The sequence below is a fragment of the Falco biarmicus genome, chromosome 3, assembly GCF_023638135.1.
Source record: "Falco biarmicus isolate bFalBia1 chromosome 3, bFalBia1.pri, whole genome shotgun sequence".
NCBI classification, from domain to species: Eukaryota; Metazoa; Chordata; class Aves; order Falconiformes; family Falconidae; genus Falco; species Falco biarmicus.
In genome coordinates, this window is record NC_079290.1 from 119227403 (window position 1) to 119296733 (window position 69331).

General features: G+C 51.5%; 3 protein-coding genes across 6 annotated transcripts; 1 reads left to right on the top strand and 2 right to left on the bottom strand.

Annotated features, from left to right (window-relative positions):
• Positions 1–4420: 4420 nt before the first annotated feature.
• On the bottom strand, positions 4421–12829 carry SF3A3 (splicing factor 3a subunit 3). The gene is made up of 17 exons (XM_056331976.1): positions 12671–12829; positions 12444–12491; positions 12273–12325; positions 11701–11806; positions 11168–11240; positions 10672–10763; positions 10150–10232; positions 9629–9767; positions 9214–9282; positions 8789–8856; positions 8327–8434; positions 7956–8025; positions 7064–7228; positions 6839–6949; positions 6298–6388; positions 5329–5384; positions 4421–4714 (listed from the first exon to the last, which is right to left on the bottom strand). Exons 1-17 carry the CDS (start codon positions 12764–12766, stop codon positions 4637–4639), a joined length of 1506 nt encoding a protein of 501 aa, XP_056187951.1. The 5' UTR covers positions 12767–12829; the 3' UTR covers positions 4421–4636.
• Positions 12830–19449: 6620 nt separating this feature from the next.
• Positions 19450–50418, bottom strand: FHL3 (four and a half LIM domains 3). 4 transcript variants are annotated; one of them, XM_056331981.1, is made up of 6 exons: positions 50262–50418; positions 24035–24216; positions 23780–23954; positions 22972–23141; positions 22618–22804; positions 19450–21368 (listed from the first exon to the last, which is right to left on the bottom strand). In XM_056331981.1, exons 2-6 carry the CDS (start codon positions 24188–24190, stop codon positions 21217–21219), a joined length of 840 nt encoding a protein of 279 aa, XP_056187956.1. In that variant the 5' UTR covers positions 24191–24216; positions 50262–50418; the 3' UTR covers positions 19450–21216. The 4 variants fall into 4 exon arrangements, with proteins under 4 accessions (XP_056187956.1, XP_056187954.1, XP_056187953.1 ...); XM_056331979.1 differs by lacking the exon at positions 50262–50418 and adding an exon at positions 49876–50210; XM_056331978.1 differs by lacking the exon at positions 50262–50418 and adding an exon at positions 49876–50208 and having other exon boundaries at positions 24035–24219.
• A 578-nt stretch (positions 50419–50996) lies between these two features.
• Positions 50997–56340, top strand: UTP11 (UTP11 small subunit processome component). The gene is made up of 8 exons (XM_056331983.1): positions 50997–51207; positions 51320–51381; positions 52038–52140; positions 52397–52510; positions 53236–53329; positions 53636–53766; positions 55322–55432; positions 56050–56340. Exons 1-8 carry the CDS (start codon positions 51145–51147, stop codon positions 56131–56133), a joined length of 762 nt encoding a protein of 253 aa, XP_056187958.1. The 5' UTR covers positions 50997–51144; the 3' UTR covers positions 56134–56340.
• The last annotated feature ends 12991 nt before the right edge of the window (positions 56341–69331 follow it).

Here is a 69331-nt window from a genome sequence, read left to right on the forward strand (position 1 = left end):
ATGCCCTCTTGGTGAAGGAAACCACCACCTTGCGCTCAGCGAGCCCTCCATCCCTTCCTGAGCCATGGCATGGTCCAAGGGATCTGTGGGAAGCATCAGTCACATTGCAGCTGGGATGTGGATGGCAGTCAGTGACAGGATACCTCAAACAAGGTCCATTTGCAGCCAGCAGCCCGACAGCCCAACAAGCAGGTGGATACAACAGGCCACTGCAACAGCACTACGGACAGATGCTACAACAGCTTCCCCCTCTCCCTTCCAGCCACGCCGCCTGTGAAGAACAGGCTTTTCTGGGGTCAAAACCTTGAGAAAAGGTTCCTCAGTACAGCTCCATCCTACAGAACACATCCTGGAGGGCACAGGGGCAAAGTTCTTGTTGCACCACATTGCCTTTGCCCTGTTCCCCACAGGACCGCCAGGTTTACCTTGGGGTGCAGAGCTCACCTGCTGTGGCAAAAGGGTCCTGGGCGCAGAGGCGCAGAGCCAAGATGCAGAGCAGTAGGCCTGGAACGGAGTGGGGATGATTGAGACCACCATATCTGCCACCTGCTTTACCCACAGCTCAAGGAGCCTCCCCAGCAGCACAGGCAGCTCCCCCTCGAAACACCAATTCCAGCCCCCTCCGGCTCCCCTCGGGCAGGTGGTGGGGAGCCCCACAGACACACCTGAGGCCAGGCACCCCCCCACGCTGGCCCCAGGGAGCCAGCCCTGCTGCAGAAATACCCCCACCACCCCCCAGAGCCCCAGGCGACCGCAGCCACCCTTTCCCAGGGAGGCCACTGGCACAGCCGCCGACAGCCACCACCAGGACAGGTGCCCTGGGCACACCGGGCCGGACACTGCTCCCCGAGCTGCGGCAAAGTCCCCATTACCTTGAACAGGGGGGGCGAGCCACCGGTGACCTGCCATCTTCATCCACCAGCAGCTTCAGCCGGGACCTGGCAGGAAGGGGCACAGTCAGAGCTGGGCAGCAGGAGGGGACGGTCCAGCAGGTGCTGACACAGTCACAGCAGCACGTGCTCCCAGTGACTGCCCAGTGCGTGGCTTGGGACAAGGTGGCAGAAACAGGATCAGGACAAGTTACATAGAAGAGACTTTCCCTGTTGAGGTTTTTTTTTTTTGAAGAAACCATCCTCCTAGAAATTCTACAGCCTTTATTCCGGACACCATGGGACACCAGAAGGATGCAGGTTGTTCAGCCCTCCTTTTCTGGTCCCTGCAGTGGCAGGACATGCTTTTCAGGCAGGAATGAGTCCAGCAATAACACCACCCACCAACATCCAGGCTGTCACAACAGGCTTTCAGCCCAGAAATCATCGAACGTATAAATAGCCAAATAATTCAGCACACGCATCACAGCACACCACGCCGGTGCTTGCCTGGACTCCAGGGAGCGACAGCCAGGCCCTTGCAGCCGCAGCAGAAGGGAATAGAACAAGTGCAGAGGGGACGGGGGAGCTGCCTTCCCCGGAGTGAATCCCCCGAGCCGCCTGTGCGGTGCCGGCCAGCACGGCCACGCACCCCAGCACATCCCAGCAGCGCCGGGTGCCTGGTCCCGCGGGGCAACAGCCTCTGCCCTGCGGCTCAGCCCAGCACGGGCTCCAGCCCCAGCTCCTGTGCCAGCAGCAGCGCAGCCAGCACCGGGCACAGCCGCCCCGCCGAGCGGCAGCACGGCTTTCCCCGGGTCTTTGTGCCTGGGCTGTGTGTGTGGCCCAGGGCACCCATGGACACTGGCTGCAAGCACCTCTGGTGGGAGAAGGCAGCTGCTGGGGGCTCGCCCGGCTCCTGCCTGCATTGCTGCCGAGCACGACGGTCGGCTACTGGAGGGTGCAGGGAGCTGCCCCCCAGAGGTGCAGGGCAGACCCCCAGCAGACCCCCAGTGCAGGTCTGCGTCCTACCTCCAGCACAAGCCCCCGGGCCGCAGCACAGCGCTCAGCCGCGCAGGCTCGGCCCCAAGACGTCCACAGTCGCTCCCTCCCAAGAGACTCTCCAAAACCACCGAGGCTGCCACGGCCGCCTGCCACTGACAGGGCCCAGGGGCGCAGCCAGAGCCCCCCGGGGAGCCACGTGCTCCCGTTGGTGTGGTAACCCTCCGCCAGTGCTCACCGGCAACGGCAACGCACAGAGCGGCAGGCGGCTGCCAGGAGCAGAGCAGGGTAGGTACGGGTGACGTTTGGCACCGCGCAGCAGCTCGCTGATGCTGTTACAGAAGAAGATGTGACCCCCTGGCAGCAGCAGCACCCATCACAAGAGCACCCCCACCCCGCTCACCAGCCCCTAGAGCTCAGGGCAGCAAGAGACCCTCCATGGCAGTTCCTGCTGTGGGTGGACAAAGAAAGTTTGGTGTGAAAAATGCCGATTTCCAGACATACGCATGCAACAGGCCTCCAGGACCTGGCAAAGAGCAAAACACGGGCCTGTTAGCTCTGGCACACAGCAGCAACACCTCCAGCGAGGGGAGGAAATGCTCTGGATCGTAAAGAGCCATTTTACTGCCAACGCTCAAATATTTCTGGTTAGCTCACAACAAACAGGCACATCCTTCTCACCTGTCCATCTCTGCGTGTGCCTCCCCTCCCTGCCAACCCACCCTGCAGCCCCCCAGCCCAGGACGGCGGCATACACGCCTTTCCCACAGGGTTTCCCACCTGCCCTCGGGCTGTGAGCAGCTCGCTACCCAGAGCCAGCGAGAAAAGCAGGCAGCACCTCTGGGAAAGCAATCCAGGCCGGCCAGGTGGGGCGGGAGGCAGGTCTGCCATCGGGGCAGCTGCCTCCTGAGGGGGGGCACAGGAGCTGCCACCACTTCACAGCAGGGCGAGCGGACCTCTCCCAACAGTGACTATGCTTCATGACAGAGCCAAGTTCACTGGACAGAGGTTTTTGGCTGCACAGCTCCTGGTTACATCCTTGCCTGTGCCTCCAAACTGCTGCGGAGTCCTGAAGCCCCTGAGGCACTGCCCAGCCCCGCGCCCTGCACTCACCCCCATGCTCTAGGAAGTTCTACCTGCTTTGGTGCTCCCCGTGACACCCAGCTCTCCCTTGCAGGAATCTCTCTGCTCTCCTTCAAAGTCTGTATCACTGAGGAAACAGTGGAGATGTGACTCCAAACAGGCTCCCCAGGCCAAGTTATCCAAGAACTGTTTACGAGTTAGGCCCAGTTACCATTCCCTGAGAGCTTGCACAGCAATCACCGAGGCTGTTCACTCAGAGCAAAAGAGAAAACAATGCAGGCTGGCGTCTCGCTCGCCTTCCAAACCAGGGCAGCCACCAGCCGGACTGGGTTTGGACAACCTCACCGAGCAGGGTGCCACGCCAGCGCAGCCCAGCCCAGCTCCAGGGCAGGCTAGGAACCAACGCCTACCCAACACCACCTCATCCCAAGGAGAACAACCCTTCCCCGGGGGCAGGGAAAGGAGAGAGCCCACAGCACTGACTCACCCTGTCCGTCGGCTCCCTGAACCCCAGCGCACCAGCAAAAGCCCGTAGCCACTGCTGGTGGTGGCGTGCCTGGAGCACCGGCAGCAGCTGCGGTACCGGGTACTGGCCCCGCAGGTGCGCAGCCGGTGTCAGCAACCAGCCCCACCCCTGCCAACCACCCCTGCGCAAACCATGGCCCAGGGGAAGCGCTGGTTACCTTCTGCTCCGCAGCATCTGCAGACACAAACGGCCCTGTGCAGCGACAACAGAGAAACTGTCTGTTTGAGGCTGTAGGCATCACACAAGCGACTCTGACCCCACCTGAGGGGCTGGAGGGGGCAGGACTGCCACATATCATGCATGTGGCCTCCGCACAATGCCTCTTTTCTCCTCACTGGACCTGCAATTCACGTGGCAGCATGAATATCATGGGGTATGTATGTACAGATATCTCTGAGCATGGCATCAAGGAGCACCCAGAACGCTCCTGAAGTCACAACAGTCACATCTAAACACATCACGCATTCCTGTCTCAATCCTCCTGCACCACAGCTCAAGAGAGTCACCAAAGAAAGGACCTGCACTACAGCCTACCAGGTCTTTCAAGTCAACAACAGTGCTGGAGAAATTACCACAAACTGCCCACGCAGCCCAACCTAAACCAAGCTCCATTATTAATTCCCTGAAAAAAGTCCCAGTGGCCCCAGCTCCACAGGGAGGAAAAAAAGCAGCAGTGTTAAGCCAAGCAAGTTTGTTTTGCACAGAAGGCCAAAGAAAGCCACATGCTTACAGCAAAATACAGTATAGGACTGTTACTTGCTGTCAGCCCGCAATGTTCATGTGTGCTTTACAGAAAGTCAATCCTCATCATAAAAATTTCCATCAAAATGGGAATAAGAATCAATCATTTCTGACAACTGAAACTCTGTAAAAAGCATTTTAACGACTGTAATCAATCTCTTCCTTCCAGCATACAAAAGGAGACAAGTTTCTCAGCACTTCCTAAATTAAAACTGGTTTATTTTCCAGGGTTTTTTTTAATATAAAATAACATCACAAGTCTGCTTTTCACAAGGGGCTTACTAGAAAGAGATTCTATAAAGTATCCTTGAAATCTATATTCATGCACATACAAAAATCCAGAAACTGAAGAAGAATCAGGGCTGCTGCCACATCTCCACTTGCTTTCCAGAGGGTGAAATTGTTCACTTGGGAAAAGCTACAGCAACCCTTGACGTTTCAGGTCTTCATAGGTCTTCTTATTCACGACGTTCCCACTGGAATCCTCGTATTCCTCCTGGAATGGAACTAACAGTTTAGAGACACGCGGACACAGCCTGCCTCAGGCTGTACTACAGCATTTCAATCTTATCTCCAGCACCACCCGCTGAACACAACCACCCTGCCAAGAACCTCTCTACATGGAGGCACGCACCACATCTACCAGCGGGCTCCATGAGAAGAGCTCAGCCAGAGTCAGAATAATTACAAGCTACACTACAGGCTGTTATGTCCCACAGGTACCTGCGTACTGTTGAAAAATTGTTTTGAGACAGAAGTTTAAGAAAAAGCATTAGTACGAGTGACCACACTTCTCACAACAGTTTCTTTTTCTTCTCACACAACAAAGATGACATTGGTACTGCAAGCCAGGGTATTAAAAGATTCTTACACAGAGGGCTGAGTCCATCCCATCAGAATTACCCTCCAGCACGGCACAAGAAGCGCTTTTCATACATCACCACTAACAGGAGCCGTGCAACCAGCAGTGTAGGCTCCCGCTTATCTCTCCAGCATGCAGAGGACCCTCTTAGACACTCTCATGACAGAGCCAGACAGGTCACGCAAGGTAATTGGGGGGTTTCCCATGTACACAGGGCTAGAGACATCCAAATACCTCCAACATCTCACCTCTGTATCAGGCTGCCATCTCTCCGAAGCCTTCTGTTGTTTCAGTTTTGCCCACACTGTAGATAAAAAGTCATACAGGATCTGAGGCCATTTCCAATGAGATACTATTTTTTAATCTAGTAAAATATACACATGATGGGGTTTTTTTCCCCCTTTTAAAATACCGTCACTTCAGCAACCCAGGAATATATCTAATATCCATTACAAATTTCTCATCCCTCTGTATGGTTTACTGAAAGGCACAGAACTAAAGCAAACAAGGCTTTAAAGTGATTATCCAGGATGGGACACAAGAGACAAAGGTCCAGAAACATTACTTCAGAGATGCAGCTCCAAAGGAACAACAGTTTTTGGGAAATCAAGGCTTTACTTGTTTGGTTTCTTCTAGGCAAGAATTAATTTACTGCCAGGAAACCACAACCTTTATCTGCTAACCTGAGTGGGGCAGATTCAAGAAACAGCCTCTGCAAGAGGTAGCCTCTCAAAACATTGGCACAGTTTAGCCGCTTTAACTTATAATCACTGTTAAGTCCCAAGTCCTGTTAAGGCTTTCAAAATCCGCTCTACCATTTCTGAAGTTTTTTTTCTGGCTTCCCCATGAACTTGTTAACAAACATCAAATGAGTAAGTTACATGGGATGATGTACCCACACTCTGCCTGAAGAAATGGTGGCCCACTGCACTTGGCTGAGATTTCATACGCAAAGCATCACAGACAAATAACTGCCAACAAATGAACACTTCGCTGGCAACCCCAGCAAGCATCTACTCCTGCAGGTATCCAACCAAGAAGACACTCTCCTTTTCAGAGCTGGGAGGGATGATCCAAGGAAGGATTATCCCACATGCACAGGGTTTCTTACCCTCTATCCTGAAACTAGTCTCTGGTCACAGAACAAGACAAATTTTTGGTCAGAGCCAATATGGGCGTTCTTATGCCACATTCCTCATTCTGCCGTCACTACTTACAGGACACTGCATCCTCAATCTGTGTGACGTTGGCAAAATGCGCAGTGTTGGGAATGCCCAGGCATCTCATTCCGTGAGCGTGTCGCCACTCCTGGGGAGAAGAGGTAAGAGGTCAGTGCATGAGAGGGAATGCCACTTCATCCACAATGCCAAAAACTACACGGCATATTAAAATCTGGACATATTGAAACAATGTAGGAATCAAAATACAAATCTACCAGTCCTAAGAACTTCCATACAAATATTTTTTCTGTATTTTACACAGTGTCAATACACTGGCAGTCAAGAGGCACTCTGCACCAATCAGACCTGGATACTGCAATTAGTGTTCAAACAAGAAAGGACTGCACAAAAACTGGCAGAAGAGATCTTAATATGCCCTACAAAATGTATAGTTCCAGTTGCATAGCCCTGCAGCATCATCCCAGACCATACATTAGAAGCTGAAGAAGTGCCACACGGGTACTCCAGTGACTCAGCTACTTACTATAAAGATTATCTGAACACAGTACTGATGTTTTTGTAGCAAAATGTTACTTACTGCAAAGTGACGCTGGAAAGCTTTGGGCCCTCGGTAGGTGTAGTTACCACAAATCTCACAATTGTAGTTGATGTTTAAACCATGTAATTTATACAACCAGTATGGGATTGGCTGTCAAGCAAAGAAAAACCAAGATGAGGACATGTGGCAAGGCAGGTTCAAATGGAAGAGCAGTGTGGAGTCAGTGAGATCTCCCGCTTTTCCAGACCTGACAATCTCAGTTACCTTGCCATCCCAACCAAGAGGCAGGTTTTTAGGATTATAAATTATTTCATTTTCTTCATCTTCACTCTCACTCTCACTGATCTGCTCTTCTTCCTCCTCCTCCCGCTCTTCCCCTGTCCGTGCTTGCTTACGCTGCACGTTCTCGTGAGTAAGGTGTCTCTGTTCCTATAGCATGAAAAAAAACAGAAGGAACTGTTCACACAACATGACAGCAACAAAGGGCGGGCAAAATCTTGCCGTGTGAAACACTTTTTCAATGTACAGAGGGAGGAGAATGGAAGACTGGTACGAAACAGAGAACTCTCATTTTACTCAGCCCAACAGCTTAAGTTTTTAGTATAACATTTCCTACTTAAAATGCATGAAAATCTTGTACTACCACTAGCACTTCCAAGATGACAAGCTAACGGCAACAGCCACCCTGCTGAAAGCTCTCACCCCAAAATGAAGCAAGGAATTAAGGCAAGCATCAAGACAGAACAAGTGAAGGTTTGCAATACCCTGAGAGTTAGCCATAAAATAGAAATTATCTACATTGATGTGCCACCTAGAAGAAGGGGAAAAAAAAAAAAAAAAAAGGAAAAAGACAGGCCTCCCCAAGGGAACATGTCACCTCTCTACCTCGGTCTGCGACTGACACAAGATACACCTGTTCACAAAAGCCTGCCAAGTAATTACCTAATGGAAATACAAATGTAATCCACCATATCCTACTTAATGACAGAAAAAGCTATCTGCTAACATGCACTTTAAAACATTGCAACTCTGGATGTGAAAATAACTTTTCTGGGCATGCTGTCCACAAAAGCGTTGGGTACAGATATGGGTAACCTTCCAGTCACTATTTGATGGTCCTGAAATAAAAAGCTGAAAGACAAAATAAAATCCTTACCCCAAGAACTTCTACATACTCATAAATCTGAGCTTCCAGGAACGCAAGATCTTTATTTCTTTCAGTGTCTCTGGAAATAGATAAAGAAACTTTATGAAGTCCATTCCAGAACTGCAAACATCATGTATACACTGAACTTCTAAAGAGAAATTTGACTTGTACACAGCAAGAAAACAGAAACAAGTACCAAAGAGCTCTGCGCACAAACGCACAAATTCAGCTCTGATATCTTCCATTTGGTTCGGGACCATTTGGTCCAACATAAAAAGCTTCTAATACTCCAAGAATCTCTCTGTCACGACATCTACAGAATACTTCTCATCCAAGTGAAGAGAAAACCACCAACCACAGAATGACCTTTAAGAATTCACCTTTTGCTTCCTTTTGTCTTTGGATTCTTAGCAAACAAGGAAGGATCAAGTGCTTCTAGGGATTTGCCTTTAGTGCTAAAAAGTCTCTGAGCACGCTCTTCCAGAGTACTGTGGAGAAACAGGGAGAAGATGAGTCCAAACCATAGTTTTACGTTTCCCAAGAACTATTTGAATTTAGGCAACAAAATTCTAAATTTAGCTTTTAAGAGATCATGAGTTTTCCTATTATCTTTGTCTTCATTCCTTACGCCAAACTCTTCTATACAAAAGACTTCAGTACAGGACACTTCCCAAAACGGTAGATTCACAGTATCCCCTGACTGGTTCTCAATGTTCTGTCTTTCAAACACCATTAAGGTAATTCTTGTACAATAGAGACAACAAAACAAGTATCCCATAAAGTAATGCAAGACAGGAAGACCTCAAAAACTGAAAAGGAACCATAAAAAGACAGCATCTTACCCGCCACATTTTAGTCCCAGGGCCAGTAAAGCTGATTTTAACCTGTCCAGTCCCAGGGAGGCCAATTCCTGATCAATTAAAGTAAATGGCAATAAGAGGAGCTATTAAACAAATACATTTTTATTGTATGTCCATTTTAACTCATTAAAAAAGAAAAAAACCCCAAGGAATAGCATTCAAGAAAGGTCTGTCAAGGGTGCGTCGTTTCTTACTGAAAAATGAGGAATGTGACAAGCGTAACCAGATCTTTCAGGTTACATCCCCCTAATGGGAGAAATTAAGTCATCAGCATAATCAAAAGTTTTATCTAGAAAGCACAGAGCCAGAGACAAAAGCACAGCAAGTAAAATTATGAAAAGAAACAAAATGACTAAGCTTCCACCTGCTCAAAATTTAGCACTAAGCACAGAGGACTGAAAACATACCTCCCAAGAGGAAAATGCTGAGAGGTCCAGGTGGGCTCCAGCGTGAGTGAGAGCACTGCTGGTCTCTTTCTGCCAAGAAAAAACAGATGCAAGATCTTGGTGACATCCTACAACACTTCATGCAATGCAATATTCTGCCCTCGAGAAAAGCAGTTCATTTGACAGAAAAATTCTCTCACTAAAATGACCAATGGAACAACAGAAAAGATACAAAATCAGCAACCCTTAAAAAAAGGTTTGTTTCAAAGGGGTTATGTTGGTTTTCAAATTCAAGTTAGCATTAAATTGCATCTTTGTGATACACAGCTACACACCTCGCTATAAGATGTAACGTCAGTGATGACTTTACACAAATGATTCACAGAAAACCTATCACAAATACAGCAGCATTCACACGGCATTAACAACTGCTCACCGGCCAGCCAGGGAACGTTCCGTTTTCCCACTTCTTCTCAAACTCAGTTTGAATTTTCCCAAAAAGTTCATTCTGGTCCAGTAACGGTTTCACACGATCGGTGTAATCCTGCAGGTACTCAAGAAGCATTTCAAGGTACCTGGCACAGTAATCACAAGCACAGGTAGTTCAGTATCAGCCTCTAACATATTTCTCTAAGCACATCTTTGGAAAGTATTTTCCCTCTAGTACTCCAAAGGGAAGTCATCAAGATTACGAGTTTTCAACGCACAATTTCTAGATGCAGCAGTTACAAGGATAACTTAAAAGGTCTTTCCAGAGTAGAATGCAACTTCCCACATTTTTGGTGTGCTGTGTGTTTTCTCAGGGCTCAGACACATGACTGAGTTACTATAGCTCAGTGACCAGGCTTGCATGAGTTGAGTTTGACTGTTAATTATATTCTTAGCAGCTGCACATGTAAGAAGCAAATTCCTTCCCATCAACTGTCATAAAAGCAGCAGGCAGGCAAAAAGGCTCACCTCTTATATTCAGCATTTTTTCTCTCCTTGGGAATATCAAAGAGTTGGTCAAATGTGGATAAGTAAGTGATATAATCCAATTTCTAGGGACAAAAAAAGTTTTGAGTCAAGCTTTATACACATGCAGCCAAATTAACATCTAGTTTCCCACTATCAGACCAGAAGAAAAGCACTAGCTCTTGCCATTATTCTGGACTGCAGAGGCCTGGGGTCCTCCGTACACTAACACGTTGCCTCAGACACCTATTAGTCCTCGGCAGCAGCAAACAGTGGCTTTTTACAAGGCCCTCATCACATTAATGACAGAGCGATCAACTCAAGAGAGCAAAAGAGGAGAGTTGAGACACAGCATTCAGAATTCAGATGCTGTCAAGCAGTATGTGCAACAAAGTGACTTCAACACTGCTACTTGGAAATAAATTTACCTATGTAAGGACCCCCACCCCCAAATAACCATGAACCAACCAAAGAAAAACCCTGGCCTTAAGCACTGAAGCTGCCCAGACACATACAGCCATTTACCTCTGACGATTTTAGATTAATGTACTTGAGGTAACAGTCATGCAGATCTAAGTATCGTCCATATCCTTCTTCGTCTGTGAACTCCACCAGATCTGTAGGAAAGATCACAAAGAGCTTTACTATGAGCTTAATCTCCTCTATTTGTTATACATATGCTTTAGAACTTGAAAAGGATTAACTGTGGACTAATCTATGCTTCAGGAAGATGCTGACAATGCAAGTGAGATATTCAGTGACCAGGCAACTGAGAGCTTCTCTCCGTAGGCACAGTAGAATGTTCCTCAAAAGGAGCACCACTACTGTGCAATATTCCAGGGGCTGCAGTTCAGAAGAATTTAAATGACAAAAGGAACAATTTTCAGAAGTCATTTAGTAAAAGGGAGGTGGAACTCTGAAATGTGCAAAACAGATCAAATAACTCATTAAATAATACCTCAAGCAAGCACCATGTTTTCACTTAAACTGACTAGCCTCAGAAAAAAACCTACAAACTTACTTTGAGCTTCTTCACTCGGGTTATCTCTGGCCTTCAACAGTTCCTCAAACTCCACTGACATCGGAACACAGATCTTCAAGTACAGACAAAAGTTATAGAAAAAATGGTTACTTCAGCTAATGTCCTAGAATAATTAATATCAAATCACAATAGGTTGCATCAAGAAAACTGCTAACTGAAAGGTATCCAAAGCACTTCTTCACCATGCACCAACAAAAAAAGTCTGATTTTAGCCAGCATGAAATAGGCAAGACCAAAGGCCAGCGCAGCAGCAGAACACTGAGCTAACACACAACAAGCAGAGAGCATGGTCAGCATCTTGCATCTTCCCCTATTCACACGACTCTCACAGGAGCCCGTCTCTGAAGCACCACCTAACCTCCAACACCTTCTGTTCTCAAGTGACATTTTAGTGTACTTAATACTGGTATATTACGGCAATTAAACTGGGGGGGAAAAACCCCAGTCTATTATAGGGATGAGGCCAAACAGACCACAAACCACTTATTCTTACCAAGCAGATAACTACTCACCTCATTTGGGTGCTTCCGGTGAAATTCCTTAATTTGTTTCAATCTGTTGTAGAATTCTGCAAATTCATTTGGCCCTGAAATGGCACTGAGTTCTTCCTTCCGTAAGCTGTGCGTTCAAGAAAACAGACAGATTAGAAGTGGAAAGGAAAACACGTTGGCTGCGTTTTGGTCACACAAAGCTCCAGTAAGACTGGCTGCAAACCTCACAAGGTCACATCAGATCTCACAGTCTGCCTGGTTTACGGTTGGAGGCTGAGGGTCATATCTCCCACTGAACACACCGTAGCCTCCACTTAGAAACCTTCAAGGCAACTCAGGCCCTCCCCCCAGGACTTACAAAAAAAAAAAAGAACAAAAGGTGTATACATAGCATGTACGTGTCCAACATGCAACATGGCTCCTGCTCTAGCATGTTTAGTCTCCAAAATTTGATTTCTGGTGTTGCACGCCAGTGTTACTGCCCATATATTTACAGCTGACTTAAAAAAGCCCGCCAAGTCCTTTGTCCGCAGAAGGTGCCCAGCAGATGCTCCGCTGCACACACCGGACGGGGTGTTTGTGTCAGCACTTACCCGTCCTTGTCGTCGTACAGGTCTCTCAGGTTGCCGCTCACCTCCATGTACCTCTGAAGAACAGAAAAGAGCCCCAGACGCCCAGGGACGTTACCGCGGTGAGACCCGCTGGCTCCGGCAGCACCGGGCAGAGGCCAGGCCCACCCCACTCCCCCGGCCCCCTGCACTCACGTCCTGCATGGCCCGTGTCCGGTGGTCCGAGTTGATCTGGTCGCGGAGCTGTGGGGAGAGGAGCGGGGGACGGGGGGGAGGGAGGGAGAAGGGGAACGGGATTAGCGTGGAGCGGGATTAGCGCGGAGCGGGGGCGGCGCGGAGCGGGGCTGGCGCAGGCCCGGGGTTGGCGCAGGCCCGGCGCCCAGACGCACGCACGCCCGCCCTCCCCGCGGCCCCGGACGCACCGTAGACTTCTTGGTGAGCATCTCCTTCACCATCACGTCCATGAGCCGCTCCCGCTCCTCGTGATAACGCCGCTGCTGCTCCAGGATCGTCTCCATCCTCCCGCCCGCCGCCGCTGCCGTTGCCCGCCGCCCGCTTCCGGTCCTGCCTGCGCCCCGCCGGAAGGCCCCTGCCCGGCTCGTGTCCCGCCAGAAGGTTCCGGCCCGGCCCGCGGCCCGGCGCGGAGGTTCCGGCCCGGCGGCGGCGCTCGGCTGCGGAGCGGAGTGACCAGGCCCGGTGCCCAGTGCCCAGTGCCCGATGCCGGGACGGAGAGGCCAGGCCCGGTGCCCGGTGCCGTGCCCGGTGCCGGGGTGGAGGTGTCACGACCGGGGCTGGCAGCGGCTCGGCCGGAGCCGCCAAGGGGCCGCCGGCAGGAGGCGGCTGTGGCCTGGCCGTGCCCGTGCGGCCCGGAGCCGCCTCAGGCTCCTCTCGGTCCCGCCGGGCACCCTCAGGACGAGCCCCGGGCGTCAGGGCCCGGCACGGGCCTGGCTCGCTGCGCGGCGGGGCCGTGCTGCCGGCTCGGCCCCCAGGCCCCGCCAGCCCCGCGGCTCCGAGCGGAACCCTCCGGAGACTGGGGGCATCCACCTGGCTCTGACAAACCGGCCCGGTGCCACCGGGAGCTGCCCAGGCAGAGCCGCAGCATGAGGTGACGGCTGGTGGCCCTGGCATGGCCCTGCTGCACTCAGCCATGGTGGTGGCATGTGCCACCTCTGCACAGATGCCACATGGCTGCAGAGGGGCCCGCGGAGATCTGAAAGCAGCCTCTCTGCAGACGGGGAGCTGGAGAGAAGGGGGTTCTGCCGCCAGCATCTCCCCCCTCACACAAATAACCTGCACTGCAGCTTTGGGCACAGCGTCACGGCTCAGGCTGCAGCCTGACGGTGCACCCAAAGGAGCAGCTCGATTTTTACTGTCCCATCTGCCCGCTGAAGAAAACAGCAGTGGGACTGAGGCCAGCAGGAGAGGGATCTCAGTGCAAGAGCAGCTGCTGGAGGACATGACAGGCCTGAAGACCACAGTGGTAGCCACCCAGCACGCTGCAGCCATGGCGGCAGGGCCAGAGGAGGGTAGGAAGGCAGGGCTCTGGCCAAAGCCCACATCAGAGGAGGCCTGAGGAGCTGGAGGCCCCTGAAGCACGTCCCTGGCATTTCTGTGGCCTCAGCTGCAAGTGGCTAGTCTTTCTGTTGCCAGGGAGAGACAGATCATTGTGTAAGTGCTGGAAAAGCAACAACAAAACCAAAGGTGCTGACAGCATGACCTGGACAGAATCTGGGCACGGGAGCCGCAGAGGGTCTTGCAAAGCTCCCCAGCACCCCTTTTCCCACCATTTCCACAAGTGCTGTTATTAACAGGCTCAGTGTCCTGCTGTGGCCTAGCTCTGGCAGCACACCCTGTGCCCCTTGCTGCTGAGGCCACAGGGCCATGCTGGCCGGGACCCTGGAGCCCCATCCAGGTGGGTGTGCATGGACCGTCCTCCGCTCTGCTGCTGGACTCCTCCGCCACAGAGCGTGGCTCCCGGGGGCAGTGGCCAGGGGAGAGGGTGTCTCACTGGGAGCCTGTGTGTGTCAGCCCGGGCATAGGGGACTGGTAGCAGCAGTGCTCAGGACCCCCCTTGCCTCACAGGTGCCCCTTGCTCTCCAACACAGGGCCAGGCCCTGGAGTCGTTTGTCCACTCTGCAGGAGGGGACACGAGTCTGATAGTCAAGAGAGAAAAGGGGCTGGAGAGAGGACCCCAGCAAGGGGCAGGCAGACCCCTGTGGGCAGGAGCAGGGCTGGATCCCCGCGCACGGGGCTGGCTGCAGGCACAAGGCCCTCTGCAGACATCTTTCAGCAGAGAAAAGGGTTGCCACTGTGGCAACTGCTTACGCTTCCTAGTCTAAATCCGAGTGAAGGAGAGAGTCGTGTTGTATGAGGCCATTAGCTTAAATTATACTCGCGTAGTTAGCAGTCACCAAGAAAATGCTGTTTAATGAAAGCAGCTGGGCTCCGCGCTGCCCAGGCCGGCAGAGAGCTGGGGTGGGTGAGCAGCAGTTGCTGCCGGGAAAGGAGGGGAAGCCTCTTGCCCGGGAGAGCTGTGACACCGCACAGCCCAGCCTGCCTGCCAGCAGTCCTGCCTGTCCCCCTGTGGCAGCGGCTGGACTCTGGCACCACAGCAGCCCAGCCTGGCCCCGCCGGGCACAGCACCATGGTGGGGGGGGGTCTGCAGGCAGGAGCCCTGCTGGCGGCTGCCTTCCAAGCCCCTCCGGGCCTGCCCGCAGCTCTCCCCAGCACTGACCGTACCTGGTGGCACAGGCTGCCCCAAGATGCTGGTGCTGGGTTTGGGATCAGGTCTGGCCCCAGCCTTGGAGGCACAACGACTGCCCAGAAGCAACAGCAAAGTGAAGGCAAAGTTGAAGGCAAGAGGCACTTTTGAAGCCATTCCCATCTCTGCAGACAGCAGCCTCGGGGCGATCGAGGAGTAGGAAAGGGGCTGGGCTGGTGTCAGAAGGTGGGAGAGGGGGGAATGGAAGAGGAAAAAGTCAAATAGATATCCAAAAGTCCTGTTTTGAACACTGCTAGAGCGGCTGCTTTCCGTAGTATCGTGTGTGCACTCTGAAGCAGCCTTGGCATCTCCGGGAAACTCAGCACAGCGTTCGGCCTGGCAGCACGAGTGCCTGAAGCCCACCTACCCATGGACCGCTGCTCCGAAACTCACCCCTACGCTGCGTGCAAGCGTGGGGCATGTAGACAACACCCCCACCAACACCTCCAGCCCGCACAGCACCCCTCAGCCATGCACCCACATGCTGCCCCCGCAGACCTGCGCCCTTCCCCTCTGCCACCGCATCGCTGCCCAGCGTACGCAGCAAGGGCAGGGAAAGCAGGAAGGTGCACTTAGAAGTCTGTGTCATGGCTTTAATTAGCCTTATCAAAATGGTTATGAGCTTGCTTACGTAAACATTCACGCTGCACGTTCTAGGACCCGTCTGGAAGCAGAAGGCAGTCCTCATCAGGGCCCCAGCAGGCCGGCCTTTCGGGGAGCGCCGCTCTGCAGGGCTTGCCTGGGGACAGGGCGGGCAGCACGCGCATCCAGCCCATGCAGCACCGGGCGCTGGGCGCCGAGGCAGAGGGTGCCGTGACTCTGAGCTACCTGCAGGCCTGCCGCCACCGTGGCTTCCTGAGGAACCTCCGGAGCCCCAGGGAGCCGGACAGAGCTCGCAGGCAGGCTCACTTAGCCCTGACACAGTTGTTATCCACAGCATGTGGCTTGTAACATCACCTACAGCTGGGCCTGAGGGGAGGGCTGGATGCAGGGCAGGGAGGGACCGCCCAGGCTTGGCACCGCGGGGTGTCCCTGTCACCTGCGCCAATCGCAGCCCCATGGCCAGCACCCTGCACCCACCCCGGTAGAAGCCCCTGTGCCCCTGCAGCCAGGGGACAAAGCCTTCCCCAGCCCATGCAGGTGGCATGCCAGCGGCTGGCGGAGTGACAGGCTCCAGCAGCTTCATCCCATCATGAATCAGAGTCCAAACTGGAACATGCCTGAAGGAAACAAGCCTGTAGGATTGGGCGCGCACCCTCGCTGCCTCTCCCAGCTCAGAGCTGTTGCCCTTGGTACCTGGGAAGTGCAGACGTTTGTGGCCTGACAGGCTTTCAACAACATGACTGTGCTTGAGTGACACGATCCTGGTGGAAGTCCTCCCACAGAAACTGTGGCTGCAACCTTCCACTTTCACTTGGATTTTAATTGCCTTCTTCAGATCCACCCTAAATGCCAAGGAGGGATCATGCCAGTGCCTTGCCCCCACTTTGCCAAGTGCAAAGCTATAATTAAATTTTAACTTGCAAATAAATTATTCATATTTTTCTACCAAGCATGATAAATTATTTAAGCCAAAAGCAACAACAAAAAAATTTGGCCTAATTATGGCAGACAAACATGATCCTGCCCTGGGAAAAGCCAATTCACGGAGGAAAGAATGATACTGAAGGTAAGAATATTGTCTTTAATTACTCTCTTGCACTACAGGCTGCCCCAAAGTACGTCATTTCTTCCTCATGAATGCCTGTCTAAAAATAAAAACGGAGATAAGATTCTGAACTTAGTGTTCTTCCATTTCCCCTTGCATGAAACTTCATCCCTGGAAAGGGAAAGAGTTGAAACCTAGCAGTGTCCCATCCAGCCACATGGCCTCTTTATTTTGGGCCGCTGGCATTAGCAGGGTTGAGGTGGGTCAAGACCAGCCAGAGCGTGGCCTCCCTCCTCCTCGCCCCAGGAATGGCAGCAGACCCGGGAGAAGCTTGCTCCGGTGGGAGAAGCTTGCTCCGGGAGGCGATGTTCCATGCCGGGGCAGCCCCTGCAGCCCCTCGGTGCCTCCTGCTGCAGCAGCAGCCTTTGTGCTGGTGGCTGTGGGATTTCTCGTGATTTTTCTGGAAGGAAAAGTGGGATTATGGGAGGAAAAATACTTGTGCTGAGCTACCGCACCTTCCCCTCCTCCCTGTGACCTTCACTAGGTGCTGCCCTGGCTGGGTGGGGACAGAGGGACAATGAAAAAAGGCCCGGGGGAGCATTCACGGAATGCCTGCAGGGTTCAGCCTGCCTATAACTGCATCCCTACCTCCTGATCCTGGGACAAGGGAGAGCTGTTCACCCTTCGGCACCGGCTCTCCCACTAGCCCTGGGACCTGCCTGAGCCTCCCCACTGGTCACCCAGGGGGACGCAGGAGCAGCCTGGGCAGGTCCCTGCCTGGTTTGGGGAGCTGGACATCACCGGCACAGCAACCTGAGCGCTGCCTGAACCCGTGTGCAGCCACAGCTGGAAAAGGGGCCAGTGCCGGCAGCCAGCTGGGAGCTAAGTTAGCTCTTCCCTCCCGCCTGGCCGCAGGCAGCAGCAGGCAGAGCCAGGCAGCTCCCGTCAACTCTGGGCCACCGGCACATGGCTGTACCCGACGCACCAGTGGCTCAGCTTTCCTCCAGGGGAACCTCTGGCTGGAAAGAGAACAAACCCCTGGGAGCCAAGCTGCTGCCTGCGGTGAGCCTGAGCCAGGGGCAGCCACGTCGGTCCCCAGCGGGGAAGCACCCGGCGCGGGCACCGCTGCACGGCTGGCAGCGAGCAGCCATCGTCACCGCTGAGCTAATGCTTCTGGTGGCCTGGGCTGGGACACAAGGCTGCTTCCAGGCACCAGGGAGCATCGGGTCCCTGTCCCCATCCCTGCACCAGCAAGCCCACGGCAGGGCCCCGCTCCCAGCCCAGCACTTCCCCTGGTGCAGGGCAAGCAGCCCCTTGGGGACACCTCGCCGGGGCCAGTGCAGGCTCTGCCCGTGGGGGCCGCAGATCCAGCTCCCGATCCCACCCTGGTGGAGCAGGCGAGCACGGCTCGGGCATGTGTGGTTATTGCTGGGGCCTGTTTCTACACCCCCAGCGCTGCCCTGGCCCCCTAGCCGGTTCTCCTGCTCCCACCTCACCCCAAGCAGCAGCCCAGCCCTGCCCCCCACCCCCCCACCCCCAGTTTGCCTGTACTTAACAATATTTTCATGACTGCTTTAGATCCACTCTGGGAGTCTCGGGGGGATGGTTGTGCATGACATCACCCTCCCCCTCCTGTAAATCAGGCACTGGGCCATGCACAGCCATGACCCATTCATGACAGGGATAAAATCCAGATGTTCCAGCACTACGTGCAGCTGGGTCGTTTCCTTTTTTGGCTAAAAACGTGAGGCTCTGGAGGCTGGCTGCAAGAGGAGCCCGGGGGCCCTTTGTACAGAATCCTTCTGTGGTTAATCCCTGGAAACAGCGCAGCAGGAACAAGGGTTTGTGGTGCTTCTGCTGCAGGACGGGCTTGGCTGGAAACCTCCAGGGCCAGAGCGGCAGCAAAACCAGAGCCCAGGTCACAGGGCAGCAACAGCAACAAAAATCTCACTTGAAAAACCCCGTCAGCTGCCAGAGCAGGAGCCTGCGATGGAGCCAGGAACGTGCACACACAGAGCCGGTGCCATGGTGCCACGTGGGCTGTGCCGGTGGTGCCACCGCTGCAGCACCCGCGGGAGCCGAGCCGCCATGTGGGGCACGAAGGGGCGCTGGGGGCCGGGGCAGGCGAGCCCAGGGGAAGTCGTGGCAGCTGTTAGTAAATGTAAAGGAATCTGTGGAAAATAGTTTCAGATGTTAGGGGAATAAATGGCTCCCCAGCTGATAAAAGTGAGTAACGAGCACGCACGGCTTTGGGGAAGGCTGCCAGGAGAGTGCTGCTACCCCGACTCCAGACTACAGCAACTGCCCCACTAACCCTCCTCCCCAGAGCCTACGTGCGCGGACCGGGCAGTGCGTATCGCAGGGGAAGGAAGCTCGTCCGCACAGTGGGATACGATTCAGTATCGCAGCGATCCAGACCAGCTCCCGCAGCAGCGCAGCATCCTGGCTACTGCTGAGCCTGGCGGCATGGCTCCCGTGTGGCCCCTGCTCAGCCCCGTGCTGCAGGACAGCCCAGGCAGACAGCGGGCACGGACGGACAGGCAGCCCTGGCACCAGGCACCCGCTGCAGCCCCACAGCAAGAGGCAGCGGCTGCTCCCTGCCATCCTGCACGGGGCTGGTACAGCTGATGCTGGGCATGTGGCTTGGGGAGGGGGAGGCACGAGCGCGGTGGGGATCGGCCGCCCCCAGTGCAGGTTTAGGAGCCAGGACAAGTCTGACGAGTGGAGCAGCAACACCGATTCAGCCAGCACTCTGCCCTGTGCCTGCTGTTCGAGAAACACATGAGAGCGAGCATCACTAAAACGGTTTATTATATAAAGCCATAGGAAATACACAGGAGGCTGAGGTTTAGGACACTTCCTTCTAGAGACTGCTCCAAGCTCCTCAGAATAGCAAACACACAAACTCTGATTTTCCTGCATCAAAGCTTTCAAACAACGGTTCAACAAGGATCTGAATACAGAGTTAAAAACACTTCAACATGCATAACATTTTCTGTTCCTAAGTAAAGCTGGGGGGGGGGGGCGGGGGGGGGCTAGCCCCTTCATCCTGCAGTTGGTTACAAAATGACAGATATCATGACAAAAGAGTACAAAAGGAGAAAAAAAAAACCAAAAACACACAAGAAGATGCTTTCAGAAAAGCACGTGGCCATCTAAGCAGGAAAGCAGGGTCAGCAGAAGTGCCCCAGCAAGGTGAGCGAAAGGGATGTAGAGCCAGGGCAGGGGGGGCCCGGGCAGGGCCCAGGGCTGGCTCAGCCCCCGGGCAAGGCCGGCTCCAGCCCTCGCCTGAGTCTGGGATGGCTCAAGACATTCTATTTTGCCCGCACAGGGACTTGGGAGATGCAAAGCCCCTCCTCAGGGCAGCCCAGGTGCCACCTCTGCTTTGCTGGGACACAGCGAGGCAGGAGCGTGGCTGGGGGGAGCCGCCACCCCCTGCCCACCGCAGTGGCAGGGGACGGCCTTGGCAGGAGCAAGTTGTGGACACCCTGAACGTCCCCCTCGGCTGACCTCCTGTGCTCCCGCAGACCCTCCCTTCCTGTGGGCAGCACTCCCCTCCCCGAACTAATGGAGGGTCTTCCGACCGCCTCGGGAAGGCAGCTCCTGTCCCACGGCTCCCCGTGGGAGGGACGGAGCAGGAACAAAGCCCTCGGTGCTCTCACCCTTCTCTGGGCCTCAGCCAGGCACATCACAGGGGGGACCACCAGTGGGCCGACAGCCACCGGGCTCCAGCTCAGACACGCAGGGGCAGCTGTGGGAGATGGGAGCACAGATGGACAAGAACGGGCCAGGGAGTTGGGGAGCATGGGGACAGAACGCCCCGTACCTGCGAGTGATTTGAGCTCCTCATCCACATCTGAGTGAGAGCACCTCTACGGAGATGTGCAGAGCAAAGGGTCTGGCCCACAAACGGTGACGTGGCTACAGAAATCCAGAGGTGGATCCCATCAGGCAGGACATACGCTCTTCTTGGCCACACTCCAGCCTGGTGTCCCCAAAAGGGGCAGAGAGCCCTTCATGCCCAGGTCACCACAGACCAGCCGCACGTACGGAAAGGCTGTGCTGCAAAGCCAGCCGCTACACAGGCCAGCACGGCCAAGCTGCACGCACCAGGAGCTGCTGCTGCCTTGTATCACACAGAGCAAGGGAAGCACATGGGCAAAAGAGAAAAGTCAGCACTGTGCCAGGGGGAGCAAATACATGCTGCCAGCGTGCAGGTCCAGCAGCCCAATGCTGAAGCTGCTGCGACTGCCCTTTGCTTGGCTGGGGCCCTGGGCTTAGCTCATGCCTGGTCAGGCAGGAAGCAAAAGGAAAGAGTAAATTATGGGGGGTCTTGAAGCTCCTTTTTCAACTTTATTTAGCTTTGACTCTGCACAGAGCCATAGCATAGCGTACTCTAGCCTTCAGGGAGGGGCACAGGAATCCCCTGCACACACCGTGGTTTGGGGTCAGCCCCCATCTCCTGTGCCTCGTGCCCTGCCCTGAGATGTTGTTGGGGTGTCTGGCACAAAGACCCTGAAGAATAGAGAAAGCCCCTGCCCCACGGTGTCCTTAGAGGCTCATAGGTCGCTGCTGCAGTCGCGGCACAGGATCTCATCGTTGTCAGGGATGAAGCCTTTCCCGACCAGCGAGGTGTTGCAGCGGGCACAGTTAAAGCAATTATGGTGCCAGTGACGGTCCTCAAAGGAGACGTATTTACCACCGCCAAAGCCTACAGGAGGGACAGAGTGCAGCATTAGAACCCCTGGGGAAACTGGGACGAGCCTCCCGCACAGACCGAGTCTTTGCCTGCTCATCTCCAAGTCAGGTCTTCAGACGCAGCGCTGCACCGTGGCACCCAGACCCCCCCCCCAGCATCAAATACATGTGAAATACCAATCTCCACTCTTGTGGGGAGAAGAGGACCAAAATGATTTCAAAAAAATTTCAGATTTTGCAGGGTTGAGATTCTCGGACCAGAATCACCATTTTCCCCCCAGAGGGAAGCAGGGAGTGGAGCTGCACCGTCACAGCGAATGAGGGGGCTGCCAGGAGCAGCATTTCCAAAGGACAGTGCTAGTGAAATCCTGGGAAGAGCCGTCCTGCCACCAGCCCAGGCTCCTGCAGAGGCTCCACGGGCAGCTTCCTTCCTCTGCCGGCAGTGGCTGGACTTGTGGGCTGTGACCCGCTTCTCCCCGGGACTGCGCCAAACTGATAAGGAGCAGACGGGAAGCAGGGTGCCCATGAGCTGCCCTGTCCTCAGCCAGAGTCATCCTCTGAGTCACCAGCTGATTCACGTCTTTGCCTGCCTTCCCAGCAGCAAGACACAAGTTGCAAATGGAAAGGTCAAGTGGGGGAGGACAAGGAGGGAAGACCCTCTCAAGGGTTTCTGCAGAAAAGGACCCCCTGCTTCCCCTGTCTTAGGCAGGTACGACAGGCCCAGACTCCCCTGCAGCAGCAGCTGCTTCCGCTGTGGCTGGAAGTCTCTGGCTTTCCCAGTCTGTGAGCAATCTTTCCGCGGGACCCGGCAACCAGCCTCACGGCAAGCTAGAGACATGAGATCATGCTGTGAGGGGTTGTTTTGGGAGCCTTTACCCCTCGGCAGAGGGAACTCCTCCCAAGGGGTGCAGTTCACCGCTTTGAAAGATGCAGGCGAAGGGACAGAAGTGGCCCTAGGACCACCGCAACAAAGAGATCCTCCCTCAGGGGGTTCCTTGGAAAGCAGCCGCAGTTGTTTCTGCAGGGGACATGCCTGAGGGCACCTTGCACTCCCCAGCATTTGTCCCCGGGAGGCCTGAAGTGCCTGGAGACACTTGAGCAAGCCTGTATGGTAGGGATGTGTACGAGCATCGAGCATCATATGGGCCTGGGTCACACGAGGGCAACCTCCCCCGGAGAAGTCACTGCATGTCTGGAAGCAGAGGGCGTAGGTCATGCCTTGCCCTGCAGAAGCGCCCCATAACCAGGGCCGTTCCGCTCACCTGTGATGGGCTTTGTGCAGGCGCTGCACTTCTTGGCATAGAGGTTCCCAAAGCACTTGATACAGTATGGGTTGTCATCCTGGGAGGTGAACTGCTGGCCAGCCAGGGGCGTCTTGCAGCCTGTGCAGACGAAACACTCCTTGTGCCATGGCTCATCCCGGTAAGTCACTCCTCCCTTGGTCAGGGTCTGCAGGAAGAGACCCCACACTGGTGACACACAGGCATGGGGAAAGGGGCTGCAGCGCATGACCAGCAGCTGGCTGGGGTGCTGCTGCCTGACCCCTTCTCTGGTGGGGCTCAGACGGGACTGAGGTCACAGAACTCAGGGGCTTCGGGCTGTCAGGCCAGACGTACCTTTTTGCAACGAGTGCAGCGAGGAGCGAACTTGCTCTCATAACAGGGGACACAGTAATAATCCTTCTTGTCTGGGATGAAGGATCGTGACCCGATGGGCTGCTGGCAGCTGCTGCATATGAAGCAATGCTCATGCCAGGTTTGTCCGTTGTACTCCAGCTTACGGGATCCTGCAGAGAGAGCCCTTCACAGTGATGGGAGGGAGCAGCACATGCACACGCAGGGGACACAGGAGGCTGTGCAGGATAAACTGCAGCCCTGCACACTCGGCACTGTCCCTGCCCTCCCCGTGGCAGTGCAGGGCTGTGAGCAGCTGGAGAGGGGCCCCAGGCCCACCCCACAGCTGCCAGAGGAGGGCTGCAGGAACATGTTCCCAGCACTGGCACACAGGCCATGGCAGAGATGCCTGTTGTAACCTACATCTGAAGATGGTGCCAGAATGGCCAAGCAAAGACACGCCTTTGCCTCAGGCCATCTCCAGAGACGCTCACACACCTTCAGTCATTCCTTCTCTCCTTGTCAGCACACACCAGAAAATGCCCAGGAAACCCTTTGTTATCTCCTCCCCAGCTCACTTCCCCGTGAAAAAGGGGAACAGAAAGACAGGGCTGCTGTGGTGATTGCAGCTGGGGATCCTGCTGCCTCGCCAGCCAAGCACAGTGTCCAGTCCACTCTGTACAGTGACAGAGGGGCAGGAGGGCAGAAATTCAGTTCTCTTCCTTGCTGCCCTAGTGCTGGACCCTGCAGCCCTGGCTGACGGTGCTGGGACCCGGAACGAACTGCAGTGCTCAAGTCTGCCTGTTCCTACCTGGCATGACTGTCTTCTCACAGGCAATGCATTTGGAGGAGAACTCGCTGCAGTAGCAGTCATTGCACAGCAGCTCCTCGCCTTGGCAGGTGAACGGCTCGTCGGCCAGAGAACGGTCACAGCGGAAGCAACGAAAGCAGTGCTCGTGGTAATGGCGATCCTCGTAGTACAGCTCCTGGGGAGAACAGCCAAGATGAGGAGTGGACTGATCACCCCAGGGAACCACCCTGCCCGGCCGCGGGGTCCCGTACTCACTCTGCAGTCGTGGCTGATCAGCTCTTTGCACTCATCACAGGTGTTGGCAAAGTGGGCATCGTAGCAGGGGATGCAGTACGGGCCATTGTCCATCTGGATGTACTTGCGCCCATACAAGGACTCCTTGCAGTTGTCGCAGTCAAAGCACTCTGTCATGGTGCCAGTCTGAGGGCCTCCTTCACCTGCTACGAGATCAGCGGAGATGCTGGGTCAGTATCAGCTTACGCTGCCTGCGATGTCCCCGCACAGCCCGGCCGCCTCCAGACGGCAGGGACCGCGAATCCCTGCGCTGAGCCAACAAACAGCCGCTCTCAGGGAAGGACACAGACCTGAGCTGCGGCGCCTGCTCTGTGCCTGTACGCGCTGCCAGAACAGCTGCGCACGTTCAGGGCCTGGGACGAGTCTTCCTTCAGGTTTACACTCAGGTTCAACAGTTGGAGCACTCAGGCACCACTCTGAGAAACTAGGCACGTAAGCACGCAGTTGAGCTTCTCCCTGCCTGCCTCCCTGCCAGGAAGCAAAGCATTTATGATGACCAAAAGAATTTTTTTGCATGAAAAGTTTTGATTTGGCACCGAAAGCAGGACCATGCACACACTGTGGGTGCACATCCCCTGTCACATCAGAGCGCCAGCCACCTTGAGGGAGACCCGTCTACCAAGCAGCCCTTCAGAGACCCACGCTCAGCCACCAGCATGGCCCTGGACCCACGGCAAGATCCCTCCTGATGGCCTCCGAGCTGATGCTCTGCCTGATAGGGCTCTCGGCGTTCCAGATTCTGGAACCTCTCCAGAGCTTTAAAGCAGCTGCTCCACAGGGAAGCAGGAATCAGGCACCCCGTGCTGTGCCTCGCTGCGCAGCCACAGCCCAGCAAACCCTTCTGCACATGTTGCTCTAACTGCAAACACTCTGCAGGGAGAAAGCGCTGGTGAGGGTGGGGGTTTTACAAGGAACAGAGGGGTCAGGGATTTGCACGCAGATCAGACATCTCTTGTTGCCCCTCGTCTCCCTCTCAGATGAGAGGTTTGTGGAACTATTTCCCTTTCTTTGGAGCACTAACTCCAGAACAAGAGTATCCTCCTCCTGTTTGGTTTAACCTGGTTATTCCTAAATATGGAGTTTTCCACTTGCGGAATCACACCCTTTTTTAATACGGGTCGCTATCAAGTGTGGACAAGCCCATGGAATTACATCTCAGCAGTCAGCTGTGGAGTGTGGCACGCTGCAGTTTTCTTAATGAACCCACCCACTCCAGAAAGCGCTCTTATGGCTCAACCGACAGTTTAGCACTTCGTGGGGCAGGGGCTCCCCCCAGCCCCTGTGCCCCCCCCCCCCCCCCCCCCCCCCCGCGCCTCCCGTATGCCGAAGGCAGCCTCCAGGGCAGGAGCGGATCCAGACAGCTCTGACTCAGGGCAGTGAGCTTCCCAGGGCTATTCTTGGTCAAGCCACACAGCTCCCAGCTGTTGTCAAGCCTGGTATGTGCCGATAGGGTTGCCGGTGAATAAATCCAGTGTTCCCACATGGCTACGTGACCCACAGAGGGGGAACAAAGTCCCTTTTCAGACACTCTCGTTACCCAGCTGCCGCCCCGGCCGTTGCCTGCTCTGCTGACCGCTCTGTGCCCTCCAGCACGGCAGGCTGGTGCGTGCGGCTGCGGCTCTGTGGCGTGTCCCTGCGAGCAGCACGGCCTCGGGGCCACCGCTCTGCTCAGCCTGGCCTCTGGAGCCCCAGCCAGCAGCCCCAGACCGGCTGCGGGCTGGGCCAGGCAATTTCCAGTCTGTTACTGGAGACGAGGCAGGCGCTCGGGGTGGCTGGCACAGGCGGGCTGGATGGGTGCCAGGGTGCCAAACTGAGCCCGCTGCCACAGCTCTGCCCCCAGCCTGGGCTGGCCCCCCAGCACCCCCTTCCTCTGGGGCACCCCACGAGGTGCTCACCCGACTGGACAGCAGCTCCCATGCCCCCAGCACCCCGCACGGCTCCTGGCCGCTGCTCACCCACCACCTCCTCCTCTGCCACCCCACACGCCTTCGCTCTCTGAAGCCACCCGGGACCTTTCTCTCTGGCAAAGAATGAAAAATCAAATTAATAACCCTCCTCCTCCCAGCCCTGTTGAAGGGAACTTTCCAAGGTGTGTCTGTAATAAAAGGGCCTCTAATTAGCACTCCTGCCCCGGGAGCACGATACCGCCAGAGCAGGGAGCTGCCATGTTTGCTCAATGGGCTGCACTTTATCTCTGGGGTCCTGTAACCGGGGTCAGAGGACATCAGAAAACGCGAGGGAAGGAAAAACAACTGGAATGGAGAAGCTTTGGGTTTTACTGGTGACATGGACTCAGCCTCTCGAGCGCTGCTGCCCCTGCCCCTCTGTGAGCCCCGGTCCCCAAACTCAAAACAAGGGGCAGCATTTTGCCGTGTCGTAGGGGCAGGAGGTGGGCAGGATCAACCCACCACAGACTGCTGGGGGCTCTCACCCCCCTCAACCACAAGGCACCCCAACAGGGCAGGTGCTGCTGCCCGGAGTGTGCGCTGTGCCCCGGCCCCACGTGCCCCCTCAGGACCCAGTGCCAGCAAACCACAGAGCTACGGGGTGCGAGCACCAGCGCCACAGCGAGCGCTCGGGGCCAGAGCAAGCCCTGCTCCCCTGGGGCAGCTGAGCTATCACCATGACCGAAAGAGGGATTAAAAAAAAAAAATAATTAAGCAACAGGAACATTTCAATCCCAGCTGGTGTTTGCCACCCAGGCCCCTGGCAGTGCCAGCCCTCCTCTCCCACTCCTGAGCCCACCGGGCTCGCCCCGGCTGGAGCTGCGGGCCGTGGGTGCTGTGCAGCACTGCTTGCACCGCAGGTGCGCGTCACGCAGCAACTGCCGAAGGGGAAATGAAAACCATATAAACCCTCTGAAAATGATGGACCCAGGAAGACCCTAAAGCAGCGTGCCGTGCTTGCCTCCGCTTTCAGTAGGTTCTCCCCAAAGTCCTCCTGTGCCTGCTGGGCCAGCCAGGCTCCTGCTCTCTGCCAGCCAGAGCGGGCTAGCAGCCAGACAGGCGGCCAGCGGAGCAAGTCCCAGGAGCATCACGCAGCCCAGGCTGCTATGACAGCATACGGGATCAGGCTGCGCTGCCTCTTCCACAGAAAAAAGAACGGGCCCAGGAAGTTTGCTCAGGATTATTTGCATTAGATAAGCTGTTTGCTCGCTTTGTTCTGGTCTCACAGGCAGTGCTGGGGAGGGGTGGCAGAGCCCTGTGCAACGCCAAAGTAAATCCTGCATCTTCGTCCCTGAGGGTATGGCACTGCTGGAGACCAAGTTCATGGAGAAAAGGAAGATGAGACAAAAGAAACAGAGTAAACTAAATCGTACAAAAGCCCACAATTATTGCTGTCTTTGTAATGGGGAACCTGGAAATTGCCTCTGTTCTTGAAGAAAGGAGGTGAAGTTTTAAAATGCGTTAAAAAAAACCCTTTAATTGAGGCTCAGATTTAGAAGGCACAATATAGGCAGTCACTATGCGTGCTAATTAGCACGTGCTCATACTCTGCAGACTGCACCACCCTGTAAACATTAGGTGCGCGCTAGGCTGATGTAAGTAATGCCTTCAAATCCTAAACAAGGTGTTGCCCTAAAATGATGGGATTCCAGTTGCAAAGCGAGTGTTTGCTTGCCCATTACCAGGTGGCTGCGGTCCCTGTGGGACAAGGCTCACTGAGGCAGGTCCCTTGTCCGTGGGGATGGTGGAGCTGGATGTGGGGTGTTCTCTCAGCTGTCTCTCTGGCTGTCTGAGGGCAAAAACAAACAACAGATCTATGCCTGCCAGCTGCCGACCCTTTCCCTTCGACCGATAGTTGTGCTCAGGGAGGAAGGGAAGTTCAGTTCCTCTCCTGTACCCATGAACAAACAGTTTTGGGAACAAGAGCTTCTCTTGCAAACAACATTTAAAGTGCTCCAGGATGCAAATCTGATCAGTCTGGAACTGAGCTCAGAATAGCTTCATGTATGAGAAAGGTCAGCAATTTGTCAAGGACACACAGCAGAGTCCACTTTCTAATTAGAGAGTAACATGCACCTAACACCACCCCGGTGTCATTGTCCACAGCAACTGCAGCAGATGGCTTAGCAACAGCCCAGGAGATTATTACATTAATTCTAGTGTTGATAAACTGGGGACCTATTACGCAAAGGAGGCAGCACAGACTGTCCACAGCCCGGCTTTCTGCTGCACACAAGCACTTCAGAGCTTAACCAGCCTCTTGAGACGACTCCTGCTACAAGGAACTGCTTCAGCGAGAGGTCTCATGTATATGGTGAACCTATAACCCCGTGTAACTTCACACCAGTTTGTTTTTCGTTGTCAGCTCACAACCAGCTGCTCCACGAAGTGATCCTAGAGCAACCCATATGGCTATTCCTAGGGAAACACTTAATCTTTCCAGGACACAGGAATAGACCTGCCTTTGATGGTCTGTCAGGTTCCTGCCTATTCTCACCTTCCCTGGGCTGCTCTGAGCACGCTTGTGGCAGTTGCAGTTCACACCTAAACAGAAACGTAGAAAAGCAAGCACAGCCTCGCCGGGAGAGGTGAGCTTTCCCCATGTAAGGATGAAACCACCCAGGGACAAGGGGCTGGAAGACCATCCTCAACGTGCTTCCCAGTCAGAAGAGGAGAAGAACGCTTTTTGTTCCTGTTGGCTTTCCAGAACCATTATGGGTCCTGGAATCTGCATGAAATTGTTTCTGCCTGCTACCAACCCTAAAAAGGGAAACCAGCTGCTTGCTCTGAGGAGCAGCTCCAGCTCCTCCGTTACTCTGGGAGCATTTTCAGTCCATATTTCCTGACCAGCATCTGCGGATGCGCCCAGGGTCCCTGCATGGCATGGCCAGCCTGGGCTCTCCGGGGGCAGAGCAGCCAGCTCCCTGGGGACAATGCGGGTTTCTCTGCACCTCCTCACACCACTGCCCCTGCCTGCACCCTCTCGCTCTGCTCCCAAAGCCACGAGCGCGGCTGCAGACCTGGCACAGTGGGAACATCCTCCATCTGTTGTTAAAGGAGATCCTGCTTTGGGGCCAGAGGCTGGAGGCAGCTTTCCAGAAAGGGGCTGAGTGTTTCATCAGGGTAACCCAACCAGACCCAGCCTGCACCCAGCACCCTCAGGAGCTGTGTTGCATCAAGCACCCGCCTGCTCCCAGCACCACTGAGTCACTTCCTGCCCATGGAGCTCACCTCCGAGCCGCCGTCCTGCCCCAGCCTCCCCACCGACAGCTCAGCAGCCTCCAGTATGAAGGTCCTCACTGGGCCCATCAGCTCAGCCACAGAGCTCACCCGGCAGCTCCCCCCTCACCAGCACAACGGGAGGATGCTGCAGGTCATTCCTTGAACACGCAGGGGAAATCTGGTTCTTACAGTCAGCCTCGGAGGCAGGAGGCAAGTGAATCGGCTGGGTGTACAGCCACGCAGCCCCCACCTGCAGCACTGGGACATTGCGCTTACACCTGTGCACGTCCTGAGAAGCTGCACTGCAGTCATATCCCCAAGCACGGGCAGATCATCCTCCTGCCCAGAGCAGTCATGGGCTGCTCTGGGCTCTGCGACACATTTAGCAAAATGGTTGGCACAGTTGTAAGGAAACACCCTGCATTTCAAGTGAAGTAAGTGCTGTCAGAATCACCCTTGCTCAGCAAAGTAGGCAGCTTCCTGCAAATGGCCACAACTTTTGAAGGAAGAAGTAGCAGAAACTGTTAAAGCATCTGACAAATCACAAGGTAGACCTGGATCGTTGCACGACTTTAATAGTCTTAGAATGGCAATTTAAGGGTTTCCTAATGTTCAGAAGGGATCTCTGAGGTGCCCTCAGTCCAAAGAATGAAACCACATTGCATGGACTCCTCCTGACAGCTCTGCATATAGATCAAGATAGTCCTAAAAGCACAAGTGTCCCACAGATGTCCAATCTTACCCTTAAATTCAGAAAATCTCAGCTGATGCCAGCCCATAACCTGCCCAGAGGTGCCCTGCACTGTTTGTACATCTGTGACACAGACATCACACCTGGTCCAAGGTGAGCAATGGCAAATGGCTGCAGTGCAGGGCACGGCCACCACTGCTGGGCTGAGCTCACATGAGGTCCTGGCAGTGCAGGCAGAGTCACAGGCATGCCAAAGGCGAGCAGTGCCTTCGCACACAGCACTGCCTGCATGGAGCAAAAGGGTTCCAGGAGGGTGCTGCTGAGGGCAGGTACAAGGAACCCAGTCCTACCCAAAAGCAGCTTCCCACAGAGAGAAGAGGCTGAAGAGTGAGGTTACAAGTGCAATGAGAGCACTGGAGGACCTAACAGAGACAAAGCCCAACTCTGCAAGTGCCGTAAGAGGTGCCCTTGCCTCACACACAGGATGAGAGACAGGAAGCATCTTTATCACTTTAAACATTAGTGACATGGCACAATGTGTACGCTAATACTTATTTTCTATATCAGCACTATTCTACAGAGGAGGTGGTGATGGGATGCATCTCCAGGAGGCCAGGCTCACTTTCATGCTTTCTTGTAAACACCAGCAATGCTGATTTTGGGAGGAAAATGACCTCTGCTGCCTGGTCTTAAGTACCTGCTGAATTCAGCCAGACTAGATATATTCAAAAGATCTGGAAAGCAGCAATGATTTTTTTAAAGTTTAATTCAAATTTTCTGAATTACCATGAATCATTGGCCAGGTTTCTCAGGCAAGCCAACAAACCCTAGAGAGACAGTACACAGAGTCAGCTCCCCACACACGGAAATAGCTTCGTCCTGCAGACTCACCAGTAGACGTGGCTCGGTCTGCAAGACACCTCAGCACCCCCTGGCCATGAGTGGTCCTGCCTGTGGACTGGGGATGTGGGGCTGTTGGGAAGTTCAGGGTCCTAAGGAGCTCCAAAATGCTGCTCTGGTTTCAGAACCCTAGTGAGTTCATAGGCCTTCCTTCCTCTAGTACTAAGTTCTTCATTCTTTCTCCTACATAAGGAAAGATAAAACTTTTCCAATGTGAAAGGAAAACGTGCTGCTACTAAGTCCAGCTCTCACAAGGCAGCATCCCCATACAAGGTAACAGGACACAGCTCTAAGCCAGTATTTGTGCACACTGGGACTTTTGTCCCTTCTCTACCCTTTAAAGAAAGAATCGCTTTTTAATGAGGCTGCAGTTGCAGGGGAATCTGATTTTCCATGTTACAGTGGAAAACCAGGCAGGTTTACCCATCTGAGATTTGAACTGTAATTTCTTGTGGCAAAGACCTTCCTTTGCATTTGGTTTTCAGCTACTTCTGTCCCTTTCCTCCCCATATCCTTCTTATCTGAACAGGCCTCCTGAATCCAGCTGTGAGCTGAACCATCCACATGGTGAGCGTGAAGATATGGGGTTTGGAGGAAGACAAACAGAAGATCTAGTCCAACACCACCAGTGAGAAATGCCAGGCTTCCCGTGGGTGCCCGTCTCCACTGTGCCTACCTACCTTCCAAAGCCCCAGCAGAGGGACAGCAGAGTGCAGGCTGACAAGGAGAAAGGCAACAGCCAGTTCAGCCCTTGCTCTAGGCTTGCTTTCTTTAGGGACAGTTAATTGACAGAGAAAGAAGCTTAAGAGTCCCTACTGCGCAGCCATAACACGAAAAACTCTGCCCAGGAGGAAAGAAGAGAATGATTTCAGAGTTAAAAAATTATTACTGCACACCTGTAAGGGTTAATTAACTGTTTCAGGTTCTGAACAAAACCCTCCCTCTGCAGAGGGCAGCTTGGATGGAGGGCACAGATAACAGCAGTGGAACTGTTGCAACGCTTACAGAACAAGCAGCCTGTGTCATTCTGCTGACATTAAAACTGAATGTTTGCTCAAGAGATCAGCTGTTAATCTTTTGCATAAGATATACACAAAGTAAGCAAATTTTGCACACTCAACAGGAAGTCAGGAATTAAAACCACTTGGGCAGTTTGGACCTGTCATGGTTCAAACAGACCATTTAACTGAAGGAGGAAGTCCAAGAGCAGAGGAGTAAGATACAAACACACCAGAAACTTCTCTCCAGCCAAATCAAGTCACTTTCACCAGACGGTTAAGAAACCTGTGGCTTACAAATGTGCCAGAGGAGATTCTGGCTGGTTTCTGAAGAGGTCTGGGAGAAGACAGAGACAGCCTGGCCCAAGCTCTAGGTTGCAGGTACCTTCCCCTGCCACGTGCGGGGCTGACCACGCAGGAGCCTGCTGGCAGCAGCTTGCACCACGCCAGCCTGCTACCAAAGCGTCGAACCGGCTGCAGGGCAGCAGCTGCTGGCATGGCCAAGGTGACCATAATAGGAAGAAAGATGCTGGAGCCAAGTTTCAGGGAGCATGACTGATCGCAGGAACTTCAGCGCGATCGGAGGAGCGGGAGTCACAGTCCAGGGAAACGGCTGCTCGTATCAGTTCTTAAAAAGGAACAAGGAACAGGCGTGCAATCGCTTTCTGAACTCCTGCTCCTCTCAAGCACGTTAGTGGGGTGACTAGAGAGAAGGACACATTCCCGTTCAATTACGGGAACACTGATATCAAAAACACTGGCGTGCACGCTGCCAGTACACACAACCTCCGGGCTTTCCTCGCTTGTGACAGGCAGTAGGTGTAACACCAGCCCGGGCAGCGCTGCCAGCGCCGGACTGCACCACCAGCTCACACGACATCCCCACCAGGGCAACACACACGATTCACACCTGCTTGTGGTGTCTCAGCCTCAACAGCCCTGGCGAATCTGCCATCAGCTAGTGGGTGCTTGACAAATCTCATCACGAGGGTCTGCCAACGTCAAATCCACAAATTCTCTTAGTTTTCCTCTTTCAACTAGAAAATTGGGCAAGAACAAGGAACTTGTTGCTCGCGAAGGGCTGAATAGACCTTTCAGACATATTGAGCAGACTATACATTAACCATCGTCATACTGGCAACAAACAGTAATGCAAGAACACAATGCAAACCCTGAAGATAGTCATCAACCATAAAAAACAGCTTAATGGGCGCTGGCTGGCCTCCAGGCCCCAGGTTTCACACCAGGTCTAGGCAGAGGTTAATTTGCAGGGTAAAACACTCGCTGCTTCTAAATGGTGTAGTTTACCTGTGAAGCTTCTTTGCCCGTGTCATTATGAAGTGATGAACAAGAAGAGGTGGTGGGAATGGACCATAACTGGATGAAGTTTTGTCAAGAAAGTCACGAAGAGAGTATAAGTATATATAAATGTACATGAAACTACAAATTAGTAGATAAGGTGCTTCACGTTACCTGCCTGTTGTAGCACATGTTTTCTTGTTCTGTTTGCTACAGCCTCTTAACATCACACATCACTGCAACTACAACCTCACATGAGGTACAGAGCCCCCCACATGGAGTCAGTATTCTCCAGAAACAAACATATGAGCACAAAGATCAAACGCATCCATGCCCCAAACTCAAAAGACAGAAGTCTTGCACAGAGCCTTGGGTGGTCTAAATCTTCCAAATGCAGAATCCCAGAGAGAACTTTATAATGCCCTGACTATTACAGAAAGAAAAAGGGACTCCCGAAGAATAAGCATGTTGTGAGGATTATAATCTAGTAAAGAAAGTTTAATTTTGGACTGAATTGATTTATGCCCGTGTAACCCAGCAAAGCTGGCCCATAGCCATACAAATGCCTTACTGCTTATCCAACCGCACAAACCCAGGGCTCCAGCAGTAGTGTTTCAAAATCTCTTTGCCCCACAAAATAAAGGTCATATCCAGTACACTAGAATTCAAACATTAAAGCATGACAGGAAATGACTAACTGCACACTGAGGCCAATTTACCTTCATCTTAGATCTGCTCAGCACACAAGAATCTTGCAATTCAAACAGACATCACAGCCTATATGTAGAAAAAAGAATCTGACCGCTCTGACTGCTAGTTCTTGGGTCTGTGTGTCTGAGTACAGATATCACTGCAAAATAATGGAATTCCGCTCTATTTCCCTAAAGTTCTCTTGTAAGCCTAGCCCTATGCTGCCCTGTTCACTTTTCTTTCCCTTAGGGTCAGCTGTTTCTTAAATTGAGGATGAAGCCATTCTTATTTCTGAGGTGACAGAATCACAGAGCCATTTAGGTTGGAAAAGGCCCTTAAGATCATTAAGTCCAACTGTATAATTTAAGTTAGTGTTTACAAAGCTTTTTGTAGTCCCCGATTAAAAGGTACTTAGGAGATTATACGCCTGTTTTGCACATGAAGGCAATCAAGAGGCTGCTTCAAGCCCCCACCTGAGCTTGTGGACAGGCTGCAGGGGATGGGTGCAGTCACAGTGCTCACATGCTGAAAAGCAAACCTGCCTGGTCTGAGCTCCATCCCTTAACTGCCTTCCCCGGAAAGCCTGGCAGCTCTTTTGCTGATTAAGCCTCTGCTCAGCTTCAGGGTTTTTTTTAACAAACAAAGCAACTTTGACTTACAGTAGCAGGGAAAGACATATAAACCAGACATGTTTTATTTAATGTATGCCTATTACTTAAAGGACAAAGTGAATTTTTTCACCAAATTAGGTCAAAATATTCCTGTTTCCGATTTGATTCTTTGTCTCCCAAACATGAGCATTTGTAGTTGGCTTCTTGCATATAAGCAGATATACCGAGAGGGGTAACCTGCGCTGTCACCCTGGCGGTTCTGTGCCTTTTGGGGCTCTCTGCACCCACATGCAATACCAGCAGAGCGAAGAGAAGGCCAGGAAGGTGATGGGGCTCACGTGCCATGCAAGCTCTTGCCCAGCAGCCGCTCTCCCACCCTGCCAGCCACTACCCGTGGGCCTCCCCACCTGCGCTGGCTGTTTGCACGAGAAGTAAGGACACTCTCCATCTAAAGCACTTTTTACAGCTGCTGGTGTCCCTTGCAAGCGAAGGCAATTACAGCTCGGTAGTGCAGCATGTGAGCAGCTTCTAAATCTGGGGAAGGACCGAATCCTGGCAAAGACAAACTGTCTCGGGTTACCAGCCCGAGAGCTGCTTGCCTGTGGTCCGAAACAAAACTAAGAGCGTTTGTTGCCTGGGAGATGCTATAGGTGCCAGCTGCAACCCTCCCGAAAAAAGGTAGGGAGTGCTCTGGAAGGACAGGGCCCCCAAGGCACAGGGAGGTACAGAACTGGGATGGACAGGGTCACTGCGAGAGGAAGATAACCTCTTCTTTCAGCCACTGCCTTGCCAACATAGAAGTGAAAGGAGTATCCTCCTGTGCCTGAAGATTTCTCTGCTAGGTGATCTGGTCCTCAGGTGTAATTTCCTTTTACTATACAGAGCTGGTTATCTTCAAATCGGTCTCCTCCTTAAAGCATTTGTCACATTTGGCACCTTTAAAAATTACTCAAGTACTGCACATTTTAAATAAGAGAAGCCATCAGTTGTAATTGTCACATATTTTACGTAAGATCTGAGAAATAACTCCTTGCGAGCACTAAAAAGAAATCTGCAGGATGCAACGTGCTTTCCAATTTCTGCCATGCTGTGCTGCCACGCTTTGAGACAGGGTCTGTGGTAGTACCCACGAAAGGGAAAAGTGGTGCCACATCCAAAAGGCTAAGTGGAAACAGCTGTTGTGAGGGGTGCAAATGCTCACAAAATTTATAAACGCCTTTCTATCACGCAGGCACGCATTGAGTTTCCAACATCTATGCCCCTGCCTGCTGGATGTGTCGGGTCCTGAACTAGTGCTGCTGCCCACCACACCGGCAGCACGGAACAACTGCTGCTGACGGGGGGCATGGTGAAGCACACGTGCTGACTGTAACTAAACACTCGTACAGAGAGGAAAACTGCTTCTTTACAGAAACAACGCACATTAACAGAAAAAAAACCCCAATATCTGAGAGCCGCTGATCTAGCCTGCAGCTCATTTACAGGACCTAATTCTCGCATTCAAATCTGAGATTTACAAGGAAACGTACATGCAACAGCTTTGTCACAGGTTAAAAAGGAACTGAAAGGTCAGAATTTTAACTAATGCAGGCTCCTCTCATGATGACTTTCAGGTAAAGACCAAGAAGAGTTGATGTTTCAGCCCCTGAAGCAGCAGATATGGAGCAACACCCCATTTCTTTGCTGCAGAGAGGACACTCCAGACTCGTTCCCTGAAGGACGCAACAGCAGCCTGCTCTCCGACTAGGCTGAAAGATCCTTCCGAAGCTGTAGGCACAGTCAGGCACGTTGTGGCCTTCGCCGCAGGAATACACCACCAACGCCCTAATAACCCTCCCTCCCTCTCCTAACCCACCACAACAGGGATGGGCAATTTACAAGCTCTTTGTCCCAAATCAGCAAAGCTCTGGAAACAAAACCTCAGACCAGTTCTCCATTACCTTGCATCGTGGAATGGGATGGAGCAGCGTAAAGCCCAGCAGCCTGGAGGACTCACACTGCAGGCAGCGAGAGCAGGTGCAACCGGCAAGAGGCTCTCGCTAGTAAATCGTCGCTTCACTAGCAAAACACTGGAGTGTTTGCCCAGAAACAAAAGCAGTCACATCGTAAACCAGAGGGTGACATCAGCACAGGGATTGCGTTTCCTACAGAGGTTTAAATGTCATTACTTGTGACTGGAAATTAGACACTTACAATTCAAGTTACTCTAGATTTTCACAAGAGACCTAAGAATTCCAGTTCTGTGTAGATATATTTCACTTTCAAACCCTTTCTATTTCTCCATGTCACAATGATAGAAAAAGAAAAGAAGATTGTTCTCTCTAGCAAAACTATCAGGAAGTGCAAAGCTAATGAACATTGTTATTAACCTAACCAAGTCAGGTGCTAACGAGGTGAGCAGCGGAACTCATCAATTTCCACTGGAAAGGCTCCATGTGATTCAAACAGCATGCTCTACTTTCGGCTCAGTGATTCAAAAACCTCTGAATAAGAGTGAAAGAGGGCAATCCAAAGTTCTGCTTTGCATCTTCTTCTAAAATTAAATCTCAAAGCTATCAGGGATTTGAAAGCACTTATTTCATCATTCCTTAGCTGACTCATTGTTTCACAGAGCACGAAGCGTGATACAGTCTGTGCCCATGGTCCAACACCTTCACCAACCTGAACTGCGCTTGCGACTTTCCACACGCAGCTCTTCAGGCTCTCCAAAAGCAACATATCCAAGGCTTCCATACAAGCGCAACGGGCCAGATTTAATCTTCCTGTGAGTTAATATGATGTTTGCACAGGGTTGAGAAATACTAGAAATAAAACTGCTCTTGGCTGAGTTACATGCAACACACCGCGTACTTCTTGCTATTAATGACTCTTTAGTAAGTACCACTATGACTCTACATATTCCAGAAAGCTCTGCTAGGCATCACAGCAATTTTCTTGGTATGAAGTGTTCACTGAATTAAAGGTAGCCACTGAAACATCTTAAAATTTAAACACTGACTTTTCTATTTCAAAATTTCCATGTGCTGAGAAAGAGAGGCAGATGATAATAACTAATCCACATTTAAGGCCACAAACTAAAGAAAAGTTTCTTTACTTGGAAAGTAGTTTAGCTCCCAGGCGCCCTACTGGAAATAACATATGATGAACCAGTGCAAGACCATAAATGCAAGAGTGCTCAGTTTCCACAGATCTGACATCCCGTACCTCTCATGGGACTGTTGCTTCCTCAATTCCCTAACAGCTGTCGCAAGCAAAAACATTATTTACCCTTATAATACCTGCAGGGCAGGGAGTTATTTTATCTCCCTCCTGGGATTTGCACCTCACAGGCTTTTGGCACAAGGCAAGCCTGGTAGAACTAAAAATGGAACCAAGATCCAAGTCCTCGTCTATCTTTCTTCTCCTGAGATGCAGCACATATCCCCGTCAGCCTGGAAATCACGGACACCCACTAATGCATTTATAGACCTGTGCCCAAACAGATTCCACAAACTGAACTCTTTGTGAGAAGCAAGAGAAAATGGAAGGAAGAGAACAACACGATCTTTAAGGTCCCTTTCCCACCCAAACCATTCCATGACACATGGACACAGTACTGTGCAGTTGCAGAGTACAGTTAATCCAGACTCCAGATCTTTTGACCAAGTAACGCCGGGCCTTCGCTACTCGCTCCTACTATTTAAACTTTGGGCTTTGGAAGTGAGCACATGCAGCTGAAAGGCGGCACTGGAGTAGTGCAGCGCCAGGAGTCATGCACCAGTTCAAACTATGTTAGTTCTTAAGAACAGAAAAAGCCACGTTTCCCTTAAATGAGGGTAGCAGAATTCCAGGGTGAGGTCAAAAGCCCGGCTGGCCAAAGCCAACAGTTTAGGTTAGTACGTGGGGTCACGATGCTGACAAAAGTAGTCCTTGCACTCAGAGACCGTTCAGGATCCTCTTTTTTCCTTGCTGTTCTTTCTTCACCATCTTCACATACATCCTAAGCAATATCCAGGAATACTACCATCAGATGTGGACCTGAGAGAGGAACTTTCATCTTCAACCACGCTGAAGTTAGGCCTTCCAGATAGACATTTTATATTATTAAATTTCTTTCGCTTCATTAGAAAAGCCTTAAAAAAAGACATTTTTTTCACCAGCAGTACTGAGTTGCTATACACACTGTTTTAGTGGGAAACTGCATGATCTGCAGCCACACGGATCTGAACTACAACAGAAATTACCTGATCTCTGACACACTCGCAGGAGGGAAATCCTGTGGGCTTGGATCATTCAAGAAATAAGGCTGCTGTACAGTTACAGGAACAACACATGTCCAGAATGGACTCTAAACTGTTAAGATCCAGTCTGAAAATCAACTGTGAATTGTTTTTACAATTTGCATTTTATATTAAAAAACTCTCCCAAAGACCTCAGGAGGCAGAGCTCAGCCTGGAAAGGATTTTTAGAGTTATGCTGTAAAGCCACAGAAAGCAGGGATCTAGAACGGGAACAGTTCATTGCAGCTAAAACACTGATCCTGGGTTCTGCCTGAAACAGCTGGGATTATTTCTTCAGTTAAGCAAATTCCTGTTACTGAAACCCACTGTGATATTTAAATAAATTTGGAGAAGATGCTGATTAGGCACTCTTCTTCCCAGATAACAAGATCTGAACCATATGAATTTATTAATTTCTAAGTGAACACTTGAAATGCGGGTAAACAAATTCAAAATATCAAGGTCATATTTATATTCCAGGGTAATAATTAAATATTTACTCTCTTCTGGTTCCAGTATTCTAGGTTTTTCTATGGACCAAAATATTTAGTCATGTAAAAACCATCTGGAAGACATTCACTTGGCCTGCTAAGATTCATTAGTTTAAAAATACACAAATAAAGTGTTCATTTTATTTCCCAAAAGCTAACACTGCTGCTTTCAGCTCTGTTAGGGTGCCTGATGAATAATGCTTATGCAACATTCTCAGCAGGAGATATCAGATGCCGCAGTTTCACAAATGCATACAAATATCTGTTAACTAAAACAAGTCTTGTATTTAGATTAATGCTTTTCTGTACTAACTCAAGTGATTATTCACAGCAGTATGAAAACCAGCTTGCAAATAGTTCAATCACTCGTTTTATTCTTTCTCCCATGCTCCCAAATCCCTAGCGCTGAAATCTATTTTTAAAAATCACCAATGCAAAGAAATTTCTCTTCAGAACTGGGATTCAGATACCTGTGTTAAAGAATTACAGAGGTAAGCCTCCATGCAAGCCTTTTCTCTCCAAGAATTTCCTGCATAATCTTAATACAGCTTTTTAAAAACCAAGTAAACAAGAGGCACAGCTGAGATTTTGGAAAAAAAAAAAAAAAAAAAAAAAAAAGCGTTGAATTTGGCTTGGTATCCACAGGGATCACTTTTCTGGCCAAGAGTTTGCAAAGGGTTATTTATTGGCTAGCCATTTTTCTTTTGCTGGAAGATGCTGAGGTTTTAGCAAAGTTTCTGCAGAGTATGCAACAGTATTCAGCATTTGCTCAGCTAATGAGTTAAATCACTGCAGCTCTCCGATGACTTGAAGATTATGGGTGTAGGAAAAGGGAACGCTCAGAGAGGGGAACTTTCTGCAGCCACCACCAAACTGCGGTTAAAACAGACACCAATGACTCTATTCAGCTCCCAAACCTCAGACAGTTTCCATTTTCTCAATAACAAAGCATTTTTGTGGAATGAGGTAACAGCCTCCATCTGCCAGGTCTAACTCTCCACTAAGATTTCTCAAGAGCATGGCTGAAGGCGGGCAGCCAGCTGAGCCAAGAGGCTGCGAAAGGCAGGAGGAAAGGCAGGAAAGGCAGGAGGAAAGGCAGTTGTCCTGATGCCTGGGAAACAAAGGAACAAAGCTGCAACAGGACAGGCATGGAGAGGAGCCTCTTTGAGACCACTGCACAAATCCTCCTGGGAGTTTGTATCAAAAGTAGCCTCGAGCAAGCTCCAACCAGTGCACAGCTAGAAAGCGCAAAAGGCCGAGGGAAGAGGGAAACTTTTCACTAAGGACGAACTGGGATTGGCAGGAGGAAGCACAAGACAAATGGATGCCACAGGTTGAGCATTCAGCTGTCCATCAGCAAAATGTCACCAGTACAGAGCAGTGGGATTTAAAAGTGAAGACAGGTCTGCGAGCACATGCTGCACGATGCAAACGGGAACACAGATGTCCTGCTCCCAGGACGGTACAGCCCGTGGGACTGGCCACTCAAGCTGGGATGTCCCCCTCCACACCTGAAATGTCATGTGTCTAAGCCAGAGCAGTCACAGCCTCCTGAACAGAGCCTGGGAGGGCTTTTGGTTTTGTTCTTGCCTTGTTTTTGGTTTTGGCAGCCTGTATTTTGGTGTCTCAATTCCAGGGATGCCGAGCACCTATCCATTCTGTTGATCCCAGGCAAAGCCAGCTCAGTTCCTCTGAAAAGCAGATTGCTCATTCAGATTCAGATGAAGATTCTACCTGCTGGCAGGACCCCCGCAGCTGACTTGCATTCCCCTCCGTAAGCAGCCAGTTATTAGTCAGCTCCCTCATAATTCTGAGGCTCAGTCTCAGGTTCAACACACCTCAGCTGCCTGCCCTATGACAGGATAAGCAAAAGGGAACACCACAACCCCAGGCTCACTCATGCAAATAAAGGTAAAAACCTTGGAATCGCATGGAGAGATGAGGCCAGCTGGGAAGAGCTTGGAGGAAAAGGTAGCTACACAGCACATAACATCAGGAAAGGATCTTCATGGTGTATGTGGGTCTTCTGGACTATTTTTTGTCACTGCATATATAAATCTTTAAAAAGCAATGCAGGAAATTCGCTGGGACATCGCAGCAACTGTGCAAATGGACGACCTGTGACTTGGGCAGGTCAGAACATAGAGGATCCACCTTAGTTACTACTTTGGTAAATAGTGCTGCCAAGAGCAGTTATTCACACCATTTGGAGCCCTCATTCTCCCTATGCAGCAAAAGACATTTGAATATAAATTTTAAGAATCACAATTCAGAGGGATTAAAAGACATTTCTAGAAAATCCATTCCAATTGTGTTATTTTAGTCTGGTCCATCAGGTTTTACATTTACAATGACAAAGATTGCCAAACAGAAACTGCCCCAAAGCCATTTTGCACAAATTTAATTGAAATTCGCAACCTCCAGACACTAGTGCACTACAAAGGAAGAATGAATGAGGATAGAAATGTCAGTGTAGCTAGCCCCATTTAACATTCACCAGGGCACCAGCTTTACACACTTCTATTCTGCCACAAAACTTGGTAGCTAAAGACTCATCAAAAGCAGGTACATTTAACCCTGGTGCTATTTAGTCCTAGGGAGATGCTGAAATCTGTGCACTCACATACAGTCATATGCACTAAGCAGCAACAACTCAGAAAAATACATGGAGCAACTGGAATGCCACTCACCTGCAACTCAAACAGAGCAGCGTGCTAATTAGGAGAGACGTTTCCCTTCCAAATATGCCAGTTCTCTAACCATCAATCTTTATTTCTGCAGATCAGACACAGCCTCCCACACATGCACTGCTGCAAACAGAGGAGGAGCTTTTTCACATCGGAAGATGCGGGGTGTGCTCCCACCACTACTGCCAATTTCCTGAATGGTCTCACACAATTTCCCACCTCTACATCTAGTTCTCTCATCTAAAGCAAAGGCAATTTTTCATCTGGTTTTCTGAAGGCCCTCGCATTCCTGCAGTACTTTCTCCTGAAGTTTTGAAAACTTCAATATTGACCTCCCCACTCTCTTAATACCACGTACCCAGCTGGATACCTGGAGAACACAACTGGCAAGGGGCATACCTTCTTCCCCAGCCAGGGCAAAACATTTCCCAAGCCAGTTTTCTTCCTGTGAAGAATGCTGCTGTCAAATCTCAGAAATCCACGCTGCTAATACTAGCCTCACCGCAAGGTCAGCCAAAGAGGACTTCCATCAGAGATGAGCTCTGCTAGAGAGGGCTCCCTGGAGATTATAAGAATAGTACAGTCAAGCCCAGATGGCAACAATGTGCAGAGCACATTTCCAGCAAACAGAGTGACTGGGCAGAGGACTATGCAAGCTAAAGTCCACCCTGATCTCTGCCATCTGCTAGTTAAATGCTGAAGTCTAGGCCAAGGCCTTTGGGAAAGGTCAGGATAGTCTTACAGGGTCTCAAGATACTGCTTTTGTTCTCACTATTTGCTTCTCAGTTCCTTGTTAAAAGATACTAATCTCTCTGTAAGGCAGTTACTTGGAGCCAACAGTTTAGATATTATTGCAAAACATACGCTTAAAAGAGACTGGAAATTATATTGGCAGTGTTACAGAGGGGAGCAAAGCGCAGCTTTGGGTCAAAACAAAAAAAAAATAAATCTAAGCTAGTAAGCAATTCCCATGTGATAGTTTAGGAGAGCCAGCAAAAACTTCTAGAAAGAAAACAATACTGTGAGAACGAAGCTAACAAGAGCTGGCTCTTGGAAAAATAAAATGGCCAGTAACGAGCCAGAGTATTGCCAACAGCTCATATCCAAGAGAATCTTTCTGGGAAACCAACCCAAGTCATTACGCTGGAAAGCCCTCAGGGACTAGGGACCCTGAGGCTAAAAGCTGGCAAATTGCTTCATAAGTTAAAGCTGGTCCCAATGTTTTCTACTGCGTAAGAATAATTTGTTTTAGCCTACAGGTCTCTACAGAGCAAGGGGTAAATTAAGGCTGCTTCCTCTGGGAAGGGAAACAGAGTGCTTGGCAGAGCCCTGCCCAACGGGACCTTTTTAGGTTTCCCACCACCGCTGACATCCCTTCAGCCCAACGCCCGGCCCAGCGCACTCAGGCTCTGGGCTCTGCTTCACCCCCTGCAGCCCTACCACCCCTCGGTGCCGCTCCTCGGTGCTGCCCCGCGCACCTAGCACAGCGCACCGCTACCTGGTGGGAAAACCATCCCAGCTATTTCGGGCAGCGCTCCACCAAGCCAGCAGCTGCCACAAAAATGCGATGACTGTGCCTCCACAAAAGCATCTTTTGGAGACTCATTCACCCAAAATGGATGCAGTCAGAGCAATTATTCTGATGGATCTTGTTTTCCAGAGGGGTGAGGAGGAGACCTTGCTCTATCCCTCTGTTTCAGAGAGTAGTTAATACACCAGGAAACAGGTACACTGATGCAGAATGATAAAGGCAAGGCTTTTGTTTGCAGCCCTCTTTCATTTCCAGTCCAGCTACTCGTAGTTACAGGAGTGTACAGAGTGCACAGAAGGCAATAAATGTGCTTCTGTGCTGGCAGAGAAAAGTCCTGCATTGGCAGGGAATATCAAGATGCTGTCTAATGACTTTCCTCCTCTTCCAACTCCTTTTCTGATTCATGTTGCCATCTTCCTTGCAATTGACCTAAATAACATGTTCAGGCAGTGCTGGAAGTATTTCCGCCTCATACTTCAATAGCAGCAAGATCTCCACATCTGGAAAGGGTATTTCTCAGGAAAGTTACACCGCAGGTGTCTCAGGAGCGAGAAAGGAAGAAGTGCACCCTGTCTTGTCTCATTTCATCAGTAAGACTTTCTGGCTGAAGGAGAACAAAGGTTGCCCAGGAGCAGAGAAAACACATGCTACGTCTGTGCCCAAGCCCTGGCAAATCTGAACAATGTGGGCAGAGTATTCAGTTACCTCATTTCCAGGTGTGCTGTCAGCATGAGCCATGACTGGCTTGGGATGAAAGAGAAAAAACTGTTCCTAGATCTGGACTTGTCTGCATCGTTTATGGTAATTATTGCCCAGCAGCCTTTAATCCTTTAATGTCCTATCACGCTCTCAGCCCTTAGTTTCTCTATAACCTTTTGATTGCTGCTTACCATTCTACATATGCTACAGAAGAGGCTGGAGGACAGAGAGCAAGACCACACTATCCCACGGAGCCAAGGCTTGCCACCCCAGGCCGCAGGGAGAGGAAAGCAAAGAAAGCCACTGCAAAAGGACTACAGCAGGTCAGCCATCTTCAGACACACAGCAATTACATATGCTAGCAGCATACAAGCACTTAAAACAGTTCTATCCAAGTAGTTGCTGTACCTCTCCAGCTATTCACTTCAGCACCTTTTGTAAGGGAACACAGGACTCAACAGCACTGCATCACAGGGACAGTCCATCCCCCAGCACTCCACAGTGGCTTCACACATGGAAACATTTTTGATTCCTTCCCAGTCTCATTCTTTCCTTCACCCTAAGTTTAGGCACTCCTGGTAGCCACGTAGATCTCTCACCTCCTTACAAGCCCCATGCAGACTACTGATCTCAATGTTATCTTACAGCAGTGGCCTCCACAGGCTGCGTACTGAGTCAATGAAAAAGTCAATTGAAAATGCATTAATTGCCAACAAGGAAACAGAATGTGGGGAACTACAGGAAAGTATTTTGAAGCTGCATGGGCTGCTGTGGCACTTGCAGCTCTCAAGTGAGGAAGTGCTAGGCTGGGGTTTGCGCACTGTACCTTGCAGGGCAGGCACGAGGTCCTCAGCAGCCTAACAGATGCCTTTCTTATTCAAAGGATACACATAAATACAGCTCCCCTATCCCAACAGAAAGGAAGTTATAGTTGACTGCTACCACCTCTTTTTCAGGTAACAGAGCTTCAAAACTAAAGCAAAGATGCAAGCAGAAGTCACACATCTTTGTGCTACAGCATGTCTGTTTAGTCCACAACAGCTACTCTGTATCTGTTATCTCTACATTTTTTTTATTAGCTCATGTTTACTTTGGCTGCACATCCAAGCAGTCATTTAAACAGGGCGAGAGAGGAAAATCTTGGACTCGCAACAATGGCCGAGCAGTTTAATCTGCCACTGGGGACAATGTCTTGACTCCTATTGGCGCTTAGTACTGGCAGGGTCAAGTGTAACATGTGCTGAAGGAAGCACTAGGGAAGCAGATCTGCGGCCGTTCCAACAACACCGAGCATTTCCTTGAGCTATTCAGAGGTCCCTTTCCCCCTTGTGTGTAGAGAAAACAGCTCCAGCTGTCCGGTCACCTGCACACTGGCTTCTCCGCTCACTGAATTTATGACATTTGAGGCTGCTAACAGCTCCAGGTTAGATACAGCACATTCCTCTGGCTTACAGCTCAGATGTTCAAAGCTAAATTAGGAAGCAGTTAGGATTACGTCCTTGGCACCAGCTGCCAGGTTGGTGCTGGAAGATAATTTATACTCCTGAACTGGCACTGGGCAGGTTGGGCATAAGCATCAACAAACTTTCATCCAGCGATGACAACAATCAAAAGGGTCTGGAGTTAATATTTATCCATGGTGCTGATTTTAAGGAAAAAAAAAATTTCCTATTTGAAAAGTTCAAAATACTTTACATAAAAGAACTATGCAGCTTGCAAGCCTAGGACATTCTACAGTAATATATTCAGAGGCAAATAAAAAAATTATACAAGTTAATGTTGTCAGATGACCACAGGCCAAATAAAGCCAAAGTGAGACTGCACTGAGAACAAAAACATAAATTTCAGCATTTTCATTCCATTGCTATTTGGATTCTGTGTTGAGACATTTCTAAATAACTCTTGATTAACTATTAACTTTGCTCTAACGGACCTGTCTTTCCGATTCCTCCCAGAGTAATATTATCCTCTCAGTGGGCTCCTGTTGAGTAAGGACAGAACCATTTGTTAAAACTGCTCTCCATTTAGCAAATATCAACAGACACAAAGTGAGTCACTCAGCAGAGGCAATCCTGCTAGGATGAAATACAGGAAGGTGGAAGCCATGTGGCATTCTTCCATTTCCCCTTTCCTTTCACAATCAGACCCTTGATATTTTCTTCAACAGGAAAACTGACACCCCTCCTCCCTGTAAACTGCTGACAATTGTATTTTACACCTGGCAAAACCAGTGCAAAACAGAAGGAAGAGAAGAAACAAAGAGCAAGGACTTTTCTCAGCAACTACATCTCCGCAGAACGAAGCATTTGTCTTTCCAACTGCAGCTAAAGACCCACCACTTCTTAATGGACAAATCCTTGGAACAACACAACCGCTTTCATGGGAAATGCCACCTCCTCGCTGCGCAATGACTGCAGAATGGAAAATGCTGCAGCAGCTTCGTAGGGAGCAATCAGAGCCGTTAGGGCCGGCTGTGGGACCCCAGTCCCATTGAAACCAACAAAGCATGTGCAGCTGAACCTCTCTGCTTGCAAACTGAGCCCTCATGCTTGGATGTCCTATCCTTTAAAAGTGATCCTAAACTCTTGGTGGTAATCTGAAGATCAAATAACACTGGTTTCTCTGCCCCCTAACAACTGGTCTTTTCCTTTTCCTAGATGCAGGTGGTGTCTATTGTTATAGCTGTCTTTAAAAAAACAAAAGCAAACCCCCATCATTTACACTGGTTTTCATGACATCACCAGGCAAAACATTTTCAGGTTCTCTCTGAATTTTTCCACTCTGGCGATTGAAATTGCACCTATTTCACAGAAATAGTCAAAGCCCCCTGAGGAACGAGGTGTAGCAGCTTGTGCTCTGGAGACGAATGCTGAGCAAAACTGCAAACGTCATTTGCACCAACCTTCCTGCCGGACCAAGCTGGGTGCTCCACGGTGGGCACAAGCAACCCAAGAACAGCAGATGTCAACCAGGGATACTGAATACTGACCACCAGAGGAGAAACTTTTTCCTTACTTGAGCAGTTAAAAGAAATTACAAAGTTGTCTGACCAGTTAAGAAGCTTGGCTTTTATTCAGACCAGCCAGCCCTCAGTTTTCCATAAACACCTTCTTTGTCTATGGAAACTTTCTCACACAAAAGGTGAGGCAGAAGCAGAAAGGTTTACACTCATGTCTCCATCCCCAGGCTACTGCTGCAATTAGGGCTCTTCAAGCATGACCTCATGCAAGTGAAGGACAGCAAAAACTCCACAGGCATGAATGAGGACCTCAGCAGGCTACCATGAAAGTCTTGTGCATCAGTGCTGTGATTACCATAAAAGTCCTCTTCCAGGGAGAGGGGGTGGGAGTCACTTGAGCACTACGAGTTACCAGTTTATTCTATTTTCCTGCTGGCACTTAAAAAAACAGCAGGCCATGTAACAGCATCAGCTCAGCACAATTAAGAACCCTGAAGAAAGCGACTAACCTCACAGAGCAAGCGAGTCGTGGCTGTGAACAGAACCAAGTGCTTCCAGAGTTGGTGGACTGGGAATTTCAGTAACCTGCCGGCAGAGCTCTTCCTGGCTCCATCAGTCAAGGGTTCACCTCTGTCTTAAAGCTGCTAGGTCCAAAACCTAGAAGAACGTCGCTGAGCTTACACCCCTCAGGAATCTACTGACCAGCGAACACCACCAGCTATAGCCACACGAGGCTGGTGCTCCACAGAAAATAACCAGTGCGTGTCATGAGGGTGACCACAATAACACGGGCCAGGAAGGAGGCTCCTGCCTTTCTTCCCCACGATGATCTCGGGGAGCTGAGCCACCCGCGGCTGGTGGTGTCCTCGAAAAGCACAGCTGTTCCAAAGTCTGCTCTGAAACGAACTGCAGTGTAAACAGGAAGCCGAGCTGACAGCAGACATGCCGCAGATGGCTGCAAGTCCTGCAGAGGGAACGGCAGCGTCCTACCCACCTCCCCACACCAAGGAACCAGCCTCAGCTTCAGCACAACAGTCACCGCTCACTGGATGCTGTTCTGCAGCCAGGGGAGATGGACAGATTTTCCCCCAACAGGGGCCTCAAAAACATCCAACATGGAGAGACAGTGGTGCTCCAGAAGTTGGGACCATGCAACTGTTCACAGGGCTTTCTGCTAGGGAATTCTGGATATTTCCAAACAACACCCTGCCGCCTTCAGTATGTTCCCACCACTCCCTATGTGCAGGTTTAAGTTCTTATTCCAAAACATACTTTTTGCTGTAGAGCATCCACTATAATTAGTGCCCGCAACTAACTATATTGCCTGTATTTTTGTCTCCTATGCCATGCAACCAATCTTTAAAGTATACAAAATTACAGACCTCGCTGGGTAAGAATTACACTAACGCAACTATTGCCTCTAAGGAAGCAGCCAGCAAGAGACGCAAGAGAACCATACAGTCTCCATCCTAGGAAAAGGAAAGAACACAGCACAAAAATAAGACAGGAGAAATGACAGACTTCTTTCCTGCTGTCCTGCCGACGGCCTGTCTCTCAGGAAGTTAAACCACATTTTGACAAAGCTAATTAGGGAAACAAGACAGCTTCCACACCTTTGAACACCAGAAAAATATTACTTATGGCAGATACTTAAATACAAGAGTCTCCTAAGGAAATACCCAAGAAAACGCTTCTCAAAATTAACAGTAAAGGAATATTTGACAATCACACATTCATGGCAGCCAAAAGAGCCACAGATTTCTAATGCTTGGTTGAGAAGTCAGAAAAGTGAAAGAAACGTGCCCACAGCCTTTCCCAGGCATTCACCAGCAGGACACTGCATCCATCAGACCCTTGGCTTGGTCCTGGCCAGCCTTCCCTGTGCTCCTGCCACAGGCTCTCCACTGTGGAAAGGTTTCTTTATGGTTTTCAAAACTGAGGAACAGCGAATGTATTAAATTAAAATCTAAGCATAGAGACCACAAAGCCTGCACCGTGAAAGTAAGTAACCACTGCCGTACACCATCCATTTCAGCTTTGAGTCAGTGGAAGGTAATTCCTACTAACGTCTTCACCCAAGCTAACTATAAAGTACATCCACATTTCCATGAATTCTCATGAAAGAGTCAAAGCGATTAATGTAACCACAAGTACAAAATACTGACAAAACTGGAAACCAAAAAAGAAAACATTACCCGTAAGAAAATGTAAAAAACGGAAACAAACCCGTGTCTAGTAAAAAAACACTTTGAAAAGATGCTGAGCTGTTTTTTAATAGCAAAATTCAAACTGTGACTTGAGTCTTTGTTTAGCACACACACACAAAAAAAGCAAGGCTGCGAGCAGTCTTCCCCCATAGCTACCCGGCGATTCTCTGGAAACATAGCAACCGTTTAGGATGTGTTGAAAAATTCCCTGTACTACGTTTGGGCATTTGGTTTAAGTTTAGTTCAGGGTTTATTGGCTGGATAAAGTTTCAGAGCTTTCTTAATAAAACACAGGTTAAACATTGCAACTTCGCGGTCTGGGAAAGAGACGAGGCCGAAAGGTTTTTGTTCGTTTTTGTTTAGGAAGCGAGCGAGCCGCGCTCGGCGGCACACACCAGAGCGGGGCTCTCCGGGAGAGCGACATCCCGGGTAACGACACAGCAAACCCGGCCGGGGTCCCCGGGGATGCCCCGTCCCCCGCCAGTGCCGGGGACGGCCGCCACCGAGGCGCCTTCCCCCAGCCCCCCGCACCCCGGGGCCAAGGCGGGCGGCAGCTCCCACCACCGGCCCCGGCCCCCGCCGCCTCCCGCCGCCCGGCCCGGCCCGACCCACCTGGTCGGTGTCCCGGGGCGCGCCCCCACTCGCTGCTCGCCCGGCGCTGGCCAGGCTCGGCGCGGCTCCCCAGCCCCACGGCGAGGAGCCCGGCCCGGGGCGGAGCTCAGGCGCGGCGGGCTGGGCCGGGCCGCTCCGGGGGCGGCGGGCTCGGCCGCCCTGTACCCGCCCCGCACAAGCACCCGCCGCCGGAGCCAGGAGGGGGCCGCGCCAGCGGTGGGAGCGCGCAGACGCTGCAGCAGCGGGGCGGCGCGGCCCCGGTCCCCGCGGGATGCTCCCCGGTGCCGCCCTCCCGAGACAGCCGGCCCAGCACCGGTCCTTCGCCTCCCCGTTCGCTTCAGAGCGGCCCACCCCAGAGCCCGCCCCGCGCTTCCCCGCTACTCAGCTGGGCAGGCGTGGGGCTGTGGCGGGAGGGCTGCGGCGGGCTGCGGGAGAGCCGCCGGCCGCGGGCCCGGCAGGGGCAGCGGAGAGACACGCCGGCTCCCGCCCCACGGGGCAGTCCCAGCTCGGGCTGCGGGTGCTGGACACTAGGCGGCCCCGCGGAGCGCTCCCCACCGCCGGCCCTGCGGCTCCCCCTCCTGGAGCCGCCGCTCCCTCGCCGCGCCGCCCTGCGCTCGCAGCGCGCCCCGCGGCTCAAACACGCGTGGGGCTGGGCGTGCCCGGCCGCCTCCCCGCGCCGGTCACCGAGGCTGCCGCTCGGAGCCCGGCCTGCGCACCCCGGCAGGGCGCGGACAGGGGCCGCGCAGGGCGAGCCGGAGCCCGGGGGACCCAGCAGCGGCGGGGCTCCGCTCCGGGACTCAGGCCACCCGCAGTCGCCAGACTCCCCTCCCACCGGGGCCGAGTCTCCCGAGCGGGCCCTGCCGCCGAGCGGCACCGGAAAGGGCGCGGGTGCCCGCGCTCCGGCCGGGCTCTCAAGGCCGCACACCGGCAGAGACGCCCCCGGCCCGGAGGCGGTCGGGGCGGGCCCAGGCTCCCACCCGCGCAGCAGCTGACGGGGCCGCGCTCGGCCTCCCGCCGCGGGGCCCGGCCGGGCAGGGGCAGCGCTGAGGCACCAGGCCCCGCCGTCGCCATGGAGATGGCGCCACTTCCCGGCAAGCATAGCGCGACCCTTCACCTACGAGGCCACGCCCCTTCCTGCCACCGCCCAGCGCACGGTGTTCTACGGCGTGGCGGCGGCAGCGGGCTGCGCGGGACTAGGCCGCACCGGGGCACTGCGGCGGTGGGGAGGCCTGAGTGAGGCGAGCGGAGGCTACTGCTCCCGCCGCCGCCATGTCGTCCGCCTTCAGGAAAGCCGCCAAGTCGGGGCAGCGCCCGCACCGCGAGCGGGCACAGGTCAGTGCGCTGGGCCGCGCCGCCTCCCCCGCCTCAGCCGGGCTGCTCCGGGCCGGGCCGTTCTGGTGCGGGCCGCGGCGGCCGCCTATGCTGTCTATACCTTCCCTCCTAGCCCGCCGCCCGGAGGAAGCTGGGCCTGCTAGAAAAGAAGAAGGACTACAGGCTCCGCGCTGAGTGAGTCGGGCCGCTGCGAAGCGGGGGGATGGCCCGGGCTGGGCGCGACGTGCGGCCTCAGCGCCGGGGTCGGGGGCTCGGCCCGGCGGCGCTCACGAGTGTTACTGGGCTCCAGCGCGTTGCCTGTGGCCGCAGCGGTGCCTGCGCCGAGATGCCGCGCACTGCAGAGGCGGCGTGAGGAGCCAGCGCTCTCCAGCGCACCGGAACCGCTGTGTCCGATCCCACCTGCCAGGCTGCTGTGCGGACCGTTCCGTATCCCTGTGCCTGAGGCGGGGGAGGGCGACGTGTAGGACCAAGGCCTCACAAAATCGTTGTTATTATGATCAATGCAGGACTTAGAAGCATTATCTTCCATCTTTAACGGCTGACTTTGTAGAAGATCTAGGGAGTCCTGAGCAGCTGTCTAAGCTTTGCAGAATGGGTGAACATGTTTCCTTTACTCCTCTGACCCTTACTGTTGGACACTATTTGTTTCCAGCTTTGTTAAAGGATAAACTAAAGCTAAAGTAATTCGGGTGGCCAGCTCTATATGTGGAGTCTTGTGTGAGGTCTCAAGGCTCAGAGCATCACTTTTAAGGACTCAGCATCTTGTTGGGGAGTGTGAATGTGGAGAAACTGCTGAACAACTTTGGTTTTATTCTTTTTTTCACCCGCAGTGACTATCACAAGAAGCAGAATGCCCTCAGAGCACTTCAGAAGAAAGCTCTGGACAAGAATCCTGATGAGTTCTATTTTAAAATGATACGTACAGAGCTCCAGGTGAGAAAGTAAATTGCCTTCAAGCAGGGTTGCACTCTGTTACTTGTAAGCAACATAATTTCTTTTTACCTTGTTTTAGTTTTAATTTATAAATCAGTAAATAAATTAGTAGGCTTGGTTTGGTGCCAGTGGAAGGCTTTGAAGAAAATGAGGGACAAAGGGCAAAAAGGTTCTTTTGCTTTTATTATTAGGACCTGTAGTACACTATAGCTGGAATGGTATCTGTCTGCAAGTGCTATGTTCCATCTGGTTTTAGGATGGAGTTCATAAAATAAAGCAGCCAAAGGATGAAGTGACCCCTGAACAGGTGAAATTGATGAGGACGCAGGATATTAAATATGTGGAAATGAAAAGAGTGGCAGAAGCCAAGGTAATACTTCACTTTTTTAGTGTTTTCCGGTTTGCTCAGAATTGTGCTTTTTAGTGTGGGGTTTTGTTGTTGTTGTCTGTTGTGCTTTATGTTTAGTGAAATCTGATTTGTGTGATAGTGGAAGTGACAGACGGAAATGTCAGTGGAGCTCTGTATACAGAACCTAAAGGTATACTGAATAATAAAAACTACTGTGCATTATTATAAAACATGGCAATTTCTTATGTAAATTTCAGACATTATAAACACATAGTGTTGCTTCTCATATTTATAAAGAATTGAGGAGTACTGCTACTGCAGTGGGTTGTTTGGGTATGGCAGGCAGTCAGTCAACAGAAATGTGACCCATTTATGAAAATGTTTCATGCTCTGATGTTGATTCACACACCATCACCACAGATGAAAAATTATAAAGTCAGCCTTGAATTTTCCTTCATGCTTTTGCTTGTGATTTCATGGTAATCGTTCCTACTTTGTCTGCCATATTGATACTTACTGTTTTGAAAATTGATCTCTATGTATTTGGCTGGGAAATACCAGAAATTACTGTTAACCTCTACTCAAAAAGGTTATGAAGACGTGACATAAATATACACTAGATGTATTTTCAAAGATTAAAAAAGAAGGAAGAGTTCAGATGCTTGTACATTTGAGAAACAAACTGGAATTGACTTCATGGAGTTATTTACCTTGTGTGGCAAAACTGTAATTTTTTTTCCCGGCAGAAAATCGAGCGGCTGAAGTCAGAGCTCCATCTCCTGGATGCCGAGGGGAAGAACCCCAACCAGCATGTGTTCTTTTTTGATACCAAAAAAGAAGGTAAGATTTAAATAGGCTTTATCAGAAAACTTGTTCTGTGATGCTTTTTTGTATGCTGTTTAAAATAGCATCGTGCTTTCTTTATGCCACTGTCATTAAAAAAAAGGTATTTTTTTCCCCCAGGAATAATAATTCAGGTGCTCTAGAAATCTCTTTTGGTTACTAGGTAAGACCTCAGTTCTGCAGGAGCTATGTTGCTGGGGCTTCCGTTGCTGGTTGTACTTAAGCTACATGTTTGGAAGGTTTGCTGAGCATTAGTCAAAGAAGTCCATGTGAGTTAATTACTAAATTTCTTTTTATTTATAGTTCAGGAGTTTGATATTGCAACTCATCTGGATACCGTTCCAGAGCTCGTAGATAGAGTGTACAACCGACCGACCATTGCAACATTGCAGAAAGAAACGCTGAAGGGAGCTACTGATCCTGCCCACTTAAAGGTACTCCCGCTATTTGTCTTACAGTTTTCTTAATGGTTTACACATTTCATATAATAAGCACTAGAAAGGATTTGTTGGACGGTTGTGGAGAACAAAGTTCTTCTGTTGTCTTAAAACTTTTATTGGTGATATAAGGCTGTAGTGAATGTCACTTAATTATCAAGTGCCTGGAGCCTACAGTGAAATCTTCCCCTGGACTGACCGAGAGAGAATCCCAGTCCGCTGTGGTTTATAAATAAGAGAGTTGTGACATATAGGCTGGAACAGAATGGTATAGATCTGATTAGGCAGTTTCCTTGGCAAAATTCATGTATTTCTCCTCTGTTACACAACGTACACCTATGTGACTATCTTTTCATTAGATTTTGTGTGTTTTAAGTGTGATTTTTGCAGCATCCACTGTTAAGTCTCACTTCAAAGCTCCCCAAAAACCCTTGCACCCCTGAATAGGGATGTGAAGAAACTTATTCCAAAATAGATGTATCTGTTCTTGGGTTTCTGATCTTGCAGTATTTTTCATTTAGGTTCTGAGCCTGATGTGGCTTGAAGTTCAGGATTTGTCTCCCCCCTTCTTAGAGACATTTCAGCTATAATCTTAATTCCTGGCTTTCCTATTTAAAGTATTCTGTGATTCTTCAGGATGAGTTGCTTACGCAATCAACTTTGATTCTGATGATTTAGTATCACAGTGCTTTTGTCCCAGAAGTAGCTACACTTGGCTTTAACACTGTAAATACCACTTAATTAGTTTAGATATATTGGGCAGTCCTGTAAGTTTGAGTTGGTATGTGTAAGGTAAAATTAAAGTTGTCTAAAATGCCGATTGGTAAATTTGTAACTTGTTTTTTTTCCAAATCAGATGTCAGATAACAAACACCCTGTGGTCCCTTTCTTCTTGCCAGCTTTCTCAGTTTGGCTTGTCAGTAAAGTAGTTGGACAAGTCGTAGACCGACAATTTTATCCTCTAAACATCTGAGTCATACTTTAAACATGTTGGGATCTGTTCTTCTTAATTTAATTACCTAAATCACACCTGCAGTAATACCATTTTTGTGCTGGGAAAGCCATCCGTTCTTAGTAGGTAAACGTGACCAAACAAGTTGCATTATGAGAGGCCTCTGTGCAATTTCTAAGCACTTCAGGAATTGGTCTCTGGTCTTTTTTTTTTTTTTTTTTTTCTCCTCTGGATAAACTGGGTTTTTGTTAAGGAGTTAGATATTCTCTTGCACTCAGCATTGAAATTCAGAGGATTTAGAAAAATTAAATTCCAGCCACTTACTGAACAAGGTTGCACAGCATCTAAACCAAATTGGAAGAGGTTTGGATTTTTGTGTTTTGATTTAGGAATTAAGTCCTAACTAGAAAACATCTTGGTTCTCATACTAGGGGTTAAAATTGTTCTGGAATCCAGCCACAGAATTTAAATAATATTATTTAATATGATTTTAAAATGTAAAAAATGTTTGTGTGGTCCTAGTGCCTCAGAACAGGTTGGTTACAGACCATAGCATCTTGTTGCTCTCTGTCGTAAAGCAGCTTCTTTTTCTTCTTCCAGAAATTAGCCCAGCAAAGGAAGAATCAGTATGACCTGCTGAAGCAGCGCATTGAAAGAGAAAAGGCCATGTTTGTTATTGCACAGAAAATCCAGACACGTAAAGATCTTTTGGTGAGAGATTTAGTTCTGGTTCTTTGAATCTGTTTTGTTAAGGTCATTAGATCTAGTTTTGTATATATGTGTTTCTTCACTCTGATTTTATACTGACACTTCCAGGCAACTCCTAAAAATAACTAATCCTTTTAGTAGGGAAAAAGCGAGGAGATGAAGCATTTCAGTTGTACCATGGCTATATGTGCTAGTCCAAGTTTTACCATGTGAGCAAGGACAAAGACTCACCTTTGAAGTGGTGCTCACAAGAATTTTCTAAAATACTGTTGCCATCTCTCAAGTACTAAATCAATACTTTCAAGTAGCAGAGGAAAGGAACCATTTCTGTAGGTTATGAGATCTTAAAAATCCCAATGACCAAAAAAATTGTCTCAGTGGGACTCACCACTCGCTGGTGCTTGTGAACAAAATAGATTGTGCCCAACAACCTAAAGGTGGGAAGAGTGGATGGAAATACAATTCCCACCTAAACAATGAAAGGCAACCATTTTTCACTAATGTCTTGTCAGTCCCAGACAGGGACTTTCTTATTTATGAGGGTGGGTTGGCTTTTTTTGTTGTTTTTCTTCTTCCTTTTTGCATGCCAGCAAATATTTTTTTCTTGTTCTTTTTTCCAGGACAAAACTCATAAAGTAAAGGTGAAGAAAGAGACAACAAGTGGTCCAGCTATTTACAAATTCAAATTTCAGCGGAAACGTTAATAATTCTGTTAAATGATTGTTACTGGCTTTGCTTAGAAAGAAGGAGGATCCTCCTTTTGGAGGAGGACTGATGCACTGTGTGTTTGTTTTCTGCTGCAGCCTAGCACTTTGTTAAAACGAATTACAGTGGGCCTGCCGTAGCCATAAATATATTGTATCTAATTAATTGATTAATAAATCAGAGAGTTTGTTCTCTTGGTATTTACAGTGGGAAGCCACAAGAGGTGCCTGCATGTCCTAGTAATACGCACCATAAACCACCCTTGAAAACTCAAGGTCAGAATTGAGAGATGGGTTGCAAGGAGCACGCAGACGGGAAAGGTTCTCCGGGACTGTAATGAGCAGTGCTGTGGCCAGTGCCTGTGGCGCATCCAAAAGCAGAAGAGATTTCAAACCAGCTTTTTTAGCTGTCTTTTCAAGCAGGTTTAAATTGAATTGTCTTTCTAATCACTCCTCCTCCCAAGTCCCTCTAATTTTCCCATTCTGCTTGACCGGTACAAAATATTTTAACTTGAAAATATAAAGAGGTGAAAGGCATTGCTAAAGGTGCACCTCTCAACTCAGGTGCCATAGTAGGCAAAGACTCTTCTGGAATGGTGCTGGAAGTGAGGAATTGTTTCTTCCACTGTACAGAAGGGAAGAAAAACTCGACCTTTATGTATAATTTCCATAGCTGAGGAGCCGTTTGTGCTTGCTCTGTCTTCTGCCGTACAACAGAGTAGCACCCATGCGGTGTCGAATGCCCGGGGTTGCCTGCCAGGGTTGAGCAGAGGCGATGCTGCAATTCACGTCTGGGGAGAGGCGATACAGAAGCCAAGTGTGGGACAGGCTTGTCCTCTGCACTGTGCTGGTGCGCTGGTGGTTGGAAGGGGCTTTCAACTGGAAACAATGAAGATGCATCATTGAGTGTCCTGGAGCAGTTCAGGCAAGTTAAGAGAGCTTGGGCACAAACATGCCTTTTCTTATCTTTCTCACTTGTATGATGCCTGCCAATATTAAGCACATGCCCATGCAAGATGGTAAAAAAAAAAAAAAAAAAAAAAAAGATGCTCTTGTCAAGCCCTTCCTGCTGCGGGAGTTTTCCTGGCCTCTGGTAGATGAAATGTGACTTTCCTACGTGCTCAGCTGCAGCCACAGACGTTGTTTCTGCCATTGCAAACATTCCCGTGTTGGCAACAGCTGTGGGCTGGGTTTTTTTCTGGGGAGGGTTACGGGGGCCGCTGTGCTTTGCTCTCAGAAGCGAGGTGCTGGTGGGGGAGGGGGTCGGTGGCCTCGCTGCTGCCGCACGCCCTGAGCCACCCAGCCCGGGGCGAGACCCCCGGTGCGGGGAGCGCTTCTCCTTCGCCTTCCTCGCCGGCAAGCACGCGCGGCTCACGGTTCCGACGCTTTTCCCGTGGCAGCCCCTTTCCCGTGGCAGCCCCCTCCCCGCCGCCGGCAGAAACGGCGGGAGGCGCTGGCGAGACCCTCCCCCTCCCGCGGTCCTCCGCGAGGGCGTGGTCGGCAGGGGGCAGCAGCGCGCCGCGCGGGGCCGGTGCTGTCAGGCCGGGCTCGGCGAGACCCGGGCCGAGGGCAGCGGGAGCGGGGCCGGGGGCAGCGGGGCCGGGGGCAGCGGCAGCGGGGCTGAGGGCCGGGGGCAGCGGGGGTCGGGGGCAGCAGGGCCGGGGGCAGCGGGAGCGGGGCTGAGGGCGGCAGGGCCGGGGGCAGCGGGGGCCGAGGGCAGCGGGGCCGGGGGGCAGCGGCAGCGGGGCTGAGGGGAGCGGCAGCGGGGCTGAGGGCAGCGGGGCCGGGGGCAGCGGCAGCGGGGCTGAGGGCCGGGGGCAGCGGGGCCGGGGGCAGCGGCAGCGGGGCTGAGGGCGGCAGGGCTGGGGGCAGCGGGGCCGGGGGCAGCGGGACCGGGGGCAGCGGGAGCGGGGGCAGCGGGACCGGGGGCAGCGGGACCGGGGGCAGCGGGAGCGGGGCCGGGGGCAGCGGGGCCGGGGGCAGCGGGAGCGGGGCCGGGGGCGGCAGGGCCGGGGGCAGCGGCAGCGGAGCTGAGGGCAGCGGGCCCTGCGCTGCAGCCGGCGCCGCTCGGCCGCCCGGGGTATGGCGGCGGGCCCGGTTCCCGCTGCTGCCCGCGCTCTGGCCCCGGGCCGTGGAGCCCGGCCGGGAGGGCAGCTTTCGTTTCCTTCGCGGTGGTTTGTAACAGAAACTGAAGATTTTATATGCTTAATTCATTGACTTGGAAAGCTTAAGTTGGCAACATTCAGGGAAACAAAAAGCAAGAGGAAGGGAGCGCACGCTAGATGTTATGAAAATTGCCTAGCTCACCTCTGTTTCTGGGGGCTTTTTAAGCGTCTTTAAAACGTACATCAAGGTCCCTCTGCGCTGGCTGGGTGTCTTTGAAGTGAAATCTCCTTTAGATTGAGATTTAAATGGATCAATATTTGATCCTTTTCCCTGATTAATTGTACCTGCATCGAGAGAGTTACTGGAAAGGATGGGAAAGAAAACTAGCAATTCTGCTGGAAGACCCTAAAGGAATTACTGTCTGGCAGGAGCTTAAACGTAACAACCTGAACAAGAGCAGCTAATTAGCCTGATGCTCGAAATGCCTGGTGTGCCGTCGATCCCATTGGTGGATCAAGTGTTGTAATGGGCGCAAATGACCTAATCCCTGGAAGACAGCCATCTCTTCCCAGTAAAGGAGCAAGGTATTATGGGATGCAGCAGGTAGCTGCAAGGCTTTGAGCGGTCAGTGGAAGATTACAGGTCAAGTGCCAGACCACTTATTCCCCCGCTGGTAGTTCTCATCTGTCTGCCGGCGTGCAGGAGCTGCAAGCTTTTAGGGGAGGCATGGCAGTTTCATGTTTGCTGGACAGGATTTGAGGAGAAAAAGTGGCCTGTTCCAAGTTACTTTTCCCTGGGAAACCACAAAGGTCTTCACAAAGAGAAACCAGAGCGAGAGCGCTGTTACATCCCTGGTGTCACGTTAAGCAGACTTCTTGCTTGACTCTGACCACAAAAGCCTAGGTACAGATGCAGTGGGCTGTGGGGTGGTTTATCATCTTGTGGCCACAATAGACTGAAAGGATGTGCCAGCTCTCGTGCGCAGACATGTTTCACCTACCCCTGCCTGCAATGTTCAAGGTTTTGGTGGGTGCTGATCATTGAACTTCCACCTTAGCAGACAGGGCTGACTCATACCTCCTGCCCTGCAGAGCTCCCAACAGCTCCCAGCAAAACGATTGCACCACCTCAAAGAGCAAAATCAAAGTTCTTTTATCTGACCAGCATCCATTTTTGTGTTATTGCTATGGCTCTGTGTCCAGAGAAACATGCAGGCAGTTAGTGCTGAAAATGTCATCACAGATCACTCGCTATCTTTTGGTGCCAAGCCCCGACTCGCTGCAGCACTGGTGAATGGGAAGTGGCCTGCCTGCTGGAAGGGAGAACCTGTTTTAATTTTCTTTGGCAGACAAGCCTGTGCATTTTTAAAAGGGGGAGGAGCAAAAATGGTGCTCAGATTCTGTTCGACCATTTCTCGGGAAGATCCCCAGTCCCATTTCATGTCTTGAAAGAAACTGTACAGGAGCTATCCGAGAACAGCTTTCCACATCCAACATTGCACTCCGAAACAAAGATCTGAGGCAATAAACAAGGACAAGGAGGGGTTTATGGAGAGCACTGGACTCTTCCCCTCAGCTTCACAATTAACCTTTTAATAGGAAAGTTGAGTGCTTATTCATATAGCAGCTATCTGTGTGCACGTGCACAAATCCTTGTTAATGCTAATTCCACTTTAAAAAAAGAAAAGACAAAATTTGTGGGTGCAATCACAAAGTGACTTCAGGCTGCCAGAGTTAAAAAGCCAATATATCAGGGAGGCAATACTGGAAGTATCTTATAAGAGAGTCATGAGACTTCATCTGGAACACCATACGCAGGTCACCAAGATTCAAGAAAGTTTAGCTCATGACAGGACAGATGAATGAGCTTCTGAGATGCAGAAGGGAATTGATAGTGTCTTACAAACAGGCGTAGGTCTTGGCTCCCTCAGCCTAGCAAGATACAGGCGGTACAAGTGCCTTAGAAAGTTTACAAACAGGCAGCATGGAAGTACTTATAGCAGAGAAAAGTGCTGGCACAGATGCAACTGTGTATGAACTGCGCAGGAACAAATTTGCGTTGGAAATCATGTTTTCCAGAAGGTTCTGGAAAAGCCTTGATCTCTAAGAGATTGTGTCCAGGGTTATAGGACACGGTTGCTATCGTATGGCAGTAGCCACCTCTGGTGCAGGGCAGCACCCCTGTGGGTCAGTCACTGGACACAACAGCTCCCCAGGGCACATCACGCAGGGCCAAGCCCTTCCCTTCGGTTCATCCGCAGACCTTGCTCTTGGTTTGACTCCCAAAGCCCTCAGCTTAGTTTCCTCATCCTAAAGCACTGAAATGTTTCTGCAGCGGTCTGGGAAGAGTCAACACCTTATAACTGAACAAAACACACAGCTCGCTCAACCGCAGTGCAAGATCTGAAGCAAGACATTGGTGGGATCTGCCATCCTCTAGCCGGGCCCTTGTGGGGAAGGACAGAGAGAAACAGCCCACAGCTATTTTCTGCTTGTGGTAATTATAGTATCAGAGGCTGAACCAACAGGTTCTTTATCAAGGAGATTCCCTGCAGCTTGCGAGATACAGATATCAAAATAACCCACAGATTCACAGCTCAGGTTTCAGGTGACTCAGAATAATATTGTGCCGTATAATAATTTCATGTAATTCCTTGTTCAAGCTGGAGAACTCAATTGATAATGACTGACTATAAAAGCTAATAGCAGGCTACATTAAAATACTTGCAGGATTATCTCTAGGCAACTGCAACAATATATTACTAGCAGGAGAACCATTGCCAGCCCTTAGGCTTCATGGGTGGTTTCCTGTAGGCCCCATTTTCTGAGCTTGAACCAGACTGGAGACCAGCACAGTGGGATCTCGCGCCCTGTCCCTGGGGCACAGCAACAGAAGCTGACATGCCAGGGAGCTCCGGAGCTCGCCATGAGCAGCTGCTGCTGGGCCTGCTGTGTGCTGCGGCAGCCGGAGGGACACTCGGAAACCCCAGAGCCCTCCTCACTGTTCCCTTTCAGCAGAGCGGAGCAGGGAGGCTTTGATCCCAGCCATCCCACCACCGGTGCCCATAGGTGCTGTACCACACGTTACGAGTCCGCTCGCTGTGAGCCCTGCAGTCAGGCAGCCCGCAGTCCCAGCAGCTCCTGCTCACCATCCAGCTGCTGCTGTCCTGGGGTCGCCTGCAGAAGGGTGGTCTCCAGCTGGCGGGGCTGGCTGCCCTGGCTCTGCTGGTCACCAAGACCCTGCAGTCCTTATGGCAAGGTTCAGCTAAGGTGACTTGCCCAAGGGCATTAAGGAGAAAAGGGCGGTTGAGTTCCTTCTCTCAAGCCTGAGCAGCTTCACAGCAAGGAGTTGAAAGAGCAGGATGTAAATCAGGAATGACTAATTGCTGCTCAACATGGCTGCCCTAAACCTTTCTTTTCCACAGGCTCCTTGGCTGCCCAGACCTTCCACCACCTGGCTGGGAGCAGCGCAGGGGCTTCCCACAGCCACGGACAGCCTGGGCACAGGCTGTTGTCCCCATTCCCATTGCCACACACTCATGACACAGCCCCTCATTTCCCTCCAAACTGAACATTCCTGCCCAAATTCCGTTACAGAGGGTTTCAAATAAATAAATAACCTGCTGCTGCCTCTGTTGGGAGAAGCCAGCCATCAGAGCAGACCAAGTGCTGTGCAAGGTGAAAGCAGCAAATACTTGCTTTCCCGTCTCTACAGTCACATACCCAAAGCTTTTAGTGCCTTGAGAGAAGCAAGGTGAGCAGCATTGCTTTGAGCAGGTTGGAGCCCATTATTTAGTGAGAACATATTCCCAGGATGTCCCTGGCTTGGCAGACCTAAAGACTGAAATAGTAAGTTAGTGCATATAGATCATCATTTACTGAAGCACGAGCCCTGATGCACCTTTCTAGGGAAGCTCTAATTTATTATGCATTGTCATTAGCTGCAGCAGGGCCTTCATTAGAGCTAGAGTTAAGGTCTGTTTTGGCTGCCTCATCAGCATCAGTGAACTGCGTCCCTGCGAGGTTTGATACAATTTAATTAACCTAATTAAAAGCTCTGATTGCAGAGATGATTGGGGTAGAGCCAGCAGCAACTGCATATTTATAACAAGCTGGAAGGTGTGGGACTGGAGCCAAATGATATGCATCTCTAATGAGCTGGTGCTATTGAAGTGTGGATTTGGAACACTAACATTTATTTTTGGCAACAATGGCCAGTTTATCTTCATGATAGAAACGATCACGGCTTGATTGTATGTAGCAGGGAGCTCAGCACTGTGCTCCCTGGGCTTCTCCAGCCCAGTGGCAGCCCCACACAAGCACCCCACAGCCTGGCTGCTCCCCACCAACCCACCCAATGCACCAACCCCTCCACAGGCGGGCAGACACTGCACACACCAACTCACCCCCCTGCATCCCTCATACACCCACCTGTGAGACACAGCAGACAGCACGCACGAGCCCTAACCATGCGCTGGCAGTCCCAGATAAGCCAGGTGGAAGATGCCAGCAGGCTTCCCTTCGCCAGCCACCACCTCCTCCAGCCCTCCCACTCCACCTCTGCCCTCTCCCAGCCCTCCTGCCCCACAGCCAGCCTGGGCTCCATTACCCTTCCAGGCATCAAGTACTCCATGCCCTAATCGCCTGCTGAGTGCTTAGGCACCAGTGCCCAGGTAACAAAAAGCAGCCTGCAGTGGAGAGCTGCCCCCCAGCAGCCCTGACAGGGGCTTCGTGGCTTCTGCTGCCCTGGCCGATTGGGCCGGCCAGAGGCTGGGTGAGTACCAGCACCTGCCCCTGGTCGTCCACCACAGTGACAATCTTTTCTTGTTCAAAAACAGAGAGGCCATCAGCCCCTTGCAGTTCTGTGCTCCGCGGGGGTGCTGTGTCAGAGCGTGGGGGTTCCTGGCAGCCCAGGTCAGGAAACCCTTGTTTCTGGGCTGCTGCAGCTCTGTGTGACAGAGATGTCAGAGGCCTTTCTCTTTCTATGTTTAAAGGCTACAAAACCTGTTCAGACCCAAGGCATGATGTGCCACCAGCCCTCATCCCCCAAGACCCACAGGGATGTCCTGGCACAGGGCCGGAGCTGTGTCCACATCAGCTGCCGCTGCAGCCCGGTGCTGGGTCAGCTGGAGCTGTGGGCTTGCAGGGGCCATAGAGCTCCAGAGAGGCACGGGCAGGCAGGGCAGAGCGTGCTGTGCACCCACCACAGCTGCCTGGCTTTGGGAATGGGATGCAGGGTGCGGGCAGCCTGGTTCCCCGCGGCCAGCACCAGCAGGGCTGCTGCAGCCTTCCCTGGGAGCTGTCGCTTCGCTGCCGGCACTGCAGGCCCCAGATGCTCGGCTTCACCAGGAGGGCAGAGACCACATGCCATTAACTGCCCTGCCCTGCCTTATTGCCCCTCCAATGAGGGTGTGTGTCCTGGAGCAGTGAGCGAGGAAGCAGCGTGGGTTGGGGGGGATGCTCCCCCACACCCTGGTTGGGGGCCCCAGCCCTGGCTTTCCTCTCGGCGTGGGGTCAGGGTGGTGGGGGGAGTCAGGTTCCAGTGCGTCCGGCAGCAGGAGTGTGATGTCCCGCTGCCCTGGAGCAGTCAAGGTACAGCAGAAAGTCTGCCGAGCCACTTGGAAAATTTGATCCATGCTGATTACGCTGCAAAAAGCCCTTCTGATAACGAGTATGAAATGGAAGTGTAGATGATACTCATCTGTGAGTGCCATTAATCTTTAAAACTGGAACAATAAGTGAAAACACTGCAGGGCATGTGAAGCAAGGTGTGATTCACATCTGCTCCTCCGTGGCCGCCGCCTGATTTATTGGCACAAGGCAACTTTCCTGCACTGTTTCAACAGAGCTGCATTACATAACACCGTGGACTGTTTTGCTTGCCTTTATCAAAGTATCTCCTTGGTGTTTTTAATGATCTGCTGTCCTTCTTCCCTGGTACAGCTTGGGAGCACAGGAGATGTGTCCCCCAAACCCACGACTCTTCTCTCAGCTCAGTCTCTATGCAGACGCCTCTCATCCCAGCTGTGATTCTGGCCTGTGACGACAGGGACGAGCTTCCCCAGCCTGAGTGCACTGGTGGGGCAGGGCAGGAGGGTCTCCCAGGGCCCACGCTGCTCTGCGCCCCACGGATAGGGGATGGAGTCTCCTTTTTCATCCCTGCAGGGCAGGTGCTCACTGGGGCACCAGTTGGAAGCACCCAGGGTACCTGTCTTCCTGTCCTCTCCCTGCACTGCACAGACACTCACGCTCTTAAGCCAGAGATCTCCAGGTCCTCTGCCACCCAGAGGTACTGCGTCTATCTTCACATTTGATGCCTTTCATTTTCAAATGGCTCTCTCTGGGATTCACTTTCTTTTATTTAAATTGTGGATTTGCTGAAGTGACCTTTTAGCTGACTCCGAGGAGAGGTGGGCAGATGCTTCCCATTGCAGTCCCAGAAAGACTGCTGACCTGTGGCTTTGAACAAGTTCAAAGCATTGCTTGCCTTTTGGCCATACCCATCAATAGCGCCTTTGGATGGATTTTTCTCCCACACTCCTGAAAAGACATCATCAGAGACATTTCTCCTCACAGGCTCTTTAATATTTACACTGACTTTGTGAACAGATAATATATTCCACCTTTTTTTTAGCCTTTTAAAAGCACATGCTCCTTCTCGTAGCGCAGTTGGAGGAAGCAGTGGCTGCTGCGTGCAGGCTGCCTTGGCAGGCTGGGAGGACAGACAGATCTGGGGGGGAATGCAGATTGCTCTGAACTGCACTGGCCTGCCTGTGGCTCACGGCACCAGCCGGCAGCATACCGCGACAGCCGCAGACCTGGGGTGGCCCTGCTGGGTCCCATGTCTCCTGCTGCAAAAGAGAGACAGTCCTTAAAACCTTCCTCCCAGTACTGACTAAGCCCAAAGCTGATCATCTTGTTAGTTGGAAGACAATCCAAATGCAAAACAAAATGCTTCTAAAATCTGTCCCATAGATTGCCAAGCTTCTTATAAAGCCTGGCCATGGGCTTAACTATATCAAAATCATACAGAGGCTTTTGTCAAAATCGTTCTAAACCACGAAGGCAGCAAGCAGCTTACAACCCAGAAGTGTCATAGATGTACTTGCAAATGTTTATCCATAATTTTGTTGATTCCAGACTGCAAGTCCAGGAGGGATTGTCAGATCCTGTGTTCTGATGGCTTGCATGCTGCCATCCACTGCATTTCACTCAGAGAGCCCAAACTGAGCCCAGCAGCTCCAGCTGGGTTTTGGCATTTCAGTCCTGAGGAGGCTGAGCCACAGCAGCCTCAAGCAGGAGATTCACCCCTGCCCAGGGCTTTGGTGATGGCAGAGAAGTGCTGAGGGGAAAGATGCCTGGGTGTTCCTGAGAGAAAAATTGGGACCCCTGAGGCAGAGGAAGGCAAGACCTCTACAGTCCTTGGCATTTTCACTTGGATGTAAACTTCTTCATCACCTCAAACCTGGTGAACATATAAACCACAGATACACGTGAGCAGAGCATAATGAGAAATGTCAACGGAGGCTTCAGGGTACCGTTCCATAGCGCATGTCCTGTGCCTCACTCCACATAGTGTGAAAGGCCCCTGGGTAAGGTGCAACCTCCTGCCCCAACAAAACCCATCAGGCCAACTGTTCATTAGGGCAAAAATCCTTCTTCACCTTCAGAGGTAACAGGACACAGCCTCAGAGCAGGAGATGTGATTACAAGCCTGTGTAAGCTGCAAGTGTTACCTGCCTGCTGAGGGCGACGCAAATCTCCCTGTTCCCTTCTAACATGGTGGTGGACAACCAGGGGTCCCTGGCCCGGTATGACCGCTTCGAGTCTGGTCAGCTCTCCCATTGCATCTCTCCCAGAAGCAGGTGTCAGAGGTGTTTCAGGAGTCCAAGAAAGGACGAGCTCAGTCTCTGCTGAAGCTGCTCCAGTGGCTGGGGTCCCCCTAGTCCAGGGAGCTGCTCCTCGCTGATGGTCCCTCTGGCTCCCCACAGCACAGAGCACCAGCCGCTCAGCTGCCCGTGCCAGCGGGACTGTGGCGCCTCGGGGCTCGCCATGGAGCTGAGCTAGAGCAGTCCTGTGACAGAGACAGGCTGGCGAAGAGGAGCCCCGGGATGGGAAGGCCAGGACGTGCATGGCCGGTGGCGAGGCTCCCTGGGTGTGGGGCTTGTGCCAAGGGCTGGGGCAGCAGGGTGTCTGCAGGGTGAAGCCAGCCGGGGGGGGGCTGGCCTGAGGTAGCCCCTTAGGTGGGCTGGCAATGACAAGAGCGGTGAGGCACACAGCTGCGCAGAGGGGCACATTTTTTCAGTCCGTGTTGCCCTAACAAACAAATGTCCCAGGATGCAGACAATAATGTTTTTATGAGACTCTAAATTCTAAACTCAAATGCTCTTTGTAGTGGACTAATAGCCAACACGTGGCCCTTCGTCTCATGCTGAACTTTTGTGGTCCTACAGGGGCAAAAAAGGCCCTGGTGAGCATTTACACTGAGCACTTTGTTCTCACAGATTTGTAGAGCAAAGAGAATAATGTATTGAGACTCTCAGCCCGTGCCAGTTTGGCTTCATTTGTCCTTCTGAACTTGCCCTGAGAGATAATGTTTCCTTCTAATCTGCTGCCGTCCACCTACAGCAGGGACCCAGTGAATAATTGTCCCAAACAAGCCTTTATTCTTAAGACTCTCTCTGGCCCTAGCCATTTCTCCCCCCTTACAGAGTAATTGTTGTGTTCATTACATGATAATAGCCCAAGCTGTATTCCAGCCCACACTTGCCATGGCCACACAAACGAGGTTCAGGCTGCACTGCTTTCAGGATAATGCCGCTCATTTGGCATTATTTGAAAGAATGTGCCAGGCATCTGAGCACCAGGCACACTCAGCTCACTTCGCCAGCCTGCCTGCCTGCGTCAGATCACAAGTCAGATACAGTGGCTTTGCTCTCCTGCAAGAAACCAGCACATCCTCCTAAGAGTGAAGGCTTTTTTTTTTTTTTTCCAGGCATGATAATAAATGACTGTTACGCTTCTATGGGAAGAACACACAAGGAAGGGGAAACAAAACTTATAAGTTTCTGGTTAATGTGACAATTTTTTTCTATTCTTTTTTGTTCAGGTACTTATGTCACCCTTTCACAATGATATTTTAATAAGCCTGTGTAAACTTCACAGATTGCGCTTTATATCTGTAGGAGATGGGAAGCTCCAGGGGATAAGCAATGTACACATCGGATGCATGAGAAACCCATTATCTTGTCCGCTCCTGGAAGTTGCTCTCCAGGGATATCTAAAATGGGCACCCCTCTGAAAATACCCAAGGGAGCTCCCTCTGCTGTAGCGAGGTATTAGTAATAGCCACGCTGGCTGCATGGTGCCTTTCAATGGGATAAAGCTAAGCTGAGGTCAGATACTGTGGTCAGGCACTGACAGGGGGCTTTGTTCCTAACTCTGCTCCCGAGCTTAAGAAACAGCAAAGGGTCACCCTCTGATACCTCCCAGGAAGGCTGGAGAAATGAAAGCCTTCAGATTGTACTGGCCTAAACCTTGGAGTTGGCTGACAAAGTGTTCCTTTGCTAAGGGGAGGCTGTCCAAGTCAAGTAATGACTGTTATTTACTGTTCAGTAATGGGTTAGCTCAGACTGACACTTGCATTGCATGCCAGTGCCAGGCAGAATACGCCAGCCGCTCAGTCCGTGGGGTGTGGTGGTGCAGGGCGAACACCTGCGTGAGCACAGAAGGGTGCATGCAAGTGTGTTTAGGAGCACACGTGCAGAGGGACGTACGCCGAGTGCAATCTGTGCGGGCTGCTCCCAAACTTGTCTATGCATGGCAGGGGGGTTTCTCTCTAGGAAATGTAAGAAAAAACCCCCCTCACATGCAGGTTCACACAGGAGCATGTATATGCAACAACACGCAAGTATTGCCATACGCGTTCACACTCAGTATGGGTACAAGACTGCCTACCTCTCAAAGCAGTGGTGAAAAAAAGAGGCACTGAGAGAGGCTTGGCTGCTGCAGCCTGTGCTCAGTGCTGCACACTGCAGCCCCTGCAAACTCCTGCCTGCCCCAAACACTTGCACATGCATGGCTATATCCCACCAGCCCCACGGCATAGGCTCTGCCCCATTCCCAGGGCTGCTCCGGAGCTCACAGAGCTATCCAGAAAGCGTGAAATATCCCCGCATAGGACAGCTTGTTCCAAGAGAGCAAGAGCCCAGAAAACCTGAGCAGGAACGACAGTGTCCTTTGTGTATCACGAGGCTGGACTGCTGCCAAATTCCTCTGCACCCACTGCCTCTATTAAATGCGTCAATCATTTCTTGGCAATCCAAGCCCCAGAGAAGAGTTGAGAGGCAACTTCAGACAGTTCAGTTGCTTTCATTAAAAGGTGAAAAATACACGCTGAGCAGGAGCTGAGAGCAGGGCTGAGCTCAGTCTGCATGGAGAGCAGGGCTGCTGAACCCTTCCTGCTGGGGAAAGAAAAGTGGCAACAAAAGACAGACCTTCATGTGGTCACGGACCCAGTCAACCTGTGAAATACGCCCCCGATGCCTACTGTTCAAGGCAGCCTGCAGACCCTCACATGTGGGTCTCAGTCTTGTCGGGTGACTGGAAAAGCTGAGGGGGAGTGTCAAGGTGAAGGGGATACAGGAGTGCCCGTGCGCAACCATCCTGGAACAGGTGGGCATGGGGACAGTCATGCTCTGCCTGGGACTGGACCGCACAGAGAGCATCTGCTAGCCTAGGAGGTGCTGCCAGCAGCGTGTCTGCCAGCTGTTGCCAGTCAGCAAACAGGGGTGGAAGGAAATCGCCCCCCCATTTCTGCCACTGAGCCCAGGGGAGAAGGCTGGGTGTTTGGCTCCCCCACCCTTGCCACCAGCCGCAGCGGCCGGGGTGCTGGATGGGAAGGTGCCTTTGCTGTGGGTTGCACCTGGGCTGCAGTGGCAGGGCCAGCAGTGCTGGCACCCGGGGAGCAGCGGGGCTCTTGGGAACAGAACAGGAAAGTCCGGGTGACTCAAAGATTCCTGGCACGGGACACAACCGGTGCCAGCCGAGCATAGCCTGAGAGAGGAGGACAAGCGGGCAAGGACCTGCTGGAG

Bases quoted from the DNA above. Each gene is read 5' to 3' on its own strand.
- UTP11 (XM_056331983.1), top strand. From the start codon at position 51,145: ATGTCGTCCGCCTTCAGGAAAGCCGCCAAGTCGGGGCAGCGCCCGCAC. The intron at 51,208-51,319 runs GTCAGTGCGCTG...CTTCCCTCCTAG, and splicing joins CGCACCGCGAGCGGGCACAG to CCCGCCGCCCGGAGGAAGCT. The intron at 53,330-53,635 runs GTAAGATTTAAA...TTTTATTTATAG, and splicing joins TTTTGATACCAAAAAAGAAG to TTCAGGAGTTTGATATTGCA.
- FHL3 (XM_056331981.1), bottom strand. From the start codon at position 24,190: ATGACAGAGTGCTTTGACTGCGACAACTGCAAGGAGTCCTTGTATGGG. The intron at 23,955-24,034 runs GTGAGTACGGGA...TGTTCTCCCCAG, and splicing joins TGATCAGCCACGACTGCAGA to GAGCTGTACTACGAGGATCG. The intron at 23,142-23,779 runs GTAGGAACAGGC...CTCTCTCTGCAG, and splicing joins TGAGAAGACAGTCATGCCAG to GATCCCGTAAGCTGGAGTAC.
- SF3A3 (XM_056331976.1), bottom strand. From the start codon at position 12,766: ATGGAGACGATCCTGGAGCAGCAGCGGCGTTATCACGAGGAGCGGGAG. The intron at 11,807-12,272 runs GTAAGTGCTGAC...TTGAACGCACAG, and splicing joins CTGTACGACGACAAGGACGG to CTTACGGAAGGAAGAACTCA. The intron at 11,241-11,700 runs GTGAGTAGTTAT...CTGTACTTGAAG, and splicing joins ACCGGAAGCACCCAAATGAG to ATCTGTGTTCCGATGTCAGT.